This window comes from Silene latifolia, chromosome 5 (genome assembly GCF_048544455.1).
Source record: "Silene latifolia isolate original U9 population chromosome 5, ASM4854445v1, whole genome shotgun sequence".
Taxonomy (NCBI): Eukaryota; Viridiplantae; Streptophyta; class Magnoliopsida; order Caryophyllales; family Caryophyllaceae; genus Silene; species Silene latifolia.
In genome coordinates, this window is record NC_133530.1 from 8,185,973 (window position 1) to 8,255,520 (window position 69,548).

The 69,548-nt window shown below is 35.4% G+C and overlaps 8 protein-coding genes, 1 long non-coding RNA gene and 1 pseudogene across 11 annotated transcripts; 5 read left to right on the top strand and 5 right to left on the bottom strand.

Annotated features, from left to right (window-relative positions):
- Positions 1-6,215: 6,215 nt before the first annotated feature.
- On the bottom strand, positions 6,216-9,205 carry LOC141654757 (transcription factor LAF1-like). The gene is made up of 3 exons (XM_074461873.1): positions 9,064-9,205; positions 7,820-7,949; positions 6,216-6,738 (listed from the first exon to the last, which is right to left on the bottom strand). Exons 1-3 carry the CDS (start codon positions 9,203-9,205, stop codon positions 6,216-6,218), a joined length of 795 nt encoding a protein of 264 aa, XP_074317974.1.
- A 3,043-nt stretch (positions 9,206-12,248) lies between these two features.
- Positions 12,249-12,341, bottom strand: LOC141658360 (small nucleolar RNA snoR114; annotated as a pseudogene).
- A 440-nt stretch (positions 12,342-12,781) lies between these two features.
- On the bottom strand, positions 12,782-15,321 carry LOC141654758 (remorin 1.4-like). The gene is made up of 4 exons (XM_074461874.1): positions 15,180-15,321; positions 13,552-13,639; positions 13,100-13,181; positions 12,782-12,976 (listed from the first exon to the last, which is right to left on the bottom strand). Exons 1-4 carry the CDS (start codon positions 15,319-15,321, stop codon positions 12,782-12,784), a joined length of 507 nt encoding a protein of 168 aa, XP_074317975.1.
- A 937-nt stretch (positions 15,322-16,258) lies between these two features.
- Positions 16,259-26,287, bottom strand: LOC141656620 (transmembrane ascorbate ferrireductase 1-like). The gene is made up of 4 exons (XM_074463570.1): positions 26,045-26,287; positions 22,852-22,900; positions 22,561-22,760; positions 16,259-16,659 (listed from the first exon to the last, which is right to left on the bottom strand). The coding sequence occupies exons 1-4, from the start codon at positions 26,186-26,188 to the stop codon at positions 16,357-16,359; spliced, it is 696 nt and encodes a 231-aa protein (XP_074319671.1). The 5' UTR covers positions 26,189-26,287; the 3' UTR covers positions 16,259-16,356.
- Positions 17,099-18,490, top strand: LOC141656619 (putative aspartic proteinase GIP2). Its single transcript, XM_074463569.1, has one exon. The coding sequence runs from the start codon at positions 17,155-17,157 to the stop codon at positions 18,460-18,462; it is 1,308 nt and encodes a 435-aa protein (XP_074319670.1). The 5' UTR covers positions 17,099-17,154; the 3' UTR covers positions 18,463-18,490.
- Positions 19,920-21,598, top strand: LOC141656617 (putative aspartic proteinase GIP2). Its single transcript, XM_074463568.1, has one exon. It carries the CDS (start codon positions 20,061-20,063, stop codon positions 21,399-21,401), a length of 1,341 nt encoding a protein of 446 aa, XP_074319669.1. The 5' UTR covers positions 19,920-20,060; the 3' UTR covers positions 21,402-21,598.
- A 6,622-nt stretch (positions 26,288-32,909) lies between the features above and the next one.
- LOC141656621 (uncharacterized) lies at positions 32,910-39,876 on the top strand. 2 transcript variants are annotated; one of them, XM_074463571.1, is made up of 8 exons: positions 32,910-34,039; positions 34,291-34,488; positions 34,589-34,711; positions 35,140-35,177; positions 35,283-35,406; positions 36,079-38,166; positions 39,158-39,297; positions 39,404-39,876. In XM_074463571.1, the coding sequence occupies exons 1-8, from the start codon at positions 33,968-33,970 to the stop codon at positions 39,624-39,626; spliced, it is 3,006 nt and encodes a 1,001-aa protein (XP_074319672.1). In that variant the 5' UTR covers positions 32,910-33,967; the 3' UTR covers positions 39,627-39,876. The 2 variants fall into 2 exon arrangements, with proteins under 2 accessions (XP_074319672.1, XP_074319674.1); XM_074463573.1 differs by having other exon boundaries at positions 33,659-34,039; positions 35,136-35,177.
- On the bottom strand, positions 35,213-41,278 carry LOC141656622 (uncharacterized). Its single transcript, XR_012548541.1, has 3 exons — positions 41,148-41,278; positions 40,252-40,386; positions 35,213-35,286 (listed from the first exon to the last, which is right to left on the bottom strand). It is a non-coding gene; the product is annotated as an uncharacterized LOC141656622 (long non-coding RNA).
- A 1,502-nt stretch (positions 41,279-42,780) lies between these two features.
- On the top strand, positions 42,781-51,318 carry LOC141656623 (uncharacterized). Of its 2 annotated transcripts, XM_074463575.1 has the most exons (9): positions 42,781-42,943; positions 43,063-43,165; positions 46,190-46,378; positions 46,913-47,209; positions 47,385-47,744; positions 47,922-48,332; positions 48,604-49,038; positions 49,456-50,736; positions 51,041-51,318. In XM_074463575.1, exons 2-9 carry the CDS (start codon positions 43,090-43,092, stop codon positions 51,121-51,123), a joined length of 3,132 nt encoding a protein of 1,043 aa, XP_074319676.1. In that variant the 5' UTR covers positions 42,781-42,943; positions 43,063-43,089; the 3' UTR covers positions 51,124-51,318. The 2 variants fall into 2 exon arrangements, with proteins under 2 accessions (XP_074319676.1, XP_074319675.1); XM_074463574.1 differs by having other exon boundaries at positions 42,810-43,165.
- A 10,236-nt stretch (positions 51,319-61,554) lies between these two features.
- On the top strand, positions 61,555-68,085 carry LOC141656624 (protein DETOXIFICATION 35-like). The gene is made up of 7 exons (XM_074463576.1): positions 61,555-62,102; positions 65,528-66,153; positions 66,624-66,680; positions 66,787-67,025; positions 67,158-67,276; positions 67,378-67,464; positions 67,641-68,085. Exons 1-7 carry the CDS (start codon positions 61,839-61,841, stop codon positions 67,719-67,721), a joined length of 1,473 nt encoding a protein of 490 aa, XP_074319677.1. The 5' UTR covers positions 61,555-61,838; the 3' UTR covers positions 67,722-68,085.
- Positions 68,086-69,548: the final 1,463 nt, after the last annotated feature.

Below are 69,548 nucleotides of genomic sequence, written 5' to 3' on the forward strand. Positions count from 1 at the left end.
TGTTAAGCTAGACTTCCGGGTTTTTGCAAGCAAAAACCCTAACATGTGACGTCAAAAGGCACGAGCTATCAAGAGGGAAAGGACACGGGCAAAACAATTATCATCATTGACGACATATACCCTCCACATTTAGACCATCTATGCAACTATTTACATACGAGATGCAACGTGTATGAAATGCAACTAAACATATGAACAAACTACGTGAATGCAAGAGTGAACACATATATTCATGTCTAATCTAAATGCATACAAGTTCTAGTCCAAACAACACACCAACAACACACGCATATCCAAAACAGTTCCCAAAAGGAACACCCACATCACATATCCCGTCCTCCTCCATGCTTATATATACAAAAAGAAAAGGAAGGATAAAGGAGAAAGAATTGGAAGAATTTTACCAAACGTCTTCTCCTATGCTTGCGTGTGTTGTCAATCAAATTTGTTAGAACAAATGCAATGTATATAATATAATATAAACAATGCAAATTTTTTGAAATTTTTCAATTTTTAGGCATTTTTTTAATTTTTCAAATTAACAAGCAAATATATACAAATATAAACAATATGCACAAAGTGGATATTTCCCTCCCCACACTTGAAATTTACATTGTCCTCAATGGAACAAAGTATAGGGAGAGAATGAAAAATTAAAGAACATATTTTTGTGTTTTTCAAATTTTTCAAATTAAGAACATGTTTTTGTATTTTTGAAATATTCATTTTTTGGAATTTTGGAATTTTTGAAAGAAAGGTGCAATAAAATAAATAACATGTTTTTGAGATTTTTCAAATTTTTCAAATTTTTATGGTTTTTATATAATGAAATAAAAATGCAAGTAAAGTATAAGTAAGGAAAGAGAATAAATACAATTTAGTGGTTCTTGAGGGACTCCACCAAACCTCTCATCCAAAATTTTGTTGTTTGAATCCTTTGGTGATGTGCTCCATGTCACTCAAAGCACGTAGTAACCGGTCAAAAACTTTAGCAAAAGCCTCAAACAAGCACAAATAGCACCAAGCTATAGCAAACCGCACCCGACTTCTCTTGCAACGCTTCTTCCCATGGTTCCTCTTACTCCTCTCGGTATTGTTTCTAGGATCCTCTTGGTGTATAGGATCCTCAATTTCAATGTAGTGGCTAGAAGGAGAGAGAGACGGAATCTCATAGACCTCATAAAATGAGGAAACCTCCTCATGCATGTCAAGGTAAGGAGAAGGGTGGGCAATAAGAGGTGAATGAGTCAACTTCTCAACTTTGAGGTTCATGATATCATCATTTTTATCCAAGTTCTCTTGACTCTTAAATTGAACCAAGCCATTTCCAAAGATGAGAGCTTCAATTTCTTCCAAACTAGAGTCAAAACTACAAATGTCGTAGTTTTTCTCATGGCTCCTCAACTCTCCCAATATGGCAAGTTCGAATTCATCTACTTCCATTTCCGAACTCTTAACCTTTTTCCCACACTTGTCATCGACAAGCACTTCTTCTTCAAACATTTCAAAAGGAGATGGTAGAAGGGAGTCTTCCTCATTATCATAAACATCCCAAATAGGGACATCAAACTCTTCATAACTTCCCTCCCCACACTTATCATTTTGCAAGGAGTCTTCATAAATTTCCCATATGGGAGGGCCAAGTTCATCTTCCTCACAATACTTGGTATACTCCATTCCACCTCCATTAAGAGCCACTTCTAAGGCATCAACTTGAGCTTCCCAAGAATCATTTGAAGAGTCATCTAACCAAGACCCAACATCAAGTAATGATTTTGGGGAGTTCAAATACAATTCAATTTCCTTCATAATTTGAGGTTCAAACTCACTTTCCCTCAAACCATCTTCATTCAAATCTTCTTTCATATCAAACTCCAACACATCCACTCTATAACAAGAGTCACTCATAGAGGGAGACTTCATGGACTTGTTGATTTCAAAACTCAATCTTCCAATGCAAAAAGCTTATACACTTGAAGGAGAGAGTTAGCAAGACAAACGGCACACCAAGGTGTGCAAAGCAACTAAGACTTAGTCTAAACTAGAACAAAACAACTAATATCATGCCAAAGCTCCCCGGCAACGGCGCCAAAAACTTGATGGTTATCAAATAATACCTCGCAAGTGCACGATTTATCGTTGTGCAAAATTGAGGGTCGATCCCACAAGGAGCTAGGAAGACTACTAATCGTTTTAACTCTTTTGTTTAGCTAAGTCGACAATAAATGATGAGTGTAAATATCTAAAAACTAGACTAAACAAAATGAAATGCAATTTAACTAGAGAATGTAAAATGAGCAAGAAGGACTAAGTTGTAATTCAAATAATTAAAAGGCCTAGAACTCGGTTCTCCCACAACAATCCGTAATTCCACATACTAATTCCCTAGGCTAATCGTTTAGGTAAACGGGCAAGGAGGAGATGGCTCTAATTCGCCTAAGACCCCCCTCTCGGATTCGAAGTAGGACACTAGCACTACCCACCAACCCCCCTCTCGGGTTCGAAGGTCGGAATCCTTAACTCAACACCCAACAACCCCAAAAATGTGCACTTTTCCAAGGAGGTCAAGAAATCGGTCAAGGTCATTAAGTACTCATCATAATCCGGGTCATCCCACTCCCTCTCTCAAGGGTCGATTTCAAACGCTAATTTAGAGGTGCCCTACCCGGTTCTCCCTTTCGGTCTCAACCAAGGTTAGCAATAGGGTCGAATTCCGGGTATCCAAATCACAACCTAACCAACTCTCGTTGGTGGACAAGGGTCACAAGTCGACACTACCCGGAATCAATCCATAAACCCAAATCAATCCTCTAAACTACCCTCACCAATTTCCCCAAATAATTAGCCTTTATGAGATTCAATTAGTGAAATTACTCATGTCGTGTCAAACCGAGTCCTAGTAGAAGACTACTCACTAATCATGTTTCTTAAGACAAAGGAGACAATAAAGATGGATTCTTTAATCATGAACATGGTGGGAGAATAAATTCTACTACTAATCATGCAATTAATCAACAAAATTATGAGGAAAGGCAAATTAATCTAAGATGGAAAGAGATTAATGCAAAAAGACACAAACTTTAACAATAGCAACTCAAAGATTCAATCTTTGAGAGCAACAACAATGAAAAACAAAGAAAAGATGAACAAGAGAGAGAATAACATCAATTAGACAACAAAAGAGGAGAATTCAAACATAAACAATTAAACAAAACTTAAAAGAAGGCAAATGTAAACTATTGAAATTAAAGAGAGAAATAAGAGTAAAGAATTATACCAATAACATGGGAACTTGAATTGATGGAATGAAGAACTTGGATAAACAAGAGATTAATTAAACTAATTAAGGAATGATTACAAATTTTATTGAAGAAATATTGAAAGGGAAATATTTAGGGTTCTACAATATTGAGAGAGAATGAGAGACTAGTCTAATTTCTAAGGTAGTGTCTAATGTAAGGTGGTCTAATGTGGTCTTTTATACTAAACTAATCTAATAATAATATTAATAATAATAATCATAATAATGGTCATAATACTAATAATAATCCTAATAAATACCACTAGCCTCCTAAAACACATCGACATTCCCAAAAGTAAAACAAACAAAACCCATTGAAAAGGGTGAAACGACGGATTAAAACGTAGCAATTGATGTCCCAGCCGGGTGGCCGGCCGCCGGGCTTGACACCGGCTGGGAATCTCCTGGAAACTTCAATAAATTTTGATGTGCTCTCAGCCGGTGGTGATGTCGACGGCCGGTGGACCGTCTGAGAGAACATTTTGACGCGAGAATGTGTTGCGAGCCGGGTAGGCGGCAGACGGGTAGCCGGCTGGGAATACAAGTTTGTTCTGAAAATGGAGATGCGGAATTGTTTGTCATATATCGCTGCTGCTTGTTGATGGGCTCGATGTCTTGGTGGCTTGATTGTCGACCCGGTTCCGATGTCGGGTTTTCAGACTAAGAGGATGGCAATGATGAAGGTAAAGGGAGTTGTTAATGGTGGTAATTGGGTTTGTGGTTATGGAGTCGGGTTGCAGCTATGGTGGTGATGTCTGTTAATGGAGGTTTAAGATGATGGTGATGGAGGTATGAAGGACGATTTTGGTGAGTGGAGAACGATGGCAGGTGAATTGTTGATGATGGTGTACTGTTGGTATTTGGTTTGCTAAAGTCAAGAGTTGACTTTGTTTATGTGTTCTTTCCGTCACCTTCCTTTGACTCTACCTTGACCCGTCATATTTTTGTCTCGACCCAACTTGTTCCTTGATTTCCGTCTCAAATTACTCTTACCCGAATCTCTTCTTTATTATTCCGCCTTACCTACACATTATTATAATAAAGTAATATTAATAATAATAATATTAAATAAATATCCGACTAATTAATAAATATGACTACGACGACTAATTATTATAATTAGTAAATTAAATGAGCTATTTAATCATTAAGCACGCAAAATCGAGTCGGAATAAGGTATAAATGCGGGGTAAAATACAACTAAAATGCTACTTATCACCTCTTTATATCAAACTTGCATTACTTGTATACATAAATCATATACGAGCATGGGCGAAATTAGGTTCAAATTCTGCCTAGAGTCGAAACATCAATTTTATCTAAAATTCTAAATTCTAATCATACTTATTTTTTTTGAAAAAATAAAATAAAATAAATTGTTTAAGTGTTTCTAGCTCCCTTTAAACTCACCCGGGTCATGGCTTGATCGGATCAGCGTGTACTTAACTACGTCCCTATATGGAATATCTCTTTCTACACCGTTGACAAAACCTTAAAGCAAGTAGGCCGGTAATGTTTATTTTGTATGGAATATTTCTTACTAAAAGATTACTAGCTTTTCAATTAGAAGAACCTCAACTTTGTTCATACTTGGCAATTGAGTACGAACCAATAGTCAATTAGAGTGGACTTTTCACCAAATTAGTGTTTGAAGTTTGAACACGTACGCATGTATTATGCATGATCAACATTATACTCCGTACTAATTATCGCTAATTATGATCATAGAACAATTCAATTCCGTTAATCAACATTATACTAAGACCTCGTTTGGTTCATACGGGAATCAAATGCATGTGTTAATTTGTAATGAACGGGAGTTTAATTCCAACATCAAAATTCACATGAATAACAAAAATCCGTTTGATTGCCATGTTGGAGTTCTATTCTCCTAGGAGTTTCCAATGACCATGAGGGGGGTAGGTAGTTAAATTCCCCCATCATGCAGGAGTTGGAAACTCCTTGGAGTTTGAAACTCCCCCATTTTACAATAAATGGGGTAACCAAACAACCTGTAAAAACCACAATTCATGGGATTTTAGAATTCCCAGGAATTTGGTGGGCAACCAAACGAGACCTAATTATCGCTAATTATGAACAGGCGTACGTACGCATTTATTATGCCATGTTTATTTTGTATTCTAGATTCTAGAACCTCCCAGATGATGAATTTAATGTAATTTTTTCTATATTATTTCAAGGGTTTTTTGTCGAAAACTACCTTATATTTATGGGTATTTGTAAAAAAAACTACCTTATATTATTTTTTTTGTTTTCAACTACCTTGGTTTTCTTTATTTTTGGTCAATAACTACCTACGCTAAGAGTCTAGACAAATTTGCTCTAATTACTGACTGTAACCAATCTTACATGACTCTTTTATACTTTAATCTTGCTTAGGCCCGATTTTGGGAAGTCATGATGTACTTATGCTTAGCTTTAGTAGATGTTCGTATTTATTATTGAAATGTGAAAATATAAATCTTGCTTACATGAAGTTAAATTGTGGTTTGGACGCAGTTGATTATTGTTGTTATATGTAGACAGAGTCATGTGAGATATGTTAATGTCGCTAAATGGAACAAATCTCATCATAGTTTTAGCATAGGTAGTTTTTGACCAAAAAAGGAGAAAACAAAGGTAGTATAATACAAGAAAAATAATACAAGGTAGTCTTTTTACATACCCCTAAATATAAGGTAATTTTCGATAAAAAACCCTTATTTCAATAAGTAAATCGTGAATTAAATTCCAAACTCTAGCTACTCCGTACGTTTCTTGAATCAAATATGAATCTATGATAATTCTTATCATACTCACTAATTTCATAGCAATAATATTTACAATTTTACACCATTTACCTTAAAAACTACACATGAGGAACTCTTTTATCCATTGCAACTTTTATAAACTTTCATTGCCATGCAGAAAACAAATCATCAAATCGAGTCTCCGAGGCTTGATCTTCAAACTTGACTTGTGAATCGAACACAAGATCGTTAACTCCATCGAAAAACTCATCATTATTATTGCTCCATGATTCTTGGTTATTATATGTAGTTGCACCATGGCTAGAACTCTCTTGGAGGTCCAAATTATTATTAGAATTAATAATGTCCTTTGAATTATAACAAGTTACTAAATCATCCAAAGTAAGCCACTCCGCGAAGAAGATTTTTGGTAAACAACTTTGATTATTTGTTGATTGTGTAGAGTCTAATGCTAAGCTTTCTTGCTTTTGATGCGAATCGATAGTCGAAATTGTGGGGTTTGATTTAGGGTTTGATGATTCAACATTTTCATGGGTGAGCTCAAGTTTGGCAATGACTTCAACTTCATTGGTACTAGACATGATCTTCTTCTTAAGATGCGAGTGCCAATAGTTCTTTATCTCATTGTCGGTTCTTCCAGGCAAGTTTTGTGCTATGTGAGACCATCTGTTAAAAAAAAGACTAGTTAAATTAACTAAAAATTTGAATTGTCCTAAATTAATGTAAATATTAAGCCATTTTTATAGGCCGAGTCGTTTTTATATATTGAATCAATAGATATAAACTTGTATAAACCCGCTACAAGAAAAAAGTAGCCTACTTTATAACAGACGTGACAACTAATTTATTAAGAGATATAACGGTTTTAACATTTACCAATAAATCATATTCCGTATAAAACAATTTTGCTTTTGCTGATAATAATCTTGGTAAGAATGACATTGTAAGATGTATTTGGAAGTTTATAAAAAATATTTCTAAGATGTAAGGCTGAATTGTATTTATGTTATTTTTGGTAGCTTCCCTATCATTATTCCAATATTAGACATGGTAAGGGTAAAAGGATAATCAAATGGTCTAACTAGTTTAGTATAGCACTAGACATTTTGTATTCATTTCTTGATTTGGTTCATTGTTGCATAGCTTTGTCAAAATGCATAAAATTATACCAATTCGAAAATTTCTTAATCTAGCTAGTGATTATGATGAAAGCGTAGGGTGCATTAATCACAAGTTCGAATCACTCTTTTTTTATTGTACTGACACGTGTCACGTACCATATGTATGTGTAAAAGGGTGCCTGTTATTTATTGTTTGATAAAAAGTTATATGGAATAAAAGATGATAATGGAATAAAACGAGATAATGATTTGAGACTATTAGAACAAATTTGATGTTCTAATGTTTTATTTTAATACAACAGCGTTCAAATTATAACAAAGACGCTTAGCCATAAAATAGGTTTACATAATATGGTTATGCGTCTATTATATCAATGTCCTTTATAAAAATTTTCGTCGACGTTATAATAAAAATAACACAAATTTCTTCAAAATAATTAAGAATCGATCAAGACAAGCATGATCACTCATTTACGTACTAATATCATAAATTCATATTATTCGTTTATGGCACGACTTTAATATCATTCAATTTTTAAATCCGTCACACACTGAAAGAGTTATTAATAATAGAGTGTCAATTTTCACAGTACACACAATTTACGTTATTATGCATATTCACTTACTTGTTTCCGAAAGTTAGATGAAGAGCTCTAATTGTATCCTCTTCTTGGGCACTAAAGGTACCTCTCTTAAGTCCGGGTCTTAAATAATTAATCCATCTTAATCTACAACTCTTTCCATTTCTTTGGAGTCCTGTCACAATTAAATATTGACATTTTAGTTCTATAATAAAGAACAATAATTAAATTGAGTATATTACAATTTACAAGTACTGATTGAAAATGATTAGTTGATGATTATGATCTAAAAGTCAACTTGTAAAGCAACATCTACTTAATTTTTAATTTTGTATTTACACAAATTGTATTCTAATATTCAATGTCAAGGTCTTTGTCAATCAATATATTTTGCTTCTACACTCCAAAATAACCTTCTTGCTAACTCGTAACCTTATTATCTTGGAAAGCGAACCTAAAAAGTCAAGTTTTTTATGTACGGAAGTGATCTTACAATAAATTATTACAAAACGATCTTATACAAGAATGTATAGTTTATTTATGTTCATCTCTAAGTAACGCATTTTGATACAAGATACAATACTTATTCTTGTGTATATTATGTTAGTATATATAGATAATTGTAAAATTTAAAAAAAAAAGATGTAAGAATAATTTTATATTAGGAACTAGTGTAGATCCCGCGCAACTGCGCGGTAAATATAGACTTTTTAATTTTTAGTGTATTAATTATAGATTTTAGATTTATAGCTCGCGAATTTTTATAAAAGATAACTAATATTAAAATTAATCAAAAGAATTGAATAATTCCATGAATTATGTTTTATATGAAAATATTTTAACTACATCAAATTTTTTTAAAAAAAATCTTTTTTTTGTCACAAAGTTAATAATAGAAGATACAGTTTTTATATATAGATTATTTTAAATGGAAAATTAGTTTAATAAATGAAAATCTAATTTGTTTCCATATATAAGTTTGAGCAACTTTGGAGGGAAAATTTTAGAGAAGTTGTATTCTCTTAGTATATAGGAGGATGAACGTAAAATTGGTTATAGCCGAAGTAATGGTTCGGGTCATAATATAATGACCAAACGAGAATAACCTCGAGTATATTACAAGTTTACAACGTACGTTCATAAGTTTTCTAGTTACAATTTACGGTATAAAATTGTCTTAGATATAGAAAAGAAAAATGAGATAAGCGACTAGTTGATCGACTTAACTACACAATTAGTACGTACAAACATAAAAAAGAGAGCAAAATCTTGTAAAATTTCGGGCTTACCCGAGAATTTGGGGACGGAGCTCCAGCAACCATGACCATGTTGAAGAATGTGGTTTCTTAGTTTTTGATCTTCTTCAGGTGACCATAAACCTTTCTTATGCTTTGGTTTTGGCTTTGTTTTGTCCAAATATTTGCAACCCATTTTATTACAAAAAAATCGCTAAAATATATATCGAATAATATGATTTATCTAAAGAAACAATATAAATGAATAAGAAATAATTTTTTTTTATTAGAATATTGTGAAAATGTAAATGTGGAAGTTAAGTGTATTAAAGGGAAGAAGTTTGATGATGTTATGTTGTGAAGAGCATTTAACAAATGACAATGGTTTGGTATTTAAAGAGTAGACTTGCAATGCCTCTCTTGCAAATAAATAATAAATAATACTCCGTATTGAATTTAATTTTTCCTCGTGTTATCTTCTCATTTTTGTAATTGGAAATATGTACGGACAATGTTTATGTGATAATCACTTAATCATTGTAGTCGGTGACGATGAAAAGGTCAAAATTTTCCATAGCTTTTCCAAGTGCAAATAAATCATGTTTAGAGAGTCGATGTCATAGAGCTGGTAAAAGTTGATCCGACCAAGGAAATCGATTCGATAGAATGTGAAAATTGAGTTAATTGAAATCTACCGATCCGATAATCGATAACACCCTCATTTTTTCCAAACCCAACCCGAGACCCGATATTGACTCAACCCGACGATAACCCGATAATGAACTAGCTTAATAATGGTGTAAATAGAACCGAAGTGACATTTATCATAATTATTTCACTTAAAATTATAATTAATACATCTACACATTGCTTAAATATAAAATTATTATTCATCAAAAACTAAATACATAAGATAAAATATATGCTGATAACCTGACCTGGTATTGACCCGACACGAAGATGACCCGACATGAACTCTAACCGACCCGGACATGTCAGTGACCATACACAACCCGAATCTGATATGGCCCGATCTGTAACCTACCCAAGTGACCTGATTACCACCTCTAGTCGAGGATCATCTCAATAAAAAAACGGGTATATGATAGTATGATACATCCATATAGAGTAGAAAAGTCCGTTTTATAAGTACAAAGTGATTCCACTCTAAAACCAACCAATTGACAATATAGGGAGTATCCTCATGACCTTATAAGATAATAAATTCTCTCGTCTTCTATCCACGTGTAACACTCATATCTAGGAATATAAAGGTCTCTTATGAATTGTAACACTATAATGGATGAGTTTAATTCCTCCATAATTGAAAATTCTCATATGGATTTAACTCCCGAATACCAACCAAATAAATTTAGAGCAGTGGTGGAGCTAGGGGGTTAGCAGAGGCGGTCGACCCTCCTGACGGATGAAATTTTCGAAGATTTTAGTTAAATTTCCGGTTTTTTTTTCGAATGTACCTTATGAAATTAGTCGTTCTCCCCTCCTAAAAATTTTCGCCCCCTAAGTTCAAACTAGAGGTGATCATGGGCCGGGCCTTTTTAACAAAAATGGCCCATTTGTGTGGGTCGGGCTGGGCCGGGCCAAATGCGTGGGCTTATTTTGCAAGCCCAAACCCGGCCCTTATGGGCTAATTCGGGCTTTTGGGCCTAAATGGGCTTTTCGGGCCCTAAAATTTACGACTTACATTAGAAAATAATTAACATAATACCTTCAATTACTACTTTAAAAACATACGTAGTTTATAAAATTGTACAAAATATGATGAAATGCTTATGAATTGCTCTCCAAAATAAAATAAAGACAAACACCCCCACTTTAGAATGCTTAATCATGCATTCGTGATATAATTTATGTTATATACACATTGTTTTATAAATCTAAAAAAATATACTTGAGCTTTTAAAAAATTGTTTATAACTTTAACACTAGTTTAATAGGTTTTATAAAAAAAATATTCATTTATTATTAAATATGGGCGGGCTGGGCCAAAATTTGGGCCGAATGCTTGGCCCAAACCCAGCCCAAAAATATGTCGGGCCTTTTTGGGCCAGCCCGTGGGCTTTTTTGGGCCAAAACAAAAGGCCCAAGCCCTTCTAAAAAACGGGCCGGGCCGGGTAGGGCCAATGGGCTTGGGCCATTTGATCAGCTCTAGTTCAAACCCTGGCTCCGCCACTGATTTAGAGTAATTCACATGAATTTTATAATTTATGTATTTTGTAAAGTCACAAAAACATAATTCTCGTATGACAATCAAACGAGACCTAATTATAAAAAGATAGATTTATGTTTGAATCTTGTATTGGCTTAGGTTGTTATTGACTTTTTGTACCTAATTTTGATTTGTCGTCCTAAAAGTACTTGCGAGTTATGGGAGTAATTTATTACTCATGTTTTACATCCTATATTGGATGAGACATCGGTTGGGAAATACGAGTAGAAATTTGGAAGCCTTGATTCCTTAAACAACAGCAACAGCCCAGTCCACAAAGATTCTAGATTTCTAGCTAATCAGTGGGCCCAATACTTGATTCAATTTTCTTCGCACCGACAAGAGACCAGCTAAATTATAAGAGTACGGACTCGTAATCTTGCACATATTCTCGTTTTGTTATATCTTTCCTATATTTTAGGGGGTATATCTTAGCAATTAGGAATGTGTATTATTCTCTTTTTATGCTCCAAGTTAATGTATCCTATATTATACACTCTCATCATGTATATTTGTCAATAGAAATAATCTTTTACACAATATTATTCTTTACAATCTTATCACTTCCTTCGTCCCAGTTATTTGTTTTTATCTTTAATTGAAATACTATTTACAATAAATATTAAGGTAAATAAATAAATCAAGATGGAAATAATATGATATTATTTGTAATTGTCTAGTACTCTAGTGTTTACTTATAAATTATTCACAATAACTAAGAGTCATATTGTTTGTCCAAAAAGAAGTATTGTAAAATATTTGAATTTCGAGATTGAATTAAATGTCTAGATTAATAATTTTGTAGACCTGTAAATTGAGCTGAATGGAAATGACTTGAATTAAACTAATCCGAATGTTATTAGCTAAATTGAGAGAGATAAAATTAAATTAGAAAGAACAAAGCCTAAACTAGGTTTGTGTTAGAACAATGATCTAAACCAACCATTTTTGTTACGGAATTTCCGACCCAAACAAATATTACCTACCATATGAAAATTTTCAAAAAAGAAAGCTCAGATGCGCAGTATTATTCATCTGAAGAATCAGAAGAATTATGGCGAACCCAAATGTGCCAAACCGAGCGCAGAATTCATCACAGCTTTTAAATGCACCAGCCGGGAATCGAACATAGTTGGAAGCTTGGAGCACTGTTTGTTGTTACTTAATGTTGAGTTTCACCATTTCATCCTACATTTGATAATTTTCTTATGATAAAAAGTTTAAGACGATCTCAATTGAGAGTTTTTCACAGAATAAATGTTACGAATACATCATAACATATTTTTCTGTTAAGTTTACCATTCCTTATGCTTAAATCCTCTATTTCTTGCTTTTAATTATTAACCCTCTTTGTGATACAATAACAAGACCTCATTTCTTAAGATACTTGAAAAATCGTGACAGTAAGTTATTGTTAAACCGTCTTACAGAAAAGTCATCGACTGAACGAAAGCAAGCAATAAGCAAGGTTACAAATGAAAATGATCCTTATGTGTCGTTCATCCCTTTTCATGATAGTTGCTAAAAAATTCCATATCTTCATTACAGCAAAACAAGGAGTTTCTTAGGGGCTTTTCCAGTGGCGCGACACTTAGACGCAATCTCTTCTACTTTAAGAAGATGTTCCGCGTGCTTAGCTTCAACCATAGCCTTTCTCTCCTCTGCTTCTTTGTGTATCATAGCCATTTTGTTCTTCATCTTTTCCGCGTGTTCTGCCTTCTTTTTCTCCAAGCATTGCTGCATTCAGTTAACCTCCTTAGCTAAAGTAAAGAACTCCATTACAAAAATATGGCATAAAATGAAACCATTGATCATCTCAAAATTCCGAAATCCAAATCCAAATCCAATGCAAAGTTTTACCTCAATCTTCTTTAGTTGTGCCTCAAGTGTTGCTTCCTTTATTTTCACCCAGGCCCCTATAACAGCTTTTTTCTTATGTGCCCTGTTCAATAAGTTTTGACTCGTGATTATTTCGTTAGGGATCAACCTACATTTCGTTCCTTATATGAAAAAAAAGAAAGAAAAAAGAACCGGTGACTGACTACTTTATAAATATTTAAAACAAATATTCGTCTTTCCCTTTATAGTTGCATAGGATTAATTAAGATGGTATCCAATCTCAATAACACCCTTTCACATACAATATGTACGTAGCCACGTAGAAGACTAGTAAAATGATGGTCCTACATAAGAGCATGTGAGAGTGTGGTACCGAGATTGAATACCATCCACCTGGTGACGTCCTATCATTGTCCTTATGAAAAACGTTTAAATATGATAGATAATGGAATTCCTTTTAACATAGATCTTACTTATTCTCTATTTTACTCATTTCACTCTCTTCCCATGCTTTGATTAAGGACATCCTCTTCTGTGCTTCGACTCGAGAAAGCTGCGTATCTGAACATGAACATTAAGAATGTTTACAAAACAAACCTTTGATTTGTTGGAGCTTGTGTCCTCCACAAATTAGTTGATAACATTTGTAAATCTCTTACAGGTTCACAAGGGTATACTTCGTATATTTAATCAGTTGATTAACGTTTACCTAATAACGGTTGGCTTGCTAGAAAGTTTGACGTTATTATCATACAGATGGCGGTGATCAACTGATCCCTAAAGGTCACACCTATAGGATGTGTTTGAGAAATGTGGTTATAGAAATATAATCACATTGATGCCTAATATGACTAAACAGTTAGTCAATGTGTTGATGAGACAATTATTTAATGAAGATTAAATAATTTTAGTTGAGACGAATTAACTGTCAATTCGTAAATTGAATATAATAAGTTATATTTAATTAAATGTATGTAATGTTAGCTTGAACGAATTAATCTGTTAATTCGTAATTAAATGTAATCAGTTATATTTAATATTAACAAGATGAATGTGTCATAGTGGTAATAGTGAGGGTACACAAACCAAGAGGTCATGTAAGCTTGTTAAATGTTAAATGAAAAATGTTAAGCAAAGTAATTTTCAGTAGGGCAAGTGAAGCAAACGGTACTCTGATGTTATCTTAGGAAAAGGGCATTTCACATGATAATATGTTAGTAAGCTTGATATAGATATGGTTGATTAATCTCAGGGCCGTCTAATAGCACATTAGAAAGGTTCTGAGAACTGGGGCTCATATCCAATCATTTGTTCTTATTTGCTAGCTGAATGTTAGGTTTGAGTACCAGTATTTGGTATTTGCTACAAAAACTAAGTTTTCCTATTATACAGGGCCTCAAATTGTCTTGTAGAATCGGGCCTCTCAAATTCATTTGACGGCCTTTATTAATTTGATTTGTACTTCACCTATATGCATTGGTTGATGAAATTGAACATTTGACATCTTACCTTACATTTCTTGACGGATTTTATTACAAGATAAAGATAATTATAGGAAATTCTAAGCACAAGAATGGTGTACCTAACCATATGGACTTTTGCTTCATTGATCGGATGCATTATTGGCTATTTTGTGTAAAAGGTTCGTGATTTGAGCCTAAGTGAAGTATGCAACTATAAATTGTAATCGTCCCATCAGTAATAATCAAGTCATTTACCTCATTATATCGTCTTACAACTTCTTATATTATGGGTCACGTATGAGACACGTAACAAACAGTCAAAATGAAGTATTGAAACAACATACTTAATAGGTTTTTTTTTTTTTTTTTTGACAGCAGGTGAATAACTTACATAATTGTAAACCTAATAGGTTATTCCATGAAAGTTAATCTGCCACTATGCTATTGTTTGATTGGCAAAGAATATTTTCACTCTCTCTTACTCTAAAATTGAGCAAGTCACACACCTAAGGTTGAACATTCTTTTTTTATAACATATTTTTCGCACTGTTGTTTTTACAATGCTTATGCAAAAAACAAATAATACTAAATAATCAGAATTATAAATAATTAAGAAAGGGATCACAATTTTAACTTACTTTCTATGTAAGTAGAGGTTGCAGTTTCTTTCTCTGACACCGGCTCTTGTGTCTCCACCACCGGTGTTAACGTCTCTTTTGGCAGTGTTTCCGGTAGCAGCCGTCTAGTTTCAGCCTCTACCGTCTTGCGCTCCTCTGCCATATATTAGTGCTTACTTACACCTTACAAAAATACAACAAAGAAGGGAAAATTGGCAAATAATGTATGTATGGTGTATGTAAGTTTCTTTTAGTACATGTTCTGACTTATACCATTATGTGTGCAATTGTGTATAACATAAGAAATTAAGTGGAAGTTTTTATTTATTTTTTTGATTGAAAAAGAAAAGAGTGTTGCTGAGGGAGTGAGATATATGTTAGGATTTGATGGATGGTAGGTGCAAGGTAACAAAGATTAATATGGAAGAAAATATTATGGCATTTTCATTCTTGTCAATGTCATTTTTGTACATTTTCTAATTTGTGTAGTAAATGACGAAATAATCTTGCACTTGTTAATTCTGAGGCATAATAGGTAATATATTTTGGCAATCTCGTTTGGAATACTGAACGTAATTTAATGAGTAGATCTCTCCCAAATTAGGAGATATAATCGGTAATATAATCACTAATCATACGACTATAACTCTGTGTATTTCTACATAGTTGCTTGATGTGGAGGACTAAATTTTATGTACGTTTCCCTTTTCCAAAGTTATGTTATTTTTTTGTTTTACTTTTACTACATGGGAGGGGAGAATGGTAACTGTTAAGGACAGAGTAGGTAATTGTTGATGTTTATAGTAACCATTTATATCTATTGTATCATTGTAGATTTGTAGGTTTATTGTATTTATCTTTTTTGATAAATTTGAAGGATTGTTACTTAAGATGGGACGATATCAGCATCCATATTTGCTTCAAGCCACAAATGAAAAACTACATCTTGGACGGAAATTGGCCTTTCGCTTAAGAAAATCATTCGAAAGTTGGAAAAATTGCTGGACTTGTTAAACAAAATACTTACAGTTATAAAATAGGCCAAATGTAACTTTAAATATAGTTCTGAATCGACCTTAATCGGTTCATAATCAAAATTCAAAATATATGGTTATTTATCCACCATCTTTAATAAAAACATTTACATTGTATTATTAACTCTCATACAAATGTGTAAAACAAATTACACCCCGGAAATTTATATAGCTGAATAACTCGAGTCATCGATCTCCTGATCCTTTTGAGCATAAACTGTAAACAAGACAAATGTACCATACAATACAGTGGCAATGGCGGTGAAATTGACGAGGAACGCCTCTGAACCAAATTTCGGAAGGCCGGAGCTCTCGAGGAAAGTAAGCTTCTCCAGGAAACCAATGGCTGCATTTGCAACTGCTAATACATAGACAAACATCCCAAACAGAACATGCCATGGCATTGATTCGGCTCTCAGAGACGGACTTCCTCCAGGGTAGAAGAATATTATGAATCCATATATCCACTGCAAATTTGTCACCCACATTTTAACATCAAAAATTGTAGTTGGACCACTGTCTCACTGTAAGTGACTAATACAATGAATCAGAAATCTCGGTTACTACTACATTTTAACATCAAAAATTGTAGTTGGACCGCTGTTCATGGACGAGACGACCCATTAGACCCGTGTTGTCCGGCCTGCTAACAAAGCGGGTTAGGACAACGTATTTCCCAATATTAAGAAGCCCGGCCTACGAACCTGCCCAAAACATGCTAACCCACAAGTCCGTGGGTCAAAAAACTCATGCTAGCCTGGCCGACGTCCGGCCATCAATAAGAATCCCGAAATGTCAGATACCTGTAAGGCTGTAAGGTGTTGTCTATTATCATTAATACATCCAATGTCCCAACCTATCCATTGTCCACTCACCCTTAAAAATCAAACCTTCCTTCCCTCCACAAATACACACAGCCACTCACTCAAACAATCTACCATATAATCGTAGTAGTACATACCATGGCTTCTTCTATCAAACACCGCCTCCTTCAATTTTCTCTACTACTCCTATCCACCGCCACCACGACAACTGCCAAGTCGTTTCGTCCGAAAGCACTCGTTCTCCCAATATCTAAGGACCCCACCACCCTCCAATACACCATCAAACTCACCCAACGTACCCCTCTCGTACCCTTACCAGTAACCCTCGACCTAGGAGCACCATTCCTATGGGTTGACTGTGACCAAGGCTATACCTCCTTGACATACCGACCGGCGCGATGCAATTCGGCTCAATGTTCCTTAGCCAACTCCAAATTCTGCAGCACGTGCTTCACATCTCCGAGACCTGGGTGCAATAACAACACGTGCAGTCTCATCCCTGAAAATCCCCTCATCACCGACAGGGTATTCTTTGGTGATGTCGGATCCGACTTTATTCGTGTCCCATCCACTGACGGGTCGAACCCTGGTCAGGTCGTCACAGTAGCTAAGTTCCTATTCGTATGTGGGAACACATTCTTACTTAAAGGCCTTGCAAAAGGTGCTCAAGGTATTGCAGGTTTTGGGAGGACTAAAATCTCTCTCCCTTCTCAATTCTCAGCTGCATTTAGCTTCCCTAGGAAGTTCGCCATTTGTTTATTTACCTCAAATGCCAACGGGGCCCTTTTCTTCGGAGATGGACCTTATCGGTTTCTTCCAGGAACCGATGCCTCGACTCAGCTCATTTACACCCCTTTGATCATCAACCCCAATAGCACTGCGACCACCTTTTTCAAGGGTGAGCCTTCATCAGAGTACTTCATCAGAGTAACAAGTATCAAAATCGGCGAAAAACAAGTAGCGCTTAACAAAACGTTACTATCAATCACTAACGGCATTGGCGGAACGAAAATAAGTACAAACACTCCCTACACAATTTTAGAATCATCCATCTATAATTCAGTAACCAGCTTTTTCAAGAAACAAGTCAAAAGTGTACCGACAGTCAAGGCCGTCTCGCCGTTTAAGGTATGTTATAATGCGACGTCATTCTCGAGTACAAGGGTAGGTCCCGGTGTGCCGGCGATTGATTTGGTGTTGCAAAGTGAGGCGGTGTTTTGGAGGATTTTTGGGGCAAACTCAATGGTTTCGGTGAATGATGAAGTTATTTGTCTTGGTTTTGTTGACGGAGGAACAAATACGAGGACGTCGATTGTAATTGGAGGGTACCAGTTGGAGGATAATTTGTTACAGTTTGATCTTGCCACCTCTAGACTTGGGTTCAGCTCTTCCTTGTTGTTCAGGCAAACTACTTGTGCCAATTTTAACTTTACTTCCAATGTGTAAACGACTTTAAATGAACAAGAATTTGCGTTGTTACTCCCTTAGAGCATCCACAATGGAGAGGATTGAACATCCTCTTAGTACCTCTCTCTTCTAAGAGGACATCCTCTCTATTGTGAGACTTATGTTAAGTGTCCTCTTAACAAGAGGAAGGTAGTCACTTCCTCTACTTTTAGAGGATTTTAGAGGAAAGCTAACTTTGACCCTTGTGCCTACTAATCAACCACTTTTTGCCATATGGACAATAATTCTTTTACTTTTTTCTTTAATAAAAATTGGTAGAGTAATTTAAGTAAGAGAGGAACATAAGAGGATCCTCTCTATTGTGTGAGAAAATAAAAGAAAGAGGATGAAGATGGTGAGAAATAAAGTGAATGAAAGAGAAAATGAGGTGTCCAAAAATTAGAGAGAGTGAGGCAAAATAAGAGGAAGATAAGCTCCTCTCTATTGTGGATGGTCTTACAAGGAAGAATCGCAAGGTAGGTCCACATAATTTAGTGCCTTTTGACTCTCAAGTCTCACCCTCCTATACTACAACATAACCGGCACCAAATTACACACCAAATTTGGAGCAAACAATAATTTAGGAATACAAACTAGTACTACCCCTACACTGTCCGGTATAATTGGAAAACACCACCAATTATATCGCTACTTCATTATAGTGCCTCACACACTCAAACTCGGTTCAAACCGTTGCCCGAATTACAAACCCTTATTGTGTGTGTACCTTATAAATACTGTAAGGTCTGCCTTGTACTCCACCAAATTCCATTGAAGTACCATACCAAACTACCAAAGAGATGCTTACAATTTTGATGTACAGCACACTTTGTTTCCTTCCCTGTCTGTAACCGAGTGAATGAATGTTCCTTTATATAGGCAACAACATCCACCATTTGCCAATGAAAAACTTCATGCATATTGCCAAATCCAATTGAGCATTGCTTATTGTCTAAAGTTAGTAGACATACTCATTGTTCAAGAGCATGCGCCATCAACAAAAGTAACTACTGTACACATGCAAATGGTTTAAATGAGTTCCTCATTTTTACCTTGTGCAGACAATAATTATTGGGCGGGCACCCAACACAGAGGACTATATGCAAATACACAAAATCTCATTATAGACGGCACATATCCGTCTATAGCTAAAGACGGGCCAAATACAATACCATATTTCTAACAGGACAAGCAACAAGTGGGGTGGTGGGGGGCCAAAAATGTCACCACTTTCAAGCTATTTGACCCGTTTTTAGCTATAGACGAATATATCCGTCATAGCAAGACTAGCTGATGCAAATATCATTAGTCAACCTAAATCCATAAATACCAATAGCTGCCGCAACAGGTTTTGCTTAAGATGGAGCAATAGTGACAAAACTTTTGGCTTTTTCTAGAGAACTCGTCATGGTATTAAAATCTATTTGACCTATATCTTAAAATTTAAGACGTATACTTTCGTTTTAAGCAAGAATTTGTATAGCCGCAATAGGTCCATCAATATGAATCCCAAAATGTCTTATCTTATCCACAATCCCCTCACCCTTTAAAATCAAACCTTCCCTCCCTACACAAATACACAATCACTAACTCCAACAATGTACTATATAGTAGTACATACCATGGCGGCTTCTATCAAACACTGCCTCCTTAACCTTTCTCTACTCCTCCTCCTATCCGCCGCTACCACGACAATCGCCACGTCATTTCGTCCCAAAGCGCTTGTCCTCCCAATCAGCAAGGACCCAATCACCCTTCAATACACCACCAAACTTACCCAACGAACCCCTCTCATACCCGTACTCGTAACCCTCGACCTAGGAGCACAATTCTTGTGGGTTAACTGCGACAAAGGCTACACCTCCTCGACATACCGACCGACTCGATACAACTCAGCTCAATGTTCCTTTCCCTACACCAAATACCGCGGCACGTGCAGTGCACCTCCTAGACCCGGGTGCAACAACGACACCTGTGGCCTCTTCCCATACAATCCCTTCCCCAACTACGGAAGCTCGGGTGATCTCGGATCAGACGTTATTCGTGTCCCCTCCACTGACGGGGCTAATCCGGGTCGGGTCGTGACAGTACCCAACTTACTATTCGTATGTGGGCACACATTCTTACTTGAACGCCTTGCAAAAGGTGCTCAAGGTATTGTCGGTCTTGGGAGGACAAAAATCTCTCTCCCTTCTCAATTCTCAGCTGCATTTAGCTTCCCTAGGAAGTTCGCCATTTGTTTAACTTCCTCAAATTCCAACGGTGCCCTTTTCTTCGGAGATGGACCTTATCGGTTCCTCCCAAGAACCGATGCCTCGACTCAGCTCATTTACACCCCTTTAATCATAAACCACAATAGCACTATGTTCATCTATTCCGAGGGCGAGCCTTCGACAGAGTACTTTATTGGAGTAACAAATATCAAAATCAACGAAAAACAAGTACCGCTTAACAAGTCATTACTTTCAATTACTAACGGACTAGGTGGAACCAAAATCAGTACAACCATCCCATACACAACTTTAGAATCATCCATCTATAATTCAGTAACCAACTTCTTCAAGAAAGAACTCAAGAGTGTACCAACAGTCAAGGCCGTCAAGCCGTTTAAGTTATGTTATAATGCAACGTCGTTCTCGAGTACAAGGGGAGGTCCCGGTGTGCCGACGATTGACTTGGTGTTGCAAAGTGAGAAGGTGTTTTGGAGGATTTTTGGGGCAAATTCAATGGTTTCGGTGAATGATGAAGTTATTTGTCTTGGTTTTGTTGATAAAGGAACAAATACGAAGACGTCGATGACGTCGATTGTGATTGGAGGGTACCAGTTGGAGGATAATTTGTTGCAATTTGATCTTGTCACCTCTAGACTTGGGTTCAGCTCTTCCTTGTTGTTCAGGCAAACTACTTGTGCCAATTTTAACTTCACTTCCAATGTGTAAAAGACATTAAATGAACACTGTGTGCTTGTTCATTTAGAATTTGTACGCAAATTAAGGGAATAGTCTCATATGTAAGAGCATCTTATATAAGCTTCTCACATAAGTGGATGACCGAGTCTCCTATAAAACGGTTTTACAATAGAACATTGTAAAACCATATGTAAAAGACTTCGAAGGCTGATGCCCTATTATGGAAAGTGGTAGTTGACAGAAGTTATTTTAATAGGGTTATTCAGGTAAAATATCATTTGGTTTTACAATAACGCTTACGTAAAACGGTTTTATACAAGAATTATTGTAAGTGGATGTCGGCCTCAATAGGGAAGCTTGGATATGTTGAAGAGATCATGATCAAACATCACCTGTGTGGTTTTCAATGTTGCTATTTGTAGCACCCTTACATACTGATTAGTGTTGGAACTTGGAAGACTTCAAACTTCTCACAAATAAGGTGGGTTCATAATAATGTTAAGAGGGTACCATCAGATGGCGCTTTCTCATTTTTCACCATGAGTTTGTTCTTAAAAGCTTCAAGGAATTTGTCCCCTCATGCCAAAGTGGGAATCGATTCCGGTATTAAGTTTGTCAACAGATGCCCCAACTAAGACTCTAAGAGTCCAAGGCTACCAATACGTAGGTTCATGTTTCTCTCAAATGTGAAGTATGGGTATGGAACCTCTATTCGACCTTTGTCAATTTGACAATCCTCTAAAACGAGCCCAAAGATGAACCTCTATAACAAAACTCGAGCAAGAATCAGTGTGTGAAGCATATCTTGTATGATATGTAGTGATTTTAAAGTTTAAACCTTAATTCTTCAAATAACTCTTAATGTCATTTTAAAGAACTCAAACAATTCAAATTTAGGAATATAAATGTATTTTGAAGACAATTATCACTCATATCCTTCTTCTGGAACAGAGGTCCCCTGTCTATAAGTTGTATCATGGGCGGGTTTGACACTTGGGTATGTACCCATACGAAACGCACAAACTACCTCAGTCCCGCCAAAGTAGCTTTTAATGGTATTGGAAATGACTGTTCATTCAGTAGTTCAGACCATTTTGCTCAGCTAATCTACAGATACTGGAAGAGTATTTTACATGCAAGAAACCTAACCAATAAAGAATGCGAGATGAACAATTTAACTGAAGATTACCTGGATGCCGTAGAGGGAAATAACCCCAATCCCAAGCCAAGAGTGTAAGCTGTACAAGTTAAGGATTGAGCTCTCGTTATGGAACTTGAAAGCAGCAGATATTCCAACAATGCCAAGAATTAGCGCAATAGCATGCAGCACAAGATGGATCACTTTCTTCACGTCTTTCTTTAAGGGCAGAGATTTGTAACTTACGATTGCTGCATTTAAAAAATTCAGTGGTTAAGAGAGACGGTCTACAGTTATGTTGAAGACTAATCATGTACTCCGAATTAGCGCCCTATATGTTACCTTCGCCTCCAATTATTATGAAACCTATCAACATCAGAACAGGATGTATCTGACAGAGGAAAATCAATAAATTTGTGAGTATGACATCTATCGGCTTGCAAAATACCATCATAAAAAGTTCTGCTTATGATTAAGCTAATAACACGCATGATAAAATAATATAATAATCATATAAATCATGCTATTAAGATGAAATGCACAAAACAGTGAATCGTCAAAGAAAAATGACAGTTAAACATCTACAATGCAACAGACATAACTTTTGTCAGAGCATTGGAGCTACTACTTCAGTATTTGATACCAGGCACTCTAGTTTCATATGTTATTTTGGAAATGCAATTATAAAAAATTTCTTAGTTATGAATTCGATTCTCATTGTACTACTGTGACTTTTCCTGTTAAGAAAGTATGGCATTTTGTACCATACTTTCTAACATCTTGGTTCATTTGAATACAATGCTTCCCCTCATAGAAGGACAACTTGGTAGCATAGCTGAACAAATAATTTGTTCTCTTATAAACATTATATAAAGTGAAAACAACTAAAGTTCTCGTCTACGAAGGATAGATAAGATGAATGTAGACTGAAAGCGATGAAATATACAAGCAGAGTAGCAATCAAAGATGAACAAAATGTATACAAATGATCAATCACTTCCGAAAGAGACGGCAAACCAAGAAGGGTAGTATCAGAAAGAGATTTGAAGGATTGCAAAGCAAGACAATTCAAACGCACCGCATGAATCAAGCTAAATACAGTACAAAATTACCTTCGCCCCACCAATTAAAATAAGACAAGAGGAAAGGATTAGAAGTTAAGAATCAGCCAGCAACACCTAACATTGTGATAACTGATAATACATCTAGGTATTTTACATACACATATTATACAAGAAAATGTCAAAAGAAAATCCAAGAAACATGTGAAAAATTTATAAACAGTCTATTTTAGTTGTCCATTTATAAACAGTTACCAGGCTCAAGAGAAAATCCAAGAAACATGTGAAAAATTTATTGCCACATCACAATTCTTTGAACCTCAACTAAAACCAACCACATAATACACCATAAAGAAAGCAACACTTAATCACTTGTAACTTATGAAGCTATCATTTCAAGGCTGAATGCATTTCATTTCTCCGTGCATCGTTTCCCACTCCAATCACACAGAAGCTACTAAAACTTAACAGATAGACTATAATTGCAGAAAAGCATTGTTGATGAAAGATTGTCTAGCTCAACTCGTTCCAGTTACACGAAAAAAAAAAAAAAAAAAAAAAAAAACAAGCAGACTATAGTCGCGAAAAAGTACTACCTCATAGAGTCATAGTCTCATAGATAACAAAAATGGATGGTCCCTAAACATTAATGTTAAGTGTGACTAATACTCCCTCCATTCAACTCCATACTACCATTATCTATTTTGCACACTATTCATAGTTAAACATTCAATTTTAATTTTCTACCAATACATAAGTGAAAATATATTCATGTGGGATCTTGTTTTATTCGTCGTTACGAGTACATTTAAAATATCTAACTTTTATATTTTTTGCAAATACGTAGCTAACGACATTTAGCGCGTAAAAGACGCGTTGGCAAACGTGAAAAAAGAAAGTGGTAGTGTGGAGTTGAATGGAGGGAGTAGTAAACAAACAGCAAGATTGTGTTCAACACAATCAAGCAGCCATTCAGAAATTTATAGTACTAGATACTTTATACTACTCCATACTCCATCTTAATAATAATAATAATAATAATAATAATAATAATAATAATAATAATAATAATAATAATAATAATAATAATAATTTACCTAAACGACTATCGTGGAAGCAAGAAAAATTCTAATTTCATTATTAAAGAAAATAAGTAATGAGTGAGCCTCAGCCATCCCCAAGCTCCTGTTCACTACCTATCACCACTGTGGCTCAATGTAGTGTGCGCCAGTTTCAGGTCAACTACACGCAATGAGGCACAACAAGTCATCCTTCTTCCCCTCCCACTCGAGGTGGGTGTGTGAAAACACGATTGGTGACATAAAGGCAGAGAGCCTCCACCAAAGGCTTTGGGTGCAACTAGCACTAGAGCTGGCAAGTCTGACCCGACCCGAGTGACCCGACCCGAACCCGAGCAAACCCGACCCGACCCGAACCCGAAAATATTGTGACCCGAAACCGACCCGACCCGACCCGATGACGACCCGTAACCCGACACGACCCGATTATCAGTGACCCGAACCCGAACCAGACCCGACCCGATATTGACCCGACCCGATACCGACCCGATTAAATTGATGACCCGATAATTATTAAGCTTAATTTTGATCAAAATGAAAGTGATTTTGTGTTTAGATTGATATATTTGACTTACTAATGAATTATTTAAATCAAATAATAGGTTAAAAAATAAATTTAATGGTAAAAAATTATAGTAATGCGATTAAATTACCGGACCCGATAATGACCCGACCCGACCCGATACATCATTCGACCCGAAATGACCCGACCCGATAACGACCCGAACCCGACTCGACTCGACCCGAAAGGGTATGCTGACCCGATATGACCCGAACCCGATATGACCCGACCCGACGTGACCCGACCCAAACCCGACCCGACTGACCCGATTGCCACCTCTAACTAGCACAAATGACTCAATGGTTCACTTAATTTTGCAACTTACACCAAGTGACCAAGTATTGCATTTCCCTACATTCTACATCCATGTGAAAGGACGCGACTCTATTCGACTAGCATTTCCCTAAATTGTTGGCTGAGGTTCAATCTATGGTTTTATACCGAAACACTGATCCTGTTTGATTTGAATTCATGAAACATATGCAATTTTTATCTTGAGAACTGTTGGAGAATAGAATACCATATGGAGTCATATAGTATACATGCTATTCTCTAACAAAGATTAAAAATATTGGTCTAGCAAGAATCATCTCATTTCCAATCGGTTTTCAAGCAAAGACTTATCCCAACACAAGAAATAATAAGCACACAATCACATACACTAAATTTAGGGAACCAGAAAACAGAGTGTGTGAACAAAAAACTCGTGATATATTAAAGTCGTCTCAGTCATTTGTTTACCTTTAATATTCATTATGAGGGGTATTTTAAACAAAGGTAAACAAATGATTGAGAGTTTAGATAGATGGAGTACAAGCGAAGAAAGAACTGACATTAAAGATGAGGTTTTTGTTGGAAGAGTCCCATGCCAAGCCACCTCTGAAGCTAATACACCACACCAACACCATCACTGCCGCCGCAACAGCCAAAGCATGCACCACAAATGTCAACGGTGTTGCCTTCACTACTGCCGCCATCTTCCCCCCCTTTTGTTTTCTTTTTTCTACTTTTTTATATCAGCTATGTTTTTCTGGGGGGTCTGCAGACGTTACAAGTGTTCAGTCTTTAAACTAAAACCAAAAAAGCCTGTGTTTTATACGGTATATCTTCCTTTGTTTTCTTCGAAACTGGCCGTTGGATTGAATAGATAATATTTGGATTAAGATAAAGAGAGGCCACTCCTTATTAATGAGGTAGCTATTATTATAACGACTAATTGGCGTGGACCTATATGCTCCTCCAAAATTCGTGCAACTTCTCCGTCCACTTTCAACTACCTAGAGTCCAAGACCAACTGCTAAGCTGACAAGCTGTACGCTCATAAATTTTTTGGATAAAATTGGGTCATTGTAAAATACAGAGTAGCCAGTCGTTGCAAAACCATTATCTGAAAAATATTGTTACTTCATTTCTCATACAAGTATATTATAGAGTGACCACTTTAATATTTTCCGTGACCGTCTTAATTGGTGATATACTTATTCTATTGTTGGTCGTGGCTACCGTCTTAATTTTGGACAAATCTTAGGGGTGTTTTGGTTGAATTTTTTGGAATGGACTCAATACATTCTAGTGTTTGGTTGGAGCATTTTGAAATAGAGTTAGATACTTAATGGATTCTAACTCCATTCCATCCCCATGAAATGTCATACCCACACGCATTTCCCCCAAAATTTGTAATTTCATTCCACCCAATAGTTACTTATTAGACTAGACTCCATTCCAAGGTAGAACCAAACAACAACAACAACAACAACAACAACAACAACAACAACAAACAAGTATGAGGTTCTAACTCCATACCTCCATGATAGTACACTCCATTCCAATCCATTCCTATCCATGAATCAAACGACCCCTTAATTACGGAGTAGTTTGTAACTTGGTGACACTTCTAGTGAAATGTTTAAAGGCCTTGCAATAAGTACACATGAAGTAGTTTTACAATAAATTAAAATAAATCCATTTTTAAAAAACGGTTATTCAACAAAAACAAAGTTCACCAACAATTAAAAACTTAGTTTCACATTGGGTATAATATTGTGTAAATGAGCCACAAAGGTCAAAGGAAAATATGTTACTGATGAAATTCAAACTCTTAATCATAAATATCGCTCCTCATAATTTTACCAACTAAACTAGTTAACAACTGCATCGAATATAACAATTATTATTGCAAACACATGACCAACATGCATCGATTGAAGGCCCAAACCCAAACAAGAAGACTTCAGCCCACATGTAAAGTCTTAAATAACCCGTATATTCCTGGTCTATCAAGCTCTTTGTCACCTAGCCGACAAGTCAAAGCTCAAAAAAGCCAACAATATATCATATCTTGATACCTACTCAAAGACTAAATCCCCCAAGACTTTACAGACCACGAACCAATTTCCAATAACCAAGCTTAAGGCTTGAAACTTACGCAAGAAACTCGAATACATTATTTGTGTATTATATAGTCTATCCAAAAATCATGATCCATGAAATAAATGCTGGACTCGGTAGTAGTGTGAAACTGTCGTCCTAGTAAATTGGAGGTATGAGTGTAAAATGGATGATAAAATCCGGTCCTTGCACGTTGTCTGATGCTACACTTTTCTACAAGGAGCACATTTTCTAATTTTATGTAGTCTATGGATAATTGACAGTAACCATGGTGCTTTAATTAGAATGGGCTTTCTTATTTCTAAATTGTCCAAAGGAGGACTAGAAAAGAGAGGAGTATATCTACCACACTTACCCGATAAAGTTATGAAATGTATTCAACTACAAAAATTTACAACTAAGGAGAATGCTATCAATATAAAAAAAATCCTTATAATCCTCCTTTACGCAGTCAAGTAGTTGACTATACACCCAATTTAAGTATTTAACATATAGAATTACATCAAGTAAAATTTAAGATGTTACTAAACAACAAAGAAGTTTTTGCTCAATGGAATGCTCGCACTATGGAGAAACCCTTACACTCTTAATAGGGTGTTCTCACTTGTTAAAAGTGTAAGATATGTTATTTCGAATTTTTTTAGCAAATTGGAGTTAATTAGCAAAATAATTAAGAAATTGGGGTTTCTTTGAAACTATTTTGCCCCAATGGTGTCCACGTTATCACTTTTATTTTTTTCCAATTTTTAGGCAAAGTCGCTAAGTTTCTTAGTGGCTTTGTCTCCTTGTCATTTTTCAGATGATAGATGTCATAAGTTTATGAAAAATAGAGAAATAGGGAAGCCGCTAACTTTCTTAGCGGCTCCAAGTATTGTTCATTTCTAAAATAAAATTTCATCGAGGTGTTTGAAAAAGTGACGATTTTTGAAAAAAAAAAAGTGAATAGTGAAGCCGCTAGGTTTCTTAGCGGCTTCACTATTCACTTTTTTTTTTTTTTAAATTAAAAAAAAAAAAATTAAACCTCTAAGTTTCTTAGCGGCTTACTATAAAAACTGGAAAAAAAATAAAAACTGATGACGTGGACACCATTGGGCAAAATAGTTTCAAAGGAACCCCAACTCCCTAATTATTTTGCTAATCAACACCTATTTGTCAAAAAATTCTGTTATCTCTCCATAGGATTGAGTCCTAAACTAGCAAATAAACCATACATAGAGCAATTTTACAAGAAATTTATGTTATACAATCTCATATGAGATTTTATGATGTATAAACAATAAACATTTGTCATTTGAACTTTTGTGATAATAGGTGGTTTGACACAACGTTCTTAAGATAAGCTATATCACAAATTGATTTGCTCAATGCGTTGATGTGTTTACTAATCCACTCGACTATTTTACGAGAAACAATCTTGACTTTCAGAGGTCATATCCATATACTAGTGTCAAGTCTACAACAATAATACACATATTGCACCAAAAAAAACAATAATACACATATTAACCTGTTACAATAGGTCCTGATTAAGACGAAATATCACATAATGATAATAGGTACAAAACTTTATATGCACGACTTCTAACATTTGTAAGCCCCCATGTTATCCTTTTACCAAACCAATCTCACAACTCAAATAGCGAATAACGGAACATTCATATCCTCATTGGCTCATTGTTCCTACGAGGGTTTGGGTTGAGACCTATAATAATCCTCAATAATCCAATCTCAAATAATAGTTTAAGTTTAGTTTATTTACTAGTATTAGTGCCCGGCTTCGCCCGGGCTACCTCTACTTACCATTAATTTTTTTTTTCATTAAATAAAATTACTTAAAATTGCATAACCCATAAATTTATCATTAATATATTTTTGTAACATATCCTAAAATTACGATGAAATAATTTTGATATAAATTCACTACTCCCGCTATTAATATTTTACTCTTATTAATGAAACAATAGTAATAACATTTCACTATTTGCCCGTAATCATTGTTACTTTCACTACTCCCGCCGTAATTATTATTATGTCTCTCTCGCCGCAATATTGATAATTTCACTACTCCCGCTGTAATTATTGTTACTTTCACTATTGCCGCATTAATATTGATTATTTCACTACTGTCGTTGTTGTTTCTACCACTCTCACTAATTTCGTTGATAGTATTGTTACTTTTACTATTCAAATGAGTGATTACTATCATATAACTATATCCAATGTTACTACAATCTTTTCTTTACTGACGAAATTACTTTACTACTTAGGCATGCAATTTTAAGAGGATTATATATTTATATAAATATATTACATATATGATTAAATCAAATCGAAAGAATTATGCAATATTATATATTATGAAATCTAACTTGAATTATTTATAACCTACTTATTATATTTTTGTATGTTAAATAATTAACATCTCTATACATCTAATAAATTATAAAGTTTAATAAAATTGCATAGATTTTAAATATAATATATATAATATTATGATGATAATAATTATAATGCCATAAGTGTGCATGTTTATACTAATTAATTATTTTATTTTAAGGAAATTAACCATCTTCTAGTCTTCTATAAATATTTAGGAAAATTACCGGACATCTTTTTTCTTTTAGTCTCCTTGAAATTGACCATCTTAATTAGTTATTTTATTTTAAGGAAATTGATCATGTTTAGGAAAATTATCAAGCTTCTATATAATTTAATTTTAACCCAAACTATATAATATTTGCATTGAGATCCCTTAATCGGGTCCATCACACGGTGCTATTGATTTAAAACTATATAGTATAATTAATTTGTCACTTAGGCATGCAATTTTAAGAGGATTATATATTTATATAAATATATTACATATATGATTAAATCAAATCGAAAGAATTATGCAATATTATATATTATGAAATCTAACTTGAATTATTTATAACCTACTTATTATATTTTTGTATGTTAAATAATTAACATCTCTATACATCTAATAAATTATAAAGTTTAATAAAATTGCATAGATTTTAAATATAATATATAATCTTATGATGATAATAATTATAATACCATAAGTGTGCATGTTTATACTAATTAATTATTTTATTTTAAGGAAATTAACCATCTTCTAGTCTTCTATAAATATTTAGGAAAATTACCGGACATCTTTTTTCTTTTAGTCTCCTTGAAATTGACCATCTTAATTAATTATTTTATTTTAAGGAAATTGATCATGTTTAGGAAAATTATCAAGCTTCTATATAATTTAATTTTAACCCAAACTATATAATATTTGCATTGAGATCCCTTAATCGGGTCCATCACACGATGCTATTGATTTAAAACTATATAGTATAATTAATTTGTATAACTTTCTTTAATTACATTGAAGTCCCTTGGTTTCTGGATTTAATATATAGTATTGATGAGGGAAAAATGATACAAACGCAAATTATTGTTCAAGACGGATGAAGTATCATATTGACCAGCTAAGTCGGCCTACGAAACGAACCCAATGTTACTCTATAGGCAATTAAAGCTTACCACCCAAAAGGCCATGTGCTCAAACGTTTCAATATTACCTCGCATATTCGTCTTGGACACTTTGGATGTGGCTATGTCACCATGTGGATAGGAGTGTAGGACACTCAGACTCTTCACTTTAGACCAAAAATATAAATTTCAATATAAAATATACGAATCGGAGACTTGACACTCGAATGTGAGTAGGACACTCGGACACTTCATGTTAGACCAAAAACATAAAAAAAACTTTCATAAAATAGACGAATCAGACACTTGGGCACGCCCGCGTGTCAGATACTTTCAACCGAATCCGAGCCCCATAGCCAAAAGAAATGTTACAACTTCATCCATACATAACTCCAAAACTCCAAAGAGCAAATCCTATCCATTTGACACTACTCACTAGATACATCTAAGAGGAAACCCAAAGTCGTAAGCAATTAAACTTACAATATGTCCTTCCCTCATTCATTTGACTTTCATTGTCCTAGTGTCATTAAGGTGGAGAGGCGAATTAATTGGTAAGAATAGATGAAACGGAATGATTATCTGTCACAATCCACTTGTTCAGAGGAGATCCACATGTTGGCATGTGCTACGAGTATCTATCCACTATTCCACAACTTACCAACTACTCTTTCCCATACATAAACACAAATTCTTACTTAAGACGGGCACTATCCGTCTTAAGTTGTAGACGGATACCATTTTGTGAGACAAAATGCCCAAATAGAGGATAGTGGGAGGCACATGGGGGTGCCCCCACCTTGTCCCCCATATTTATTTTGTGAGTGTAACTACCCGTTTCAAGATTCGACCCGTCTTAAGCAAGACCTACTCATACATAAAACGTCTGGCAAACGATGGTACTCTAATGTTTAAAGTTGCGTGGAATACAGCACTTACTCATTTCACGTAATTCTCCACATACCTACAGACTACAGACTACAGAGTAGGGGCCTTGGCCGCTCATTTCACATGAAATTAGTCCGTTGCCATCCACGGACAATCCATTCTTTCCCACAAATTTACCTAAAAAATAACCCAAGAATTTGACATATGGGTTAATAAGGTACTCTCTAGATCGTAGGTCGATATTCCCCTTATATATGGTCCTCGTACATCCATTGAAAACACAAATTAACTAAATAAATAACACTACTAGATCTAATTTCAATGGATTTTTTTATAAAAAAAGTGGGGAGGATAAATGTATAATTGATCAATTTCCAACTCACGCATATCACTAGTCGTAACTTCAACAATCAAATCAAATAAATGATACGGAGTATCTATTAATCTTAGTTAAATAAATTATATATGGCTCATATGAAGTTCCTGATTGCAAGTTGAGTTTTCTTTCATTCATCAATCATCCTAGTTGATTTTGGCATTTTATGCCTCTTAGTGGACAAAAAGCAAATAGGGAACAAAAGCACAAAGACAAACACAATAGCAACAACAATATTATCATAATGCTAAAGTTTCAGCAAATTACACGACAGAGGAGCTCAGAATCTCAGATAATCGCAAATAGCAACAACAATATTATCACTTTGATTGAAACACCAAATCACAAAAAGTTTAGCAAAAAAATTGAAAATATGGCGAATTTAAACAGATCTTAAATATTTAGGTTGGGGATAGCCGGATAGGCCTAGAGTAATTAAGTGGGTTGTTAGTAGAGCATTAAATGGGTTATTAGGCTAAACGGGGCGGGGTTAATAAAGCTGAAATATTTAGGGAGTTAGATTTGAATATATGATACGCTCTCCGTCCAACATAGTAGCTGAAATATGCGTCAAATATGATATGCTCATATGTTTAGAGTTCAACTTTAAACACAAATTTCTCTCAATATATACGATTATTTACAAGTATAAACAATAACATTAGGAAAGTGTATTACATTACTTAAGATTATAAACAAGGAGATTCGTATATTTCTTAGATGTTTTAGATACTCTATTAACTTTGTGAAGGTGAGGATTAGTGTTGATAAAATTGGACAGAGGAAGAATTCTATTAAAGCTCTCTGCACGTGTTCAATACAGCTAAAGGTGCTAAACCTTTGAACCTCACGTGGTTTGGAGCTGCTGTTCTCACAGATCACAGACAGCTCGCATCAGAGATAATAACATACAGTAGAAGTTTCTTTCTTCAGTTGTTCCTTCTTCATCAGAAGGTAGTGGTTTTCTTTCATTCACCTACTCTTTTGATACAATCTTAAACCAGATGGTTTTACAAAAAATATTATTGAGGACTCCGCTACTATTGACTAATATCGTTTAATTACTAAATAAATGAGTGAGACCGTCTCATAGAATACTTACTCATCTTCCAAATAATTTAAATTAAATGCCTACTTATTTAATTGTTGGAGTTAAGTGGAGTATCTAATAATTTCAAAAGGTTGGGGGCCACATTGCAAATTACAGGTCTCGAAATGGAAATATAGTGCTGGTACAGGTCTGCAAAAATATTAAAGTAACCAGGGCCAATAATCCCACAAGTATTCAATGCAACGATTATAAATTTATAATCATCCCTAATAAAAGAAAAATGCCAACGAATTTTCCATTTGATTACACTAAAGTTGTACTTCACTCTCCTAAAATTCCTTACATTTTTGTTTTCCCACACACAGAAGCTTTAGAAGAAAGTTGAGTGTAAGTTTGTAAGAGAAGTTTCTTAACTTTGTATTTACCTTATGTGCTCAGTTACTTCATACTACTGCAAACAATATTCAAGAAAAGTAACTAAAAGCAGAAAAACAAATCCTAGAACAATTTTGAATGATCTTCAAAGCAAGGGTGGTTATTGAATGAGAATAAAAATCGGAAGACAAAATGTTCAAGGTCGGGCGATGGAGAAACGAGAAGATCAAGGTTGTCTTCATGTTACACTTTCAAGCAACTCAGGTAACAAATTGTGAATTCTGACACCTTATTACGTCAAAGATTATATATTAGTTACATCTCAGTATAATTTTTAATATTATGGAGGCCGTATTATGTGGTGGCACGGATCACATTTATACCACAACTGAGATCAAGCCATGATGACCAATTCCGAAATCCAGTCTGAAACCGAGATTTAATATCATGCACACAGTAGAGAAAAGTTTAGGGTCTTACCAAGTGAATTGATGATGACCCTTCTGCGTAAACAGGTACCGTTATCCAAATCAAGGCTCATGATATCTGTTGTTCCTGTGGATGTTGGCCAACCGACAGTGAGATTAGGCAAGGCTCTAGTTCAAAATGGGATCTGCACATGGAAAAATCCTGTCTATGAAACAGTAAAATTCACAAGGGATACAAAAACTGGAATACTGCAAGACAAGTTTTACCAGTTTATAATTTCAACAGTAAGAAGAAATACCAAATTCTCCAGATTGTTTTAATAATTTTACTGATAACTGCACTAGATTTTTTTTTTATACCAGATTGTGCACACTTTGATTTCAGGGCTCATCAAAATCTAATTTCTTTGGAGAAGTATTTATCAACATGGCAGACTATGTCGAGGCGACATCGCCATTTACCCTCTCTATTCCAATCAAATCTTCGTTTGCCGGAGCAATTTTGCATGTAAGTTGCCTATATAACTCCCCTCCCCCCTATATAACAAGCGATAAAAAAGGAGATCTAAAATAAAAAGGATCAATTTTAAGGCAGGATCCAAAGAGTTGCAGTTGTGTGCTCTTAAATAGTTCCATAAGATTGGAGGAAATTAAGGTTGCTAGCAAACACTTTAGAATGAATTGGAAAGAAGATTTGTCAAGTAAAAAATAGCTAATTCATCCATAGCAAAAGAAATTTTTTTTAGGGTGGATCTTGAAACATATGAAAGCTGTACATACGACTTTGGGCGAATACGGCTATCCACATAATTTCACATGAATCTATGAGAACTTTGAATCTTCCTGCTATGATTGGAAATCCTTTATTTTCAGTGATGTTTACTTGAATTACTGCCCCAATATCTTAATTCTGATTGAAAACTATGCTTAAGACAGGTCATAATTCAGAATACACAAGGAGCAGATGATTTAAGGTAATTAGGAATGGAGCAAAATTTAATTGACTTACACTTGACTATTTGTCAGTAACCTGTGACTGTGAGTGTTCAGGAAGATGTGTCTGACTTTATCATTTCCAGGGAGCTGCAGAGAGAAAATGAAGAAAATGTTACTTTGACAGCAAAGACTCCTGAAGTCAGCTTACAAAGTCAACTTAGCAATTCTGAATTTGATGATGGAGGATTAAATTATAGCACACACCAGGTAAAGTTACATTGCATCTTAAATGTTCACTTTGAGCTTGCTTAGATGTCACCAGATATAGCTGCTATAGGTTCATGAATAAACGGTTACCATATCAAGGCTTACGCTTTGTTTGGATACAAAGTAGTTGGGAAAGGGAGCGGATGGAGCTGGAGGAGATGAGGGGGAATAGAGACTCGGCGTTTTCACTCCAAATCTTTCTTATGTTTGAGAAATTTTAATTTCTCTTGTAGAAGTGGAAATGGGAGTTGGGAGCCCCCATCCAAACAAAGGAAATAGTTTCCCTTCTCTCCCCTCCCTTACTATCTAAATCCCTTGGCCAAACAAAGGAATAATTTTATAGGTGCAAGGAGCACCAACACATTGCATGCTGCGAGATGAATGCATGCACCTCATGGGCATGGCTCATGCACACGAGGAGCTCTTCTTGCCAAATTATTTTTTTAAAAAAATAAAATTGGGGCAACAAAGACCTTTTTACTATAGTAAACTGGCTGATATGAAATATTTGAATAATGGGGCAAGGGGGAGGGGGGTGTCGCTAGTTGCACCTTATTGAAAAAACCGCCCAAGGAGCTTACATTAGCATCAAACTGGGCCGTGAGTTTAGGCGCACTTGAGGCTTGCTTTGTTGTACACTTTTAAACCTCCGACACTTGACTTCCATTGTAGGGTGGGTACAACAATACGATGGTATCTTCAGATATTGATGGAAGAGAAAGCTTAAGTAACGCTAGCACATTGGATTCTTTGTTTAAGCAAAAGGATAGTAAAATAGAAGTACAACAGGAGGATGTGGGTGATCAATCACCCTACAGGAAGAACACTGTACCAGAAGCTCAGAAAATAGAACAAACACAAGAGATAGATGATCTCTATTGGAGTTCAGAAGATGAAATTGTTAACTTCATAGAAAAAACCAAAGGTGATTTTCCAAGAGCACAGGAGCAAGAACCACCCAAGACTTTAGTTGAGCAATTACAGAGGGAGATTCTTGCATTACAGAGAAAAGCGGATGTAACTGATATAGAGTTACAATCATTAAGGAGACAGGTGGTGAAGGAAACCAAAAGGGGACAGGAGTTATCAGGGCAAGTAGTTAAGCTAAAAGAAGAAAGAGAAGCATGGAGAATGGAATCTGAAAAACTCAGGTCACAGCAAAAAGTCAATAATGGCCCTCCGTATCCACAGGAGATGGGGATAAAAAATAAGAAATCAAGTCATTCTCCAAATGAAGTTGAAGAAGACCTAAATCATGCAAAGGGCGTGAACAGGGCCTTGCGTTCACAGCTTAGAAAGACGCAAGATTCAAACTCGGAATTAATTCTTGTGGTGAGAGACCTAGAAGAAAAGTTAGATAAGAGGGAGAAGGAGCTAGCCAATATTTCCAAGAAACTGCAAGATGGTAAGAAAGGAGGTGAGATTACCGATAGAGATTCTGAGAATGGACTGAACAGCGTCTACAGCGATGAAGAAGTACATGAACGAACTCCTTGCATAGACTTGAAAGAAACAGTTGCACTGCAAGAGCAAATCAAGAATCTCCAAAATGAATTGGAGAGCCATATTAAAGAAAAGAGACAGCTAGAGGAAGAAATAGAACAGTATGGTCGCGATTATGAGATGGCAAAGAAGGATAATAACGATCTTTCTTCAAAGTTTAATCAAAAGCAGCTAGAATTAATTAAGAAAGAAAGAGAATGTACTCATAATTTACGTAAAATGGAAGAACTTGAGTCTCAGATGTCAAGGTTGGAAAATGTAATAAGGAAGCAGGCTGAAGAGTTTTCAGAAAATTCAACCACTATTATTGACCTTGAAACTGAGGTAAGTAGTTTGAAGAATGAGCTGGAAAGGCAGGCCATAGAATTTGAAGATGAGCTCAAAGTAATGAGTAACGACAAAGTAGATCTAGAGGAAAGAGCCCTTCGTGCAGAGGAGAACCTGAGAAGGACTAAACTCGATAATGCTTCTGCAACCCAGAAGCTACAAGAGGAGTTCCGGGAACTCTCTGAGGAATTGTCATCTAAATTCAATGAAAATGAAGAGTTAGCTATAAAAGCAGAGGCTGAGGCCGGGGAATTACGAGATCATATCGCCATTTTGGAAGAACATCTTCAAAATACTACTCGAGAGCTTGAGTCAGTCCAACATCAATGTGCAACTGAGGTGGAAAAGATTTCAAGCCAGCTGAGAGAGAAAGACATCGAACTCGAGCAACTACTACATTCCCACAAAGGCGAGAGTGCCCAACTGTCAAGATCCCATAAGAAATTGGAAGATAAATGTGAAGCTTTATCAAACGAGAATCAAACGCTCAGAATGGAAGTAGAAAGACTTACAGAAGAAAATTACTTCTTCACAAAGCAGTTAGAAGAAGCGAAGACATTGGTTAATGAAACAAAGACAGCCCTTGAAGAAATAAAAAGAAACAGAGATGAGTTCGAAAGTAAATATAGCTCAGCGTTGACAGAAATTAAGCAAAGTCAAGAAGAGCTGAAAGGTTTAAGAAACTTAACGAAAAAAGTAGATGAATTAGCAGGAACGCAATCACAGTTGGAAATCCTTCAATCTCAGCACAATGAATTGAAAACTCGGTTGTCTGACATAAAATCAGATAATGAGAACCTACGGAAGCAGGTCGGTAGACATAAGGAAAATATACAGAAGAAGGACAATGAAATAGCCCATCTTGAAAAGTTCAAGGATAACAGCTCTAAAGAGATATCGTCCCTCAAGGACAAAGTCAAGCAGCTCAAGGTGAATTTTCTTTATTACATGACTACATCAACTGACTACTAGTCATTTCCGTGTTTCATCAACTTCCCTTAAGCATTAATTAAGCATAGAGGTGAAATCACTGAAGTTTGAACACAATGACTAGAGTTTATTACTGTCTAATATAGCTAACAAAAACTTTTATCGGGCAAGAGTGCAATAGGGAAAAAATAGGTTAACTTGGGATTTCATGGCCAGAGTAAAAGGTCACAATATATTTGTTCTTCATCACTAAGGGCTTGTTTGGATTGAGGGATTTGGAAGGAAAGGAAAGGGAGGGCAAGTAGGGAATTTGAAATCCCTTGTTTGGATAGCAAATAAGGGTGGAAGGAAATGGAGGGGGAGGGATTTGGAGGGATCCATTTCCCTCCTCCAAGGCAAGCCAAAATCTCTCCACAATAGGAAATATTTGGGGGGAAATTGTATCCAAACACCAACACCTCATTCCACCTCCCCTTCCCTTTCTCTTCCCTCCTTCCCCCTCCCCTCCCTTTCCCTCCTATTTTGGTATCCAAACAAGCCCTAAGGGTCTGTTCTCTACACATTAGCTGTCCTGGACTTCGTTTTTCTGAACATGAATTAAGGTGTTTCTTAGTTTTGGTTTTCTGAAAATACATGAACATTGTCAATACATGCAACAAGCCATCAATAAGTTGAAAAGAATTACGGTCCTGAAGTATTGCACTGGAAGTCAGCAAAAAGGAATAGACATAGAGCATTGTGGCATTATCATATCCTTTGAATTTAAACAGTCAACTCATATATGTAAAGTGCGGGTTATGTAGATAGTAGACACAAACCAAAAAAATCCCAAGTTGATGTAAAATGGTTTCTTAGACCTAGCTTTATCTAGTTTTAAACAGCAAATTATTTACAAATATTCTACCTATCTCATAAGTTATTTGGGTAGGGTGAGTAATATTATTGATTCAAACTATTGGAAGTAGAACTAATCATATTTGTAAATTTATAGGCAGTAAGACCAGTCGGAATATCTTCTGAAAATGGTAACAAGGTGGATGAGAAAAAACTCGGCACAGTAAAAAAGGCACAACAAGCAGCATCCTTAGGGAAACCCCTGCAGAACGGAAGCAGTAAAACAGCTGCTGATAGGTCAGTTCACAATACTGATTACTGATTATGACTAATGTCTTGTTTTACCAATACTTCTTTAGCATTGTGAAACTTCAATATTTACATGCTACAATTTCATATGCAGTCGGAGAGAAACCTGCATAGAGAAGAAAGTCACAGATTCTCGAACTAGTGACCTACTATCAGAAGTCGCGTTACTGATGGAGAAAAACAAATCAACAGAAGAGGAACTCAAAGAATTGCAGGAGAAGTATTCAGAGGTAAGCCTAAAGTTTGCCGAGGTGGAAGGTGAGAGGCAACAGCTAGTAATGACCATACGCAACTTGAGGAATGGCCAAAGGAAATAATTTTCTACACTTTGACGGGATTGAGGTCACATAAAGGGGAAAAGCAATCAAGCCAGAATTTGGCAACACAAAAGAAAGGTGCAAGGATCGCAAGTTCGCAACATATGAATTAATTATCATTCATTTATCATTCATTCATTATATTATTCATTGTTTTACGAATGAATGAAATGTCTATAACGTATTTCATGCTCTTATATTAAGAATTCGGCTCGCCAAATAGGCCATATAAATCTTTTTCTCTCTGAAATCCTTGAGCTATACTGTCTATACCGGCCAGTTTGACACTAAAATATCAAACAAATCCTGTTTGATATATAACCACAAAATATCTGAGAAAGGTTTTGATTAGAAAATAATGTCGCACTCCGAAACCTAGTTAAATACAACTTGCATGAAGACGAAGACAAAACACCAATTAACTATGTTATCTAACATGATAAAAAAAACTGATATGACACAACTACTCAGTAAATCACCTTGCTAAAGCGAAATTCAATGTAGTAAACTACTCGTTTTTATAAGATAGTAAACAGTTTAAGTCAGTGATAACACCATCTAACATATACGGAGTATATATATATTCATTCATGAAGGGCAGATGAGATAAGATCAATTCAGGCACCTTCACGAGGTCGTAACAAATCAACATATTTGAAGCTCTAATTATCTTCACAAACTCAACAGTGGCCCTGTGCTACAGCCTCAAGAATCTGAAACCAGAACTCTTGGGAAGTCTTCTGTGTGTGTATGAGTGTATCTGAAATGAGGAGCAGAACACAATTCAGATTTTTTTTCGAAACTGTGAATAGATGAACATGCATAAGATAAAGATGGAGATCATGGATCTTTAACAAAGTCATCTGAAATGATGATCGGACCACCATTAAGAACTTTTTCATAACTTTAAGTAGTTGAAGATACATAGGTCTTCAACAAACTCGAACCTACTAACTCAATCAAGCTTAATGCCTTAATTAATACACAATCTTCATCTCATGAACAATTCAAACACAACAAAAATACATGAATTTAAGCATCAAAGAACCTCGCATCACTCGAGATTATGCAAGCAAGAGACACGCAAAGCTCGGCATTATAACACGAATGAACACAGGCGCGTACACAGCTTTGAGATGTACAACCTCAGATACAATCATACAATGCAAAAATTACACTAATCAATCAAAGTTACCAAAACGAAACATCAGAAACCTAAGATTGACGAGTTATATAACTTTCCGAAATCCTAAACAACGCTCTCGATTAAAACGTTCGCACAAATTTCATCTGATGAATTCACGAAAGAGTTCATCGCAAAACCTAATATTCTACCTAACATAGAAGCGATCATCGCAGAACCTATAGATACATAAACAATACAGTAAATACTCCAATTAAAGACAAAAATTGCGAAATTTTGGCTTCAAAATTAACATGAAGAACACATGATACGTGAAATTGCGAACAAAAACCTAAAATCAATTGAATTTGATGGAAAATGTTAGAACAATTGCTTACCAAATTGATTGAAACGGCGGAAGAAATTTTAGAGAGAGAAAGATATTGAGTGAGAACAAACGATGAAGAATGTGCGATTGTGATGAAGATGAACGATTTTCGATCATTCAAATTAAAATCGATTTTTCACTATTGAGGACTATGGCGCGCAAAACTTTGGCATGGTGGCGTGGATGCTCCGTTTTTTTTTTTCCTTTTTTGAAAAATATACTCCTCATTTGTTTACTTTCAATTCGGAGAGGGTTATACTCACTTATGTACGGGTTTTACTCTTAAGTCTTAATACCCCTCTCAATTAAAAAAAATGCTACACAATTTGATCATTCATCATTGGCTTCATCCTTTTTTCTTGATTTTTATTGTGCCAAAACCAAAAGTTGGGACGAATGGAGTAATAATTATTTGAATTGGAGGATTTTTCTTTTTTCCTTTGAAATTAGCGAGACTAGTAGAGTGGTAAATAGATCTAGGAAACCCAACCTGATCCGAATGACCCTACTCGATATGACGTATTCAATATTTGAAAATTACCCAAAATTGGTCCATCCGAATATGACTCGAGACCCGGACCCAACCTAAACCTGGATTGATCCAATGTTGATCCGACCCGAGGTAACCCAACCGAAAACCACCACTTAGTTTATTTGAATTTGTTTGAATTTATATACTCCGTATTTAAAGTAAATGATATCAATCATAATTATGATAGAGATAAAGTTCGATCTTTAAATTCCTCAAAGATGAAAAAATTAAAACAGACAATTTTTATGTTCTTATAATCTACTCCCACAAATAGGATTATACATTCAGTTGTACCATAAACATTGTACAACCAAGATATAACAATCCGAGCTTATATGTATTCTTTCTGAGCTAATTCAAAGTTCATGATTTTAATGTGTAAATGAATGAGCTCAATACTTTATAATAAAGCTCATATTCTTTAACATAAAACTCGGATACTTTATCACAAAACAGGGATGGTCGCCCCCCGGCGTTCCAAAATTTTGAAATTTTTTAGTTAAAATTTGAATTTTCTAGCTGCTCGGGCCTTACCCGAACGGAGGAGAGACGAAAGGGGCGTCTTAAAGTAAATTGAGGCCCCGGTGCACCACAAAAAAATAAGGCCCCAAATATAAATGTACAAGTACAAGTGTACTATACGACGAGATTTGTGTTGAATTTATCAATAAAGCTTGTAAATTTGATGGCCAAAGCCAGAGGCCCGGTTCCATCGCCTGTGGTTACCCATAGCCTTAAACACCCCTGAGACGGATCACTTGACTAAACAAAGAGAAGTTCAATCCTAAAACTAACAATGTGGAACATTCGGATCACATGTGGAGTTATGTCCCAACAAATTTCATGGGTTCGGCCCCGGCCCTTAATCTTGGCGGGCCGTGTCGGGTTTAACATAGGTTTGGCAAGCCAGGTAAATAAATAGTAACCCAATAGACGGGACCGGTTTTGAGCGGGCCAGGTTCTGACCTGACCTAATTACAACCCAAATATTTTTCTAGCGTTTTCGTGTCAAAAACAACAGTAAAAATGACCGGAGGACGGGGAGTACTTGCAGATTTCATCGAATTTGGATAACCAATCTAAAAAATTGGTTCAAAACATATCAAGAAACGAACAACACAGTCAGCAAAAGTGTGGAGCAAAGAGCCAAGGACGTGTCTGTCTTACTAATACGTGGGCAGAGACAACAACGCCACCACAATACAAAGGTGGCACATTCATACGCTCCAAACATTTAAAACACAGTTACCACATCTTGCTAAACTCCATTCCAAGTTACGTGCACACTCTACAGTTACAACTGCTTTAAAAACCCATTGATTTTTCACGCAAAAATTGGTTGTATTTGAAATCAAAAGAACGTCAAAAATATATTAGTACTACTCGTTTTCAGATAGTGGAAATTAAGTGATCACACACAATGAACACTCAAATGGATCGCCCTAGAGGTCATGGTGACCCTCATGATCTCACTAGTACTGGCTTGCAACACTCTGGTAAGTGTCACTAATTTTTATATAAGACGATTTACCAATTTAAGATGAGTTTATTATAAGATCTCTTCCAGTTTATAGACTATATCACCATAACTGTTTATATAGTTTATAAATTTTATAATAAAGTTTTCGAGTTTTGTAGTAAGGTTTACGACTTTTAATGTAAAGTTTTTGAGTTTCTTCGCGTAAATACCAAGTTTAAAAACTTACTCCCTCCATCCCGGTCATTATTATCCGTTTTATTTTGAGTGTCTCCGTCAATTGTTATCCTTTCTATTTTAGGATTATATTTAATGAGCAATTTAAACCTTCATACTCAATTTAGCCCACTTGTCATGTTATAATTGGCCCCTCCACTTTCTTTGGTCTTTGTTCCAAAATAATTTACCGGGACGAGTTAGTAACGTAACTCAAAAATAATACGTATAAGCTCGGTTAAATTTGAGTTAAATGTGCATGTTTATTTACATCCGTTAAGAAACCATCTCAGCAAAAACTTCTCAAACTTCTTAAACTAATGGTTGGGACCCGTTGGAATCTCAAGATTGATTTTGATTTTATATTCTTACACGTCCCTCATTTGAACCTATGACCTAGATCTGATATCTGTGAACACCATTTTAACCAAAACTTTAAAGTGATTTTTTGAGGCCCAATTATTTATTATATTTTAACACGCGCTCACATGAATGCCTTTTGAGCTTCAAGTGTGGATTATTAGCTTTTATGGCGTAGTAAGATGGCTTAATAATTACAACCTTCTATAAAGGTGACAAACGGGCAATAATGCTATTTTGAATCATTTTAGGAGGCAATATATCAAGTTCTCACAAAAAAAATTGTTTAAGGTGGGCATAATGAAGGTTTGTTTGGACTTTGGAGTTAGTTGTTACAATGGATTGATCCCTTGGAATGGTTGGGTATTTTGAAATGGAGCCAATATATAACTCTATTTGAACCGCTTAGAATCTCATTCTTACCTCTTCCTTGAGGTTTTAAACTTCGTCTCTTCCCCCTACCATCTAAAAAAACGAACAAAACAATTATTTACCTATTTTATTCAGGGCCGGATATAAGGTGTACAACCCGTTCATTTGAACAGGGCCCTGAATTTTTGGGGTCCAATTTCTAGAAATGCAGTAGTAACAAAGTTATATACCAAACAATGCGGCATAATGGTATCAAATCTATGTAGCTCAGTTGGCAGCAGTGCATGTATATCTATTTTAGACTCTGTGTTTGAACCTTTGCAGCGACATTTTATATTTTTTTCCTAGTTTTGTTTGATGTGAGGGTAAGTAGACTCTGTGTTCGAACCTTTGCAGCGACATTTTATATTTCTTTAGCGACATTTTGTTTTATGTGAGGGTAAGACCATCTTCAAATAGCAACATTGTTTTTGGTGGTAGCTTCTTTTGCTCATAGAAGTATAGAATGGCGGCAAATAGTATATTTACTAGATCGATACTAATAATACAACAAATTAAGTAATTATTGTGTCAGACGGTCTTATACGGTGTGACTATCCATCTATATAAAAATAACTTTTTATTGATAACAATAAATCAATCATTTTTTATTTAGAAGTAATGAACCGTCTCACGATGTGACTTGTAATACCGTTATTTTATAATTTGTAAACAAAATTAGCCCTCTAACCTTCGTTATCTTCTAAAATTTATATAAATACAACGCACATCAAATAAAACTATTAATAAATGTTAGAATATAATTTGTAATATAAAGTTCACAAAATTGTACTCCCTCCAATTCACTAACATCTTCCACATTTCCTAAATCGGAAAATTCACAAAGATCATTTTCCTTATTTGTCTATCATTTGTGGTTGATATAACATGTAATCCCACATTCTCTCTCCTACTTTCATTTCCCTCCACATATTACCACTCCACTAAATATTGGTTCAAAACCAATGTGGAAGATCATATAGAATATGAGGGAGTATTGAATATGTAAAGACTTATTTTATATATAATATACGAGTAAAATTATTAGGGCCTAGGGGCCACATTTAATTTTTTGTACAGGGCCTCGAAATTGTTCTAGACGGCCCTGATTTTATTAATTAGGAGAAATGGGGTTATAAATTCATTTATATCTTCATGGTATTGCATCCATCCCATTCGAACTTTTAATTTGAATCAAACGACCCCTAAGTTGAGCAAACTCCCCAGTGAGGTTATTCAACTCATTTGATGATCTTTGTCTTTTAACACAAACAACATATACAATGGTAGTCTTATACATGTCCTATTTGTCGAGTCAATGATCTTTTTCTGTTGTTAAACTGTTATGCTTTTGTTGATCATACCCATATCAAAAAAACATGTTAAGCCCAAAATCATTACCTTTTAAACCCCTTAGCAGAAGTTTAGGAGCACAATCTCACGCCGTAAATAACCCCCAAGAACCGAAGATGTCTTAGTGTGGTTGTTAAGACGGACCTATTGTGCACAATAGGTCCCAGGTTCGATTCCTCATTCCCTCTATTGTAATGCGACTAAGTGTGCGCTTCGTTGGACCAAAAAAAAAAAAAATAACCCCCAAGAAGACCCTTTTGGAAGGCTGAAACCCGGGGATCTCGGAAATTTTACCCGGTCTTTAACCACTAGATTCCACCCTTACCACTAGATTCCACCCTTACCAGCATTGGTCTCGAGTTTTAATTAACCACTAGACTTCACACTTACCAGCTTAACCAAACACTGTTGCGAGTATTAGATTGTAAAATCAGGAGAAGATACTATATAACCTCACAAATCAGTCCAGATTTAAATCGTTGCACATAACAGTAAATCAATCGTGGTATATATGTGGTTCTTTGCATTGAATAATTATTTCTTGATATATTGGAGCTAGGAAAATTTGAAATTTTGCTTTAAAATCTTCGATTTGCCCTTATTCCATTAGAAGTTCGGCCCTTCAAAATTTTCACCCCTAAACAACAAATTATATATGGCTCTGCAACTGTCTTGACATGTTTGATATGGTAATTGATTGAAGGAATGGAAGATGAAAGGCATGATGAAACTGAGCATCATGATGAAAAGAAATCAGTATTGAAGAAAGTCAAGGAGAAGGCTAAGAAGATCAAGGATACTATTAAATGCGGTGTTGGACACGGTCATGACCATGATGAGGAAAATGACGACAATGAGATGGTTACAGACCGTAATGTCCATGGTGCTCCCGGTGTGTAACTCTCCTCTCCATGTTGTAGGTCTTAACATATAGGAAGACATGTAAAACATCATATATATTGGGTCAACCAAGGCTACTTTAGTTGTTTCTTTAGGGTAAAAAAAACTCACAATTCACAAAAACACAGTTTCTTGATAAGGACGGAGTTAGGAGTTCAAGTACGAGGTAGGCAAAATAATACTAGTCGCTAAAACCACTTATTTACCATTGTTATTACTTATTAGTTATTACATTGTACAGAGTTAATTTAGTCGGGTAGCAAAAAATAATTTTCTTAATTAGTGACGGTTAGCCTTGTTACTAGCTTGCGAGCTAGCTCCCTTCTGCTCGGAGATTGCATACTTGGAACTCTAGAAGCACATGACATGCTTTAATTAAGGTATTAACTATTAAGGTGTCCTGCTATTTAAGTAGCTTTAGGCAACTGCTCTCGAACGTGTAATCGGGCTGCCCTTGTTGAATGAAATTAAGTGCATCATAAAATGTCATTGTAAATGCCTGACATGATGTATAAAATATTTGCAGCTGCACATGGCATCACTACCGGCAATACGGACGCGACTAGGCTGCATGGACAAGTACATCTTGTAACTGAGCATGAGGAAACATTAGGTGGATCTAGGGTCGGCACAAGATTGCCGGTAGGGCACGACAATCAAGTCCATGGGCTTATGCGTCCACATGTCCTTGATGCTCATTCAGGTGGAACTCATAGGCCAAAACTTGGGGGCATTCTCGAGAAAGATCCTCATACGCTGAAAAATGTGGGAGATGTAAATCCGGCTAGTCATCAGACCGATCTCACTGATCCAACAAGTATAGGTAAGATTGATTTTAGATTGTTTACGATCTCGCATATATAGGATTATGATTCAATTTTCCAGTCAGAGATTAACGAGTGAATCATATCAAAGATTATAGTTACTCGTGTGTTCATAAAATTCGGCAGTCATAGAATTCTCTCATCTAATAATTGACGTAACACGTAATCTTGCAGCTACACATGGGATCACTTCAAGTAGACAGGACAAAGCAAGGCAGCATGGAACCAATATTGGTGAAAGAACTCCAATCGGAGGCCGTGTACCAGTGAGCAACCCCAGTTCTTACCAGGTCTTTGATACCACAACTACGCAATCTGTACCTGGGCAGCAGAAGATATTGGATTGGTCTACGACCAATAAACAAACGCCGCTAGGGCTAAGGCACAAACCTGCTGTTTCAAGTCATGCAGGTGGAACTGATAGGCCGAAAGTCGTGGACATTCTTGAGAAAGATGCTCGTGCACCGAAAAATATAGGAGAAGATGTTCATCGTGCTAATCGTCAGTCCGATCTCACTTATCCAGCAAGTGGAGGTAAGATTGGGATCAATACGTGTATAGCGTAAATAAGTTTGCAATAGTTCGTTATTGTTCATCTGTTTTGTTTCTTGTTGACATTACCCCCGTGTCTCTCACGTATTCTGTCCTATCGAGTCGTTTTGCTTTAAACCATCATATTTCAATTTTAAAGTAGGCTGTGTGATATTGCAGCTGTACATGGCATAACTACCAGCAAAGAGGACATAGCAAGGCAGCATCGAACCAAGATTGGTGAAAGAACCGCAATTGGTAGTCAAGTGCCAGTGAGCAACCCGGGTGCTTACCAGACCTTTGATACTACAACTACACATTATGTGCCTAGGCAAGAGGAAACCTTGGGTTGGTCGAGAATTGATAAGCGAACACCGCTAGGGTCCGATAGTCAATCTCATGGGCTAAGGCATACACCCGTTCTTGCAGGTCATCATTCGGGTGGGACTCATAGCACTGGAGATTTGGGAGTTGGTCATAAGCCTAAACTTGGAGGCATCCTTGAGAGAGATCCTCATGCCTCAAAAAATGTGGCCGAAGATGTTCGTCCTGCTAATTATCAGCCTAATGTCACTAATCTAAGTGATGAAGGTAAGCTTCAAATTGAGTTGAAAGTCCTATGTTACTCCGACACTTCACTCAAGTGCCGTGTCACACGTGAGACACGTGTCGGTGTCCGACACGACACTTTGACACTTCAATTTAGACCACAAAATAGGAAAATTCACCCAAAATAGCCGTGTCCGACACGTGTCAGACACGACACCGTGTCGGAGTAACACAGGTTGAAACTTTACAAAATAAAGTACAGCAATTTTTATTACGGTCATTTCATGTCATTGACTCTGTAGAATTGTCACAGGTAATATTCGGGCACCAGCCCAAGACATTGGAATTGGGCTAGGACAAGGAGGAACGACAGCGAGGCGTCATGAGGGTTATCTCGAAGAAAGGGGAACCACTGAAGGGGCTTCTAATATTCCGGGTATAAAGCCCGTAGAACACCATACCTTTGACAAGGACACTACAAGATACATTCCAGGTCATAGGGAGACCTTGGGGGCAAGGACTGAGGAACGACCCTACGCAACTAAAAACACTCCCGACAGCGCTTCTCTGAGTGGACATTTTGGTACACAGGTTACTAGTAGTGGTCAAAAGGAAGATTATGGAAGACTCGGAGAAGTACTCGAGAGATCAACAGGCTTGGAGAAAGACCCTCATGCTCCTCGGGACATAAGAGAAATTGGTCGCGCTGAATATCATCAGGCCAAGGTCACTGATCCATTAGGCAGAGGTAAGATTGAAATTTGTTCTATCTCATAACTGAATATTATTATCAATTCCTTTCAGTAAAATTATGTTCTACTTCAAAAAAACTCTGTTTGAAGTACCTGTGAAAAATAGTAGTTACGGAGTACAAAGTAGTAGAGTAGTTCATTAGTAATTTATCTTGTTAATTAGTAACCAAATGGTTTTGGTGTGGTGGTTGCTCACTGCATCCCTTAACCATGAGGTCAGGGGTTCGATCCCTACCCATGGGACTGATGTCGACGGTGGACACCCCGGTTTACATCAAAAAAAAAAAATTAGTCATTGCGCCTACCTCATTTTATGTATTGGAGATCTTAGGTTAACAAAGGAAAGTACAGGAAAATCGGCTACGACTTCACATGAATTACTAAATGGCCTTGTGTATATTTTGGTTTATCAGGTAGTGAAGAAATAGGAGTTACCCCCATCCTGCACCAACTAGGGAAAATGAATATTCACGGTGAAACAACTCAAAATCCCGGCTTTTATGAGAACCCGGCCATATCCACAGGAAGCCATGATAAGTTTAGTCCAGAGCCGATCACACCCGAGACGAGTACATTTCTTCAACCACAAGAGTCGAAGCCTCAGTCCCACACACCTCTATCAAGCAGTCATCAGGGATTTCAGGACGAGTCCAATCGGGAACATGGCAGCAACTACACGGACATGATATCGTCTGCTGCATCAGAGCTTGCTCACAAAGCAAAGGTGGTCACTAATTCTGTCACGTCGAAACTGGGATACAGTGGAACTAGTGAAACCTCGAGAAACACCTCGACAGTACCATTGGAACATCAACCGGTACAAGGACAACTTAACAGCCAGCCAGTTTCAGGTGGATATGGAGAGACGTCATCAACTGTCTCGGTTGCTGTGGCTGACAAAGTTTCCAAAGCCAAGGACGCCGTAGCCTCAAAATTGGGCTATAGTGGTGAGGCTTACGAAGCCCAATCTGATGAATCAAATGTCGGGTTTATAGGAGATTACGGGATGAATGACGAGGCTCAAGAAGCCTCGTCTAGGGAATCAAATGCCGGGAGCATAGGAGATTATGGAAAGAAAGTTGTCTCGACCGTTCAAGAAAAAATAGCTCCAGTCTATGAGAAAGTAGCAGGGTTAGGATCGACTGTGGCGTCAAAGGTTCGGGGTTCATCAGGAACTGAGGGAGAGATGGAGTCCACCCTAGAACCCGACAATGGTGTTTCAGTGAAGGAGTACTTGGTGGAGAAACTGAAGCCCGGCGAGGAAGATCAAGCCTTGTCGAAGGTTATTACTGAAGCCTTACCCTTGCATAAGGAAGAGGAGGAGGAGAACGAAATAGGCCTCGGACAGGGAGACGAAATGGTGATTGTGGACGACACCGTCCTTGGACTAGGAGACGAAGCGATAAATGTGGATGAAATTGGCCTCGGACAGGGAGACGAAGTGATGGAAGTCGAGATAGAAGAGCGGGTGACAGAGTCTGGTCGAGAGACCACGAAGACAAAAGTGGTGATTACAGGGCAAGTAACGGAGTCAGAAGAAATGCCACACCACCTTTGCAAAGCCGAGGAGACTAGTTACGACGATGACAATTCCGAAGAGATTAACCCCGGAAAAAGTGTAATGGAAAGGATTAAAGACGCTGCTGGATTCTTGTTTAGCAAGAGTGGTGAAACAGGTGAACAGTCTGTCGAAGGTAATTAAATTCTTTACAACCCGTTCCTTCGTTTTCAAAAGCAAAAGGTTTCATTTTCTCAGAGGATTTTCAACATAATGCAAAAATCTCCCATTTTTTAATTAATTGCGTAAGATACGAAGTCCTGTTTTTGCATTACATGGATTTTTGGTGACAGGTTCAAAACCTCTCCTTTTTAGTTCAATGCCAAAAAGGTCAAATAGCGCTTTATTCCGTTGTAATTCAGAAGCAAAAAGAGCGAGTCTTCGACACTATAGAAAACGGAAAACAAAATTGTGTCGCTTACATGTTTTACTTGTAACAGGGAATGAAAGAGCTCAGAGCAGCACAATGAGGGAACTCCAGCATGAGCATAACTTAAATGCAAGGGAGGCTGGACTTCAGTAGCTTTGGGCTTTTGACTCCTTTGACTGCTTGTTTTCGAGTTATCTTGTTTCGTTTACAGTTTACATGGTTTCTTTGTATTTTCTAGCTAGTACTTAGATTACATAACCTGTAACTAATGGAATCAGTGAGTAGCATCACCGGACATTCCGACATGTGTAAACTTTATACAAGGTTTATGTGTCTTTACAGGTTTTATAGAATGAGTATTAATATTCAGGCACACTTAATTTGCTGTCAGTGAATTAATTAAGGCGTGAGAAACTCTCGTAGACGTCGATTTAAGTAGTGATGGTAGTATTTCGTCTACTGGATGGCAGCAATTGCAAACTCGTATCAAACCAGAGTCGAAAATTGTCAACAAATTGTCAACTCCATAAGTTGCATTGGAGTCTCAATCGGAAAGACAAAATGGTTATGGTCAGCAGAAAGCCAAATTGATATCAAGTATTAACTGATGGACAGCAGATAAATGAAGGAGTGGAGCCGTCTTACGAATATAAGAGCTACCTTGAGTTTGTTAATAAGAACTTTAAATAAAGAAAGTTCTTTCCATGTGGATGCCCGGTTTGTCAAAATAAGAATTAGGCCCGGTTCTTTTGGACTTAATTTCAGTTCTAATAAGTTAAGTTTAGTTCACTTCAGCTCCATTCAGTTTAGATCGGATCGGATCAGATCAGTTCAGTTCAGATTAGTTTATTTCAACATTAATATTATTATTCTTATTTAATATTCTTATTGATATCATTATTATTATATCATTATTATTATTATTATTATTACTATTTTATTTTTTATATATCTTATTAGATTATATTAATATATTATCATTATTAATGAATAATATTATTATAATATTTATTATTATTATTATTGGTGTTATTGTTATTATAATATTTATTATTATTGGTAGTATTGTTTATTATTATCAGTATAATCTTTTTACTAGTTTGAATGCCCGTGCGTTGCAACGGGGTAATTAACTTATTTATAATGCAAAAAAAAACATAAGAGTTTAATGTTTACATTCTATGTCTAATGATTTGTTTACATATTAATAAAATATCTCTTTCAAAAAAAAATAAAAGATTAATATATACGTGGGTTAACTCTTATTTATAATCATATAATCACCCCACCTTATACTAATCTGTCGATGTGGGATAATTCTACTATTTATAAGTAATATATTCACCAAACTTGGATTATTTTTCTGATGTGGGACAATTCTACTATTTATACGTAGTATATCATCAAACTTGCATTATTTTTCAATGTGGGACAAATAACATACTCAGAATTACACCATCTTTTTTGCACTTAGTCCGACATTCAACCAGATCCCGAATACCGAATACGGTTAATTGTTACTCATTATATCTAATAGTTATATTTAAATTTAATAATATGATCAAGTACTCTCCATTAATATTCGTCGTTGTTTTTCTTCATTTTTTTTTATCATAATTGAGATACGGAAATTTCCCGTGGTACCCCTTAATTTACCCCTACTTTTAAGAATCTGCCTATGGTATCCTTGAAGTTCTACTTTTTTGTTCATGGTACCCCCTAATATAAAGGCTGTTAAATAGACGTTAAGTTTGATGGCGTGACAATAAAATAACAATTAAAAAATAATACCCCCTTATTGTTTTATTGGTACGGATATCTCTCTTTTAAATGAAAATTTAATTAACTATATCATTATAGTGGTTAAAACTTGGTGAAATTCCCAGGAGCCCCATGTTCAAGCCTCCCCAAGAACAAAATCTTGTGGAGCATTCTTGGCCTGAGTCCATGCCTAATAAACTTCGAGTCTGTCACCCTCGGGTGGTTTACCTGGTATACGTGGTTCGCAGGCTATCACGTACATCCGCGGGTTTACCCAGTGCACACCAAAGGTAGCGGCTGCGGGTTCCCTCGTTATCAAAAAAAAAAAATTGGAAATTTCTCATGGTAACCTTGGACTTTTATAGATTACACATGGTACCCCTAATTTTAAGTTTCTACAAATGGTACCCCTGTGTTCACCTTTTTCTTTCCCAGAATATCATTTGACAACTTCCGTCATAACGTCATTACTCCTATGACTTTTGACGCCTTTTTCTTTTGTTATCTATTACACAAACACTTCATCATCTAATTCTTAAATCCATATATTATTTAATAAACTAACATTTAATACCTAAATAAAAAACACAAATAGCATGGCATGCTCAATTACTCATCTAGTTACTCATAAGAGTAACGGCGTTATGAAAAAAGTAAAGACAAGAGTATTATATGTAAAAACTTAAAATTAGGGATATTATGTGTAATCTAACAAAATTCGAGGGTACCATGAAAAATTTTCGTTATAATATTGACCATTCTATCGATCTTTCTCCCACCTAAAAAAAATGTTACAACTTTAAAAATTTAACATTTAATTCAAGATTATGTTTAAAGTCTCTTATATAATAAGTATACTTTGAGAGATTTAATATATTTGGGGTGATACCTAAGTTCCAAGGATAAATCATATTTATAATCATGGGATCACTCCACCTTATGATAATCTTATGATGTGGGACAATTCAACTATTTATACGTAGTATATATTTATCACACCTACATTATTTTTCAATGTAAGACAAATAACATATTTAAAAGTACACCATATTTTTTGAACCTAATTCGACATCCAACCCGATTTAATAATAAGCAAATACTATATTATATATTAATATTCATACGTTTGTTTTTTATTTTTTTTTATCATAATTAAAATATGTGCAAATAATATGAACCTATACTCTAATGATAGAATTTTTTTTAACACAATTCTAATTATATTATTTAAACGTAGTTGATGGGGCATATTCTGCACCCGCTGACCGAGTCAACACATTGAGCAAGGTCAAAGATATCCACAAGCAAGTCAACGACTTAGACAGGCTAACCGACGCACCCTGTCGGCCTGTCTCTTGGGTCCCGGCCGGGGCAACTAGCCAGCCGAGGCACACATCCGCGAACTCATATCCAAGACCCCTCGGCGGCGAGTCAACATGGCCCGCCGGCCTGCCATGGGTCCCTCGGCCGAGGGTAGATCAGTCTTTTCACCTGCTAGCCACTTGGCCACTTGGCCACTACGTGACAAAAGGTGAAAGTCTATAAATACTCCTCAACTCTCATTGAAGAAACGATCGACAATTTAACCTAAGAATCACTATTCATCTGGTAATATCTCCCTTATCTCTCTACAAAATACATTTCGCCAAGTATCAACAACTTATCTCTCTAAGTTTACTGACTTGAGCGTCGGAGTGAGTTCACTCGGTCCAAAGCCGAGCCCTCAGTTTGTTCACTGTTTCAGGAGACCGAAAGGAGGATTCAACCAAGGACGTCATTCTACAAGCACGGGTGTTAACATATAACTGCTCTGGAATTACACCCGGAATAGTAGTATATTTATCACACCTATATTAATTTTGGGTTGATGCCTAAGTTCCAAGTATCTTCCTATTTATAATTATAGAATCACCCACCTTATACTAATCTTTCGATGTGGGACAATTCTACTATTTATATGTAGTATGTTCACCACACCTACTTATTTTCCAATGTGAGACAAAACATACTAAAAAGTACACAATTTTTCATATTAAGAAATACACCATCTTTAATATGTGCAAATAATATGAAATTTATACTCTAATGATACCATTTTTTACCACAAATCTAATTATACTATTTTCATAATTTTTTTAACGATATTTTTTTGACAAATGAAATGTAAAAGTTTGATATAAAAATTGGAAATATCACTTGAATATAATTTAGGAAATATACATATTATAATAATTAAAAGATTTTCCACTTTATTTTTTACATCAAAAATTATACTTTCCTAAATTGATTTTTGATGATGTGGACGCTCTCAAATCGCTCGAAAAAACTCTCTTTTATATAGATACTAGATTTAATGCCCGTGCGATGCACGAGCCTCTTTGTAGTGTTCTGTCGATAATGTCTCAATCGTAAAATGTTGAAGTATGTAATCCAGAATTCTCGTATAAATCAGTTGGGTGACTTTTTCTTAAATAAATCCATACTCCTGTTCCTAATCACTGAAATAACAATATTTTATTTTCATGCGTATTTTAGCAAATGTAAGAATTTCAACATTGCAATGGATTCAATAAATTTAAAAAATTTAGGGAAATGAATATAATCCTAAAGGTTATATTTAAGGAGCTAAAAAAGGAAATTAATACTTAATATTACTATTAATTACGTTAGTTTTTTTACAATTTTATCATAAATTCCTATATTAATACCAAATTTAGAAGGTTTTAACTTCTTAAATATAACCCAAAAATTTATATGGTGTCTTTTATATTTGACTCATTAACTATGTTATCTAAAAGCTTCAGTTTGTGCACATCATCTTGTTTTTATAATTTCTTTTTTAGAAATTTTGTAACATATTTATATCAAAAGAAAATTGTGTTAGTAGTTGGAACTCTAATATATTTCAAAATGTTTCATAAAAGTTCGAAAAAAAACTCGTTTAATATAGATAAAGAGATAAATATATTCACCTTTTATAAACCGTGAATCATTTTGTTTTTAATAATTATATTTTTTGTAGTTTCTACATTGCATCGGTAGTTTACAAAAGTTGGGATAAGAGAATGATGTAATTATATAGCTTGGAGCTTCTATTAGCACGTAATTAAATGACACGGCTAAGATAAAAGTGGTGTTTTTTAATTGAAATATGGAGTATGCTTACCATAAAATCTAGGGAAATGCTATATACAACTCAATGGGTTGTATTTAAGCATTTAATACCCTTCTAAATTTGGTATTAATTTAGAAATTAAAGAACAAATTACACATAAATTAATGCAATTAATGCAAATATTAAGTGTGTATTTCCTTTTTTTAGTTTCTTTAATACAACCCATTGAATTGTATTTATCATAACCCTAAAATCTATCCCATTGTTTCTCATGCTAATTTCTATATATTACCATGTTGGAGGCAATTATAGAAATTTTATTAGTATTACTAATAAAATTTCTATATAAACAGCTTCAATTTTTCTCTGCGTTGACCATGCTCATGTTTATTTTATAAAATAAATTAAAACGACAAATCCAATCTGTAAACCCGACCAACAAATGGCTCGCAAGAACATCAATTTTTATACCTTTATCTCCACTAAATAGATCGACCAAAACACACGTGCACTTCTTTGTCTAATCAATGTTCTTTCCGTCTTTCGTCAACCTTCACCACAAAGTTGAATATTCACTTCTATGATCAATTATCAATATAATTTGTACTACTTTTTAAATTAGATAAACAAACTACAATATTATGCAATGCTTACTCCCTCTGAAAAAAAAACCATACAAACCTGCAAATAAGCAATAATAGAGAACAGTTAGCTATGATTCAATGGTAGAATAAAAAAGAACGTGAATGTTGGAGAAAAAATAATACTAACAAATTAGTTAAAGTAACCTAAAATATAGGAATTTTTCCCTAAAATCAACTTTTAAGCTTTCCAACAAAACTCATTTTTTAAATCTAATTTTAATTTATAATTTATAAACACAAATATGTCCAATCTTGATTATTATCTCATCATACAAAGAATATTTATGATTATTTTCTTATTTTCCTTTCACAGGCTTTACCAATGGCTGTAAACTTCACTTCCACGGTTCTTGATCTAAATCGATCTGATAATTCTAGTGTAGACATTAGCCATCACTTTTAACGATATGAGGTGAGGTGCGTAGTTACCGTGTTGAGTCTTCATGATGATAGCCATTGGATGATCGATTGTCATCACTTGTAGAAATTAGAAGTACACATCATAAGCAACCATAATAAAAAATTAAAATTTACGTAGTATATATAATTTAACAAAAGTGAGAGACATAATTATATAAAGACATTATATCTAAATACGTAATTATGAAAATTGTAACTTTTGCAATTATATCTAAATACGTAATTATGAAAATTGTAACTTTTGCTTTAATACCTATATCGATGGACTTCAATTGTGACAGTTTAATTTGACTATAAAGCAATGTCTCATATAGTCATACCTACGATCCATCAAAACAAACAAATAAATTAGTTGTCAGAAAGTTAATACATAAACAATTTGTTGAAGCGTACAAACACAAAAAATTCATATGGGTTAGCATATAGGAAAAGGAAAGCATGGATGAGAAATTGAGGGTAGGAGAAATTTGACTTTTTGAGAAATTGGATGATCTCTTTTATATTGTTATTTGATAGTTTGGGTACCGTAAAATTCTATTGTTATAAAAACACAAACACTTATTATTTTATTTTATCTTATTTACTATCCTTCAAAGTCTTCCTTCAAACTTTATCACTTAATTTTTTAAATACATCTAACTTTATCATTAATTTATTTAATAGTTATTATATTATTATTATTATAATTATTTAGCAATATTTATTTTATGGGTGTTTTGCGAAGGTTGGAGACTCTGTAAACGCTCGAAAATAGCTTCCTTTATTAATATAGATAGATATAGATTATTATTTCAGTTAAGTTCAGCTCCATTAAGTTCAGTTCAGCTCCATTAAGTTCAGTTCAGTTCAGTTCAGACAATTTCAGTCCAAAAGAACATGGCCTTAATAGAACAAAATAATGTGATAAATTCAATTTCAATAAATTAAATAATAATACCAAACCATCAAGAATATGGTCTCCTTTGGTGTGACCTAAAGGGATCATCCATTCACAATAAGCTCAAGAACAACTTAGGTAGGAGACCTAGTAGTGCCCATTTTGCCTAACAACCGATGTAAGGAATTTTCGTCTTAAAATCTTCGCATGCATGTAGTTTTAGACCGTCTTATAAAATTAGTTAGTAATTTTATTATCATAAGATGAGTATTATATGGTCTAAAATAACTAACAAGTGGAACTTCAGTTCAGTTCAGCTCCATTAAGTTCAGTTTAGTTTAGTTCAGACAATTTCAGTCCAAAAGAACAGGGCCTTAATAGAACAAAATAATGTGATAGATTCAATTTCAATAAATTAAATAATAACGAAGATAAGAAAAAGGGAAAATGCACGCGGTGCCTGAAGTTTCGAATTTTGCCCGAACTACCCAATTTTTTGTTCCGGAAAACTTTAAGAGGTTATAACTCGTGTCTACGAGCTCAGAAAGTGATAATTTTTTTTTCCAAATCGATTATCTTTCCGAGAACTACGATTTGAAAAAAAAAAATCGTATTTGGATCCCGAAAAGATAATTTGGAAAAAAAATCGTCACTTTCTGAGCTCGTAAACACAAGTTATAGCCTCTTAAAGTTTTCCGGATCAAAAAATTGGGCATTTTAGGCAAAACATCAAAGTTCAAGGGCACCGCATGCATTTTCCGTAAGAAAAATTAATAGTAGGTCCTAATTAAGAACAAAATATTTCATCAAAGGAAAAAGTTCTTAACCTTAGACAATGTTGAAATTTTTTTTCCATTGCGCTTGTTCTAATAATTTTAGAAGTTTAGAACAAACCTCAAATGCCCTGTTCTTTTGGACGTAAAGTCACTTAATTTAAGTTCATTTCAGATCCTATAAGTTCAGTTCAGTTTAGATCATATCCTATAAGTTCAGTTCAGGATTCTATAAGTTCAGTTGAGTTCAGATTCTATAAGTTAAGTTCAATTCAGATCTTATAAGTTCAGTTCAGATCATATAAATTCAGTTTAGAAAAGTTATATACAAAGTATTATTTTTAAAACGACGCAAAAACATTTGACATTATTAATTATTCGATACATATATACATTACTCCGTATTATTTTTAAAACAAAATTATTACTATTCTCATTATTTTTTATCGTAATGTAACCGTAGTATAATGTATGAACAATTCAATGTATATAAAGCGGAAAATTGTTATTATCTTATCTTGTGTTTTAGACTATATTTTCTTATCAGTGTTCTCTCTTGGCTGCCCACTAATTTCTTGTAATTTTTTTATTTAATCTCAATAAAAGTTTGGGTTTTAATAATAATAATAATAATAATAATAATAATAATAATAATAATAATAATAAAAGTTGTGCTTTTATAAAAATAAAATAAAATAAAATAAAAATAAAAATAAAATAAAAATAATAATAAAAATAAAAATAAAAATAACAACAACAAATAATAATAATAATAATAATAATAATAATAATAATAATAATAATAATTTAAATTCGGATCGTGTAAGTTTAGTTCAGATCCTATAAGTTCAGTTCAGTTCAGATCCTATAAATTCGGTTCAGTTCAGATTCTATAAGTTCAGTTCAGATCAATAAATTCAGTTCAGTTCAGATCCTATAAATTCAGAAAAGTTCAGATCCTATAAATTCAGAAAAGTTCAGATCCTATAAGTTCAATTCAGTTCAGATCAAATCCATTTCAGTCCAAAAGAACTGGACCAAAGTCTAAAGCAGTAGACGCATTTTTTTTAGTGTTTTATATCTCCGAGATTCATCATCGACCGACTTTTCTATATGTTTTAATCCCTCCTCCTCTACCTATACAAATTACTCCGTAGATGTTATATAACTTTTTTAATTGTAAAACAAATATATTTGTTTAAGAGAGATTAATTGCAATCAAATCGAATGGACATACTGTACTTCCTCCATTTTATTCAATTCTATACATTTGCTTTTCGGGTACTATTCATAAGTGGGAGAATTTTCAATACAACTTTAATATATAACATAAAATATAGTCATATAAGATCTTATTTAAACTGTTTTATCGAGTACATTGTAAATATCAAATTTTTATAATTTTATTTAAAATGTAACTAAAGATAGAAACAAAAAAACGACCATTAATATACATCTATAAAACAAATGTATAAAATTGAATGAAATAAAGAAAATAGTCCGTAGTAAATAAGAGCGAGGAGTGTAGTCATTACTCATTAGTCAAGTAAGAATTACCGAAAAATGTGAGCAAGTCAGCAAAGGAATGGGCAGTAGCAAGTAAGTAGGAGCACGTGACAGTTTACAGTCCACTCCCTCCACCAACTACTCTCTCCTGTACTACAGCAAGCTTCAACTAGCAAGTTATTAGCAACCGCATAAACCACCAATAATATTAGAGTACTTGACAATAGTAACATCATCTCGTCTTAGGTCCGGTTCTTTTGAACTGAAATTGTTTGAATTGAATTGAACTAAATTTAATAGAGCTAAACTGAACTTAATCGAGCTAAACTAAACTGAAATAAAAGTTAATTTGTAAGGAGAAAAACTGAACTGAACTGAAAAAGCTGAATTAAATCATAAACAAAACAAATAATTTCAATAAGATTACATAAACGAAATAAAACTACTAAACAATACTCCAAAAAATATTTTTGTTTTTCACCATTTATTTTTTAAGACAGATATAATTCATCTTGAACAATAAAACAAGTCAAATAAATTGAATGAAAAAAAAACTAGAATACCTAGAAATGACAAACTTTTATCTCATCCACTTATAATATAGGTTCTGTTTGGCATAATATTTCAGGTAGTTTATTTGACCAAAGTAACTTATTTAACCAAAATTTCAGCTACCTGATTTTTTTTTGCAAGTGTTTATCAAGTAACTTATTTGACCAAATAAGCTACCTGAAACAAATTATCTTCCCTTTTTACCTCTTCAATGTATAATATTAAATAATTATCATGTTATTTTAGGTCATTTTACCGAAAATCAGTTACCCTTTTTGGCTACTTTGCCACATTTTTTACATAATCAGTTATTTTATCAATTCTTAATTTTCAGTTACCTTATTAGTAATCTTTTCAGATTTCAGTTAACTTTTCAGTTTTTAGCTATCTTTTCAAGTAATTTTACTTTACCTAGATCTGACAAAATGAGTCACTGGGTAAGGTTCGGGTCAGACCATGCGGGTCGAGTCAGCTCGGGTTTGTCACATTATCGGGTTAGTTCGGGTCGGGTCCTTTCGGGTTTCCGGGTTGTTTCGGGTATGTTTGTCGGGTCATTTTCTGGTCAAGCGGGTCGGGTTGTTTCTGACCGGGTAATTTTCGGGTCAATGATTAAGAGAAAAAAAAGCCATTTCAAGTCTTTTTGGGTCAATTAAAGTTATATTTTGTCGGGTCATTTTCGGGTTGGGTGGGTTCAAATCGGGTCATTCCGGGTCAGTTACGGGTCCATGAAAGCTTGGGTAATTTTCGGGTCGGGTCGGGTCAATTCGAGTTTCGGGTGTGCTAGTTCGGGTCGATTTCGAGTTTCGGATCAGCCTTTTTAGGTCGGGTTAATTGGATCAGGTTGATTTTACCAAATAGAACCATAGTATAATTTACCCTTTTTCAGTCATTTATACTTAAATTCTTAAAATGAATATAATCGTCTTAAAAAAAATCAAAGGATTTTGGAAATGCGTTCCTTTGCTATGCCACTAGCAATTAGCAAAGGAGTATAGACTAAAACGAATACGTGGACAACTAGGACACACAAAGGGGTAAGTAGGAGACGAAATGAATGATACATATACAAGCATGTGACTATGTGAGCATTGAGCAAGCGTATGTCATTCTATTTAAAAATTACACGACTTCCAAATAACATCTCTATATATACAAACACACACAAAAGTCACAAAAACATACGTGCATAACCAAAAAATCAAAATAACATCAAACAAGCAATGGACACACCATTGTTAGAGAGTGTAGGTACAACGGGTATACAAGATTATGAACCCTTGACGGGTGTGAAAGATGCGGCTAGAGTCTTTTGGATTGAGACGGTGAAACTATGGTCGTTAGCGGCACCATTGGTGTTTTTAACAATATGTAGTTATGCTACTAATACCGTCACCACTATTTTTGTTGGACATCTTGGTGACCTTGAACTTTCCGCTGTTTCCATTTCTCTCTCTGTTATTGGTACCTTCTCCTTTGGCTTCATGGTATGTATCTTCTCCATCGTTTTTTTGTTGCTGACGGGATTTGAACCCGTGACTTTACCGGCTTTAACTCGGTCGATTTACCTTTTTTTTATTGAATAGAAAATAAAATTAATTGGGATCAAAATCTTGAAAGGTCCGTCACATGATCATAATATTAACTACGTTTAATGACAGGGCAGTCTAAATCATATTTTTGTCTTTCACTTGTTAGTTAGGGTATCAATTTCATAAATATTGATTATCTTAATGCCATAATTGTCATAATAATATTAATATTTGATCTTGTTGTATAGTGTCATTTTTGGCATCATCATGAGTGTGTAGATGAGTATTATAAAACCATGTGAGATTAATTACCTAGTAATTATTGGGTGAGACCGTCTTACAGTCGACCGTAAGACGGTTTATTTGTATAAAAATCACTGTTTTATTGATAACAATTTTTGAATGACTTTTTCAAGAAAAGGACCGTCTCACGATGTGAGACCGTCTAATTCTAGAATTTGGGCTAATTACCTAGTGAGAATCATTATATAATGTTCTTCTCAATTATGACTCATTTGTTGATATTCATGACACTGACATTTTGACCTTAATTTTGCCATTTGTATATCAACTTTCTTAAGTCTAACAACTAATTCTGTGTATAGTTTATTGATAATTTATGAGATTTTTATGTTTAAATATATTTACGGTTTTTCTAACTTAAAAGTCATGTTTTACTCAATTTTCCATGATTTTTTTTAATACCTTTAATCCTTAAGGCGTTAATACTGTGTTTGAACCTAAGTCATGAGTACCACGGCTCATTACTTTACCAGCTAAGTTAGTCGATATCTACTTCGTAGTAATGGATGCTCTAAATATTTAGACAAGGTGTTTGTGACTTCGTGTTGCAATGTACTCCTAGTACCATTATTAGAGGTCCCATTTTCAGTTAACTGGTTTCATTTATTTCTAGTGAGCAGTACTTCAATAATGTGATTTATTTTGCTGCCTATTATTATGGTGCACAAACATAATGGCAATATGGCATTGAGTCATGGTCTATTAATATTGTGCTTTTTGTATACAGTATAAGTATTGGTGAGGCTAGTTGTTGGTTACAATTCGATATGACCACATTCTATTAAATACGATATGATATCACCACTATCACGGTAGCTGTATTTAAGGTTACAGAAGAGGAAATAGAAGCTTAAATCAAATACGGATTATTAATGACATCAATATACGCGTAAATCCATCTTTTTGGTAGGATTATTTTTGCATTTATGAGTCACTTGTCTTTTTGGGTGAGTTTTGACTCAATTGTCAATTTGGGGGATGTATGTTATCATTGTATTTTGTATTATGTATTTATTTATTTATGTAGAAACAGTTGAGAGATATTTGGGTGCATACAGAAATACAGCCATACACTCTGTATATTCCTAATTTATTTCTGAAAATCCTCATCTTTGACATATTCCTAGGATCTTCTCGTGACTTATTCTACTAACTAAAGAAGTAGGTAGTAGGTTTAGTTTTCCTTCTATTTTCATGGTCCCTAGTTTGTTTAATGAATTTTTGTTTTAATCTCTGAAAGTTGACAATATGAATTAAACATATAATGATGATTGATGATGGGACCATTTCTTTGTTCCCTATAATAAACTTCGTTTTCGTTGGAAAGATAATTACATGTACGCCCTCCGTTCGGTCCAATTCACTACATTTGACCAAATATGTGAGGAGAAATTCGAAAAATGTAATGAATTGGACTGAACAAATGGAGTAACAATTTATTTTAAATGGGGGGCATACCCTCTTTTTTCGTAAAATCAGTAGTCAGTCCATGCAAATTTGTGTAATATGGATCATTCGGGACAAGTGAAGCCGTCCCTTTGTCCGACCTGATCCGAAGATAAGGTTTTCTACATAAAACCCCCTTAGCGCTTGCTATAAGCGATTAACTGTTGACACAGTGATATAATGCGGCCTTCTGTAATTAAAAACGGGAAGAACAAATAAATTGTTGCTCATATAGTTAATCATTGTAGTTAGCTAGATGGATAAGTAAGAAAATCGACACGAGTGGTATATAAAATAATAAAACTCACTATGAAACATCAGTTTTCGGCTTTTCGTTTGTGGTTGTTAATAAATAAGCATCCATTCATACTCCTAATATTTGGTACATGTCTTTTAGGAAAGCTGAAACTAAAATGTAGCTTAAATGTTGAACAAACAAGTTGGGGATACTCAATTTTAAGTGAACCTTCAATAAATCAAGGATTAATTTGTCCTTTGCAATTTGCGTGTGGCATTCAGTGACTATTTTGTGAGACGGTCTTACACAATAAGACGGTCCACTTGTATAAAACTCACTCTCTTATTGATAGTTATATAGTATGAATGAATTTTTATAGAAAAAGTCCGTCTCACGGTATGAAACCGTCTTATTCTAGAATCTGCGTAAAGGATTATATGTTAAAAAGCAATAAATTTGAGCATGGGAATGGAACACAATTTATTATCGTGCCCACAATTTAAAGTTTGTTAATGTATTGTCACTTTCTCCAATTATCTCTTCATGATGTTTTGAATTAATTCATCTTTTATATAAAGTTATTTTTGCTTCTTTCTTTGATTGTTACTTGAGTACAATGATAATTGAAGGATTATGATAAAAGGATGTACTCTCTGCGATCTTTTCACTAAAGACGTTTCTGATTGACTTTTTGAGGTAAAAATTTGAAACTTAAATATTAAATATTTTAAAATATATAACAAAATGGTATTCCGTATTATAAGATAATGAAGTATACTAAATTACATATGTGAATCTTTAGGAAAACTATATTTGCAATCGGAATAAATGCTAAAAGGTAGGGTCAAGGTATCGTTTTATGGATATAGCAAAATGTTAAGCTTCAATATCATAGTGAAAAGGAGAGAGTAGTTGAATGACTTGAGCTAGCACGATTGAGAGCTCGATTTATTTTATTGCCAGAAAACTTATTATTGCATCCGCAAATTTGCTTAGCGAATAATGTACTCCGTAGTAGACAAAATCATACTAATGGACATTATAAAAGTTGCAATTCTGAACTATACCTACTTTTAAAATCAAAGACAAACTTGGATGGATAGTTGAATGGGTATTAGCTTGGTAGTTCAAGTTGTAAATGTATTGCATTTTGGTTGTTTGATGGCATTTTTCCGTCCGTACATGGCTACATGAATGAATTGGGTTATCCGGTAATAACCTCTATGTGCTTCAAAATGCGATTAAGCCGGTTCTGGTGGTACTGGGTTGATGTTGTTTGATTTTGTTTTGAATGAATTGGGTAGCGGACTAGCGATAAGAGTGATAACCAGCTACGCTACGAATTTGTTCTTTTAAAATTGTAATATGCTGATGAATGATGTTAAAAATGTAGCTTGGCATGGGAAGTGCACTAGAAACGCTGTGCGGCCAAGCGTTTGGAGCAGGCCAAGTTCATATGCTTGGAATATACATGCAAAGATCATGGATCATCTTAACCTTCAGCGCTTTGGTGCTCACACCTTTTTACATTTTTGCAACGCCGATCCTAAAACTTTTAGGCCAGGAGCATGACCTAGCTGAAGCTGCAGGAAGTTTCAGCATCCTCACACTTCCAAATTTGTTCTCCTTGGCCGTAAATTTCCCCACCCAAAAGTTTCTACAATCACAAAGCAAGTTAGCCGTGCTAGCATGGATTGGGTTTTTAGCTTTGATCAACCATTGTTTCATGCTTTGGCTTTTCATATATATACTTGATTGGGGAATTGTCGGAGCTGCAATGGCTTTTAACATCACGAGCTGGGTAACAGTTATCGCGCAAGTGATCTATGTAATTGGTTGGTGTAAGGATGCTTGGACGGGTTTTTCAATGGCAGCTTTTAAAGACTTAGGGGCATTTGTTCGGCTTTCTATTGCCTCAGCTGTGATGCTTTGCCTGGAAGTTTGGTATGTAATGAGCCTTTCTCTTCTCGCTGGTGGACTTAAGGATGCTGTGGTTGCTGTTGGGTCTCTTGCTATCTGGTGAGTCACGGATGTAGTTAATTAGCAACATTTTTGTCCGTCTGTAGAAAAACTCCTCTATCATACCAACAACAACAACATTGCCCCAGTGTCTCAATGGCTGCCGCAAATTGCGTGGTAAGGGGGGTCGGATGTACGCAGCCTTACCCTTGTGTTAGCAACACAAAGAGGTTGTTTCCGAATGACCCAAGATGAAAATTGCGTCGAGAACTGCATTGAAGGACCGCTACTTCACAAAAGAAAGAAGGGCAGCCACTTTAGTGAGCCATTTTGATTTATTCCATTATAATCCATAACCAAAGAGTAATGAACCATTTTGATTTATTCGTCTATCATACCGTCTTACAATAAAATTATGGGAATAGCTAGAAGATCTCAAGAGCTAGGTTTTGCGGATGTAGTTTTTTTAAGGTTGTATATTTTTGGGTTTTCTTTTGGTGTTTGACTGTGATTTCATGCTTCCGTTTCAGCATGAATATAAACGGGATAGAGTTCATGGTATTCCTTGGGATTAATGGTGCAATAAGGTAATTGATCTCTTCCTCTTCCTGTCAAGATTTCTGCCTGGCAAAGATTACTATAGTCTATAACTACTGACGATTTCTGAAATGGTTTTCCGTTACTATTATGCAGTGTTCGAGTATCAAATGAGCTAGGAATGCATCGTCCAAGGGCGGCCAAGTACAGTGTCTTCACAGCAGTTTTTCAGTCTCTAATTATCGGACTTGTATGCATGGTAGTAGTCCTCGTTGCTAAGAACCATTTTGCTATCATTTACACGGACAGTGAGGTACTAAAGCTAGCGGTTTCCAAACTTGCTTGGCTTCTTGGGGTCACCATGGTTCTTAATAGCGTTCAGCCCGTCATATCAGGTACTTGTTCCTGATTGGATATGTTCGAATGTGACCGTTTCTGTTCTTCTGGTGTTGTTTTTAGACTTCTTGGCCTAAACAAACTTCTGATCTGAAAAATAATCAAGTTAATCTTGCTTGTAAATTTTGTAGGCGTTGCTATCGGAGGGGGATGGCAAGCTCTTGTAGCATATATAAACTTGGGTTGCTATTATGCATTCGGGATTCCTGTTGGATACTTACTCGGCTATGTAGCGAATCTGGGAGTACAGGTCCTTAGTTTCCCTTCCTATTGTTGATGATTGTAGTATTGTAGATCTATTTTTAATTTCTTTGTTCGTCTCTGAAATATAAGCTTCCTGTGAATGTGCAGGGTATCTGGGGAGGTATGATTATCGGAACCACCTTGCAGACACTGATTCTACTGGTTATTCTTTACCGAACTAACTGGAACACAGAGGTGAGTTATTAGCTCGCTACAATTTACCTATGCAGTACATTAAGTAATTTTTCCAAAATATTAGCAATAGTTGAATGTTAAGGCCAAATGTAGATTCTAGACTATATTTGTAATGAAATGTCTATTACACTGAAAAAAAGTCGAGTGAAATTTTTCGATGTGAACATTAACTGCAGGTTGAAGAAACAAGCAGTAGAATGCAGAAGTGGGGTGGCCAGGACGTCAAGCCTGTTAAGAATGGTGACAGTACCTTGTAACATAAGCCTCTCATATTTGGAGTTTCCGATGTTATCGCCTGAGCCTTCATTTTTCTTGTCTTCATCATCATAGCACCATCTTATTGAAGTTCGGGTTCTAATGTCTAAGAGAAGATCAAGAGTATGATTCCAGATGAGTATTTTTACCAGCAATATCCATTTTTCGCCATCGACGATCAGCTTCCTTCATCACGATGCCTTTTCACTAACTCTGAATCACTGAATTCTGTTTTTTTTTTTGTTTGTCAGAGATTTGTGGCTCTAATGGGTCATTCTTCCAAATGTAATGCCTTATAATTTAGTTTAAGATTCAAGTAGAGATTGTGGAGATTCAACGGCAATATTAAACTCAGTACACTTTTTAGTTTGCATGTTACATCTGAAAGTTTAAGACGGCCTTATGTCACCATTTTTATGGTAAAATGTAGTAACATTTAACGACAAAATGTTCTAACTAGTGTTTGTTGTTCAGGTATCTTTTTGTCAAAAACTGGTCACATCTAGCTGTAAATGGGTTATATATGGCCGTCTTAAACTTTCAGACGAAAATGAGTCGTCTGAAGAGAGAACAACTGGAAAACACTAATGGTTAGTTGATGTTTGAACTGGATTTTTTCCTTTGGATCGATTCGGTTAGGGCCCCAATTGCCATCCTTACTTTTCATCTGCTGCCTCGGAGCTGGCCCACAAAGCTAAGGTGGTCACTAATTCTCTCACATCGAAGCAGGGATACGATGGAAATAGCGAGACCTCAAGAAACACCTCGACAGTAGCATTGGAACATTAACGTCTACCAGAATCACTTGACAGCGAGCCGTTTCCAAGTGGATATGGAGAGAAGTTATCAACTGTCTCAGTGGCTATGTGTGACGATCCGCACACTTCGAACCCTTAGATTTATTTTATGCTTATGTAATTTCATTTCCCTTGTACATTTGTAGTAAGTATTTTCTTTGTAGTTTTAGAATAGGTTTCCATAAATAGGTATATCGCTATTCTGAACTAAACTTGTAAATTCAATGTCTCCTGCTACCAGGATGTAATAATCAAATTTCACTCTTTAGGGAGTACTAGTGAATGAAAATCTACTTCCTACCTTGTGCCTTCGTATTGCTTGTTGTTGCTTTGTTGTGAACGACTCTTTGCCTTCACTTTACTAACAAGCCGTGTTTGTGGGATCGACACTAGGATCCCGACTCACACCCCGAGACCCGTGTATCGTGCTAGTGGGCGATCCCTCACTAGTACGAAGATCCTTGTCGCTTGCATCTTGCCTTGAGACGAGCAAGGGTGCGCGCCACGGTCGGCAAAAATCACCTGGGACCGTGACATTTGGTATCGAGCCCGGTCTTGGACGGGTTTAGCCGCAAGCCGCATTTGTTCATCGAGATCGAGAAAATGGGCGAAACAATCGAGGACCGAGTGGATGCCTTAATGGACACAATCGACGTCAAGCTTCCCAAACTCGAGAGCATCGTTATGCGGATGGCTGCGAGCCTCGAGGAGTTGCAAAAGACGGTTTGTGACCTTGAGACAAAGGTGGACGGGATGGACACCCGTATCCAAGCGATCAGTGGTGCGATCCCCGACGATCGGGAGGAAGAGATCAATCATCTGCATCGAAAGGTCGAGATGTTAGAGAACACTTGCGCCACGCTCGTGAAAGCGGTGGCCAATGACGGAAAATCTGTGGGGAGCCATAAGGTAAAGGCCCCTCCACCTCGTGCCTATGATGGGGCGAGGGATTCGAAAGCGGTCGATAACTTTATCTTCGATATGGAGCAATACTTCCGAGTAAGTGGGCTCGACGAAGACGCGGAAGTTGTC

Bases quoted from the DNA above. Each gene is read 5' to 3' on its own strand.
- LOC141656617 (XM_074463568.1), top strand. From the start codon at position 20,061: ATGTACTATATAGTAGTACATACCATGGCGGCTTCTATCAAACACTGC.
- LOC141656624 (XM_074463576.1), top strand. From the start codon at position 61,839: ATGGACACACCATTGTTAGAGAGTGTAGGTACAACGGGTATACAAGAT. The intron at 66,154-66,623 runs GTGAGTCACGGA...CTTCCGTTTCAG, and splicing joins GTTGGGTCTCTTGCTATCTG to CATGAATATAAACGGGATAG. The intron at 67,465-67,640 runs GTGAGTTATTAG...CATTAACTGCAG, and splicing joins GAACTAACTGGAACACAGAG to GTTGAAGAAACAAGCAGTAG.
- LOC141656619 (XM_074463569.1), top strand. From the start codon at position 17,155: ATGGCTTCTTCTATCAAACACCGCCTCCTTCAATTTTCTCTACTACTC.
- LOC141656623 (XM_074463575.1), top strand. From the start codon at position 43,090: ATGAACACTCAAATGGATCGCCCTAGAGGTCATGGTGACCCTCATGAT. The intron at 47,745-47,921 runs GTAAGATTGGGA...GTGATATTGCAG, and splicing joins CACTTATCCAGCAAGTGGAG to CTGTACATGGCATAACTACC. The intron at 49,039-49,455 runs GTAAGATTGAAA...TTGGTTTATCAG, and splicing joins CACTGATCCATTAGGCAGAG to GTAGTGAAGAAATAGGAGTT.
- LOC141654758 (XM_074461874.1), bottom strand. From the start codon at position 15,321: ATGGCAGAGGAGCGCAAGACGGTAGAGGCTGAAACTAGACGGCTGCTA. The intron at 13,182-13,551 runs GTAAGATCTATG...CTTATTGAACAG, and splicing joins ATGAGTAAAATAGAGAATAA to GGCACATAAGAAAAAAGCTG. The intron at 12,977-13,099 runs GTAAAACTTTGC...AACTGAATGCAG, and splicing joins CACAACTAAAGAAGATTGAG to CAATGCTTGGAGAAAAAGAA.
- LOC141656621 (XM_074463571.1), top strand. From the start codon at position 33,968: ATGTTCAAGGTCGGGCGATGGAGAAACGAGAAGATCAAGGTTGTCTTC. The intron at 34,489-34,588 runs GTAAGAAGAAAT...CTTTGATTTCAG, and splicing joins ACCAGTTTATAATTTCAACA to GGCTCATCAAAATCTAATTT. The intron at 35,407-36,078 runs GTAAAGTTACAT...CTTCCATTGTAG, and splicing joins TAAATTATAGCACACACCAG to GGTGGGTACAACAATACGAT.
- LOC141654757 (XM_074461873.1), bottom strand. From the start codon at position 9,205: ATGGGTTGCAAATATTTGGACAAAACAAAGCCAAAACCAAAGCATAAG. The intron at 7,950-9,063 runs GTAAGCCCGAAA...TAATTGTGACAG, and splicing joins CTCCGTCCCCAAATTCTCGG to GACTCCAAAGAAATGGAAAG. The intron at 6,739-7,819 runs GTAAGTGAATAT...TTTTTTTAACAG, and splicing joins CATCTAACTTTCGGAAACAA to ATGGTCTCACATAGCACAAA.
- LOC141656620 (XM_074463570.1), bottom strand. From the start codon at position 26,188: ATGGCGGCAGTAGTGAAGGCAACACCGTTGACATTTGTGGTGCATGCT. The intron at 22,761-22,851 runs GTAACATATAGG...TTTTAAATGCAG, and splicing joins CATAATAATTGGAGGCGAAG to CAATCGTAAGTTACAAATCT. The intron at 16,660-22,560 runs GTAATCTTCAGT...ACAAATTTGCAG, and splicing joins TTTCCCTCTACGGCATCCAG to TGGATATATGGATTCATAAT.